A 72,089-nucleotide genomic window follows, 5' to 3' on the forward strand; every position below is an offset into this window, starting at 1 on the left:
TCATTTCCTCTCCAAAATGCTATGAAGCTTCCTTTTTGGTTTACTTAGGGTGTAGGGGGGAAACTATGCAAGAACCATGATCCTTAAAATGTACAACTATAGAATAAAATGAACTAATTCTATATATTTTGAAAGCATTGTTTATTATGACCTTGTAATGTTCTAACACAACACTTCCTTTTTTCTCTTGCTCAGGATGCAAGGATTATATTGGGTACAGGATTTCAAAAGTAACAAGCATCTGTAAATCCAGATATGAATGAATGGTATTTAATAAGATTGTTTCCATTTAAAAATGAGTATTTATGTGTTGTTGTAGAAAGAGCAGCAATGTATTGCTGTTTATGAATGCTATTGTGCCTGAGGTTAGGATCCCCCACACAATCTGAGATGCAGCCAAGAAAAACAGCCCTGATAGACAATGCTTCATTTCACCTGCTACAGCACTGTGCATTTCATTTATGTCAAGAATATGTACAGTTAGGGTTCATTCACCTCATTATTTTGTTACATCTACTTTACAGTTAACCAGTCTCTCTAGGAAATAATAAATAACCGTTTTAAAAACAATTGCAGCTTTGCATTCAGAGGATCCACTTTCAATTTGTATTAGGAAAAATCCGCCATTGTTATGAACTAGCTTGCTTTTGAAAATAGAATTTAGACTCCACCAACTCTCTTCTGCTTGACGAGATTGATTTTACACTGCCTTCCCTAAGTAGATTACCAAAGCAAAATGAAACATATTGGACTTTATCTAATACTTTGCATCACCAGCCCTCTCAAACATCAAAATATATGAGCAAATGTTAATTCTCCCTGTAGTTTTTCTATATACCTTACAGTTAACCTGTGCCATTTTTGCTTGGAAAACACGCAAACATTTACCTCACGAAGCAGAGATTTTGTTTTGCTTTAACGAATTAGCAAGAGCTCTAAATTAGCAATCCTTATTTACAAACAAATACTAACATATAGGGTCCAAACAAAATACCTCTAGTATTCCAATAGACTGTCACAAACAATATACAGATACATATGTTTAGGTTTTGTTTTCATCTTCATTTCAGTATATTTGTATTTTTTAGAGGTTCCTTCAAGTAGGACAGGGGATGTAAAAGATAGTTATAGAAAAGATATCAATGGTGTATCCATTTTCCCAGTTTCCTGTATTTCTTTAAAAGCGATTTATACCCAATCAGTTCACCTATAAATATGAAAATGAATTTGAATTCAATGTCTTCCATTCCACTACTACCCGTGCTTTTGTATCACAATTCTTTTCCTTTTCCAAGATTAGTTTTAGTTCATTTGAACATCTTATCAACAGTATATAATTCTGGTATTAATGAACCAGATTATTATTTCCCTAAGAAATGTTCACATTTTATTTTAAAACACAAATGAAACCTAGAGAATCAACATAAATAAAACTTTATTTTATTTTTTAAAATAAAATTCTGTTTTGATTAAGGAAAAGATGGTGTGTCATTCTTTTAGCAGTAGAGACAATTTTTTATCCAAAAGAATACATTGTGTTTTATTGTGTCATTTGTCTGAATACAGACTCAGTGGAATATCTAAATGATACCCTGCTCTGAACTCCAAGTTGAAAGTAAGTTTTTATTATACTTGAGGGAAACAATGGGTTCAGCTGCTTATTGCAAGGAGCAATTGTCAAGGGAGAGTTAAACTCAATTACTGTAACCATACTGAATAAAAAATACTGCCAAGAACAAAAATACGCCTGGGTAAAGACAGCCACTGAATAAAAAAAATCGACATAAAGCGTATCAAATATTTATTTATCTGGGCAACAAAGGACTATGATACATTGACAGGCATGGAAACTACTGCCAGCACAACTCAATACAATACAACTAGAACTGCTTCCAATATGGCCAGTGGAAATACAGGATACCAGGTGGTCCCAAATGTTTGAAGTTCTTTGAACAAGAAAAAGGGGTGGGAGGGAATCCCTAACCTTGGACTAAAGACAATTTTCATTTATTGCTCTGATGATGCTTTTAAGGGAAGACAGTGGAGAAAAATAAAACTTTTTTCCTAAATCCCATTCCCAACCCCATCTTCATGACATAAGGTTTGTAAAACTGCTCATGTTTTAAAATCATTCTAGGATCCAATATCACTTTTAGAGTTCAATGAATGTAAATGTAATACTAATTATATTTTTAATTCATTTTATTTCTCTCTGTTTTTTAAATTTGTTCAGCTGCTTCATTGTTGTCTTAACATGCTACAACAGATCAAAAATCATGAATCCCAGAGAAAAAAAAAGTAATCCCCCAAACCTTGGATTTCTAAATAAGTACCATGAGCCACATGAAGAACTAAGAGGGAAGATTTAAATCCCACTAAACAAGAGGTAAACGAAATCACCAGATAAATAAAAAAAAAAGGTTTAAAACAGACTCACCATATTTACAATTCCCATTAAATTACACATAAATAAATATATACAAACATGAACACTGATTCCCTTATAGAATAACTGCAAATTGTGTTGTCATAAAACGTTCAAGTTGGTCGCTTTACCTTGGAGAGGAAGAAGTTCTATAACTGAAGACATGACATGGAACTGCATGGATTTTGTGTTCAAGTTTATTCACAATACTGATAAAAATGTCATTATCCTTTTTGCCTTTTTTTTTTTTAATATGGCTACAATCTTAACTGAAGTAATGTAAGGGGAGGTGGTGATTCAGTCCCATGAAGCTCATAGAATTTTTTAAAATTTTTTTAACTGTTTTTTTTTTTTTTTTAGAAAAAAAAAAGTTCTTTCTTTTTATTTATTTTTCTGTTGGTTTACTTAAAAAAAAAAAAGTTCACAAACTCAGACAGAACTTTTCTTTGCTGGCTCCACCGCCTGTTCTGTTCTCTTAGGCTCCAAACGGGGGCGAGGGAGTGTTGATGATGAAGGGGGAGGAGGCAGAGAGGGACTATGAATCAGGATTGTAGACAGAAGAAAGCATTCTTGCAGACTCAGAGAACAGAATGGGCAGCAGTCGATCGCTGATTCCAGAGCTGTCGCCTGCCAGGTGGTGGTGATGGTAGGTGATGAAGGAGAAGATGGGTGCAGAAGAGAAAGATGGGAAGAGGTGAAAAGATGAAGCAGGGTGGAGCTGAGGAGAAGGAAAGAAGGAAATCCTCACTTTCGGTGTTTCTCCTCTTTGTCACCACTTTTGGCGCTGTTGTCTGTGTGGCTGTTGGGATTGTTGCTGAGGTACATTTTGTCCATGGCCTTGAGTGCCTCGGTGAGATAGTTCTGCAGGGCAGTGACTGCTGCGCACACTGCCGGGCTGCCGAAGCCATGAGAGATGAGGTTGAAGTGGGTCAGGCAGCTCTGAATGCCTGGCTCTAAGATAGGATTGGGCCTTGAGTTCCCCAGGGGAGATCGGTCCTGAGCCAGCAGGTCGGTGAACTCTTTACAGATCTGTCTGAAGCACAAGTGGAGCAGAGAGAGGTGGGAGAGAAAGAGAAAAAGAGAGGGAAAGAAAGAGAAATGAACCATTGCTGTCAGCAGCAGCAAGAGGGGGGCACTTTCCCTGCTAGATTATATAATCATCTGGAATACAAAACTGGGTTTCCCTGCCACCAAGCCAAAGATGTATACATGTAGATAATGTAGTATCTTACATTTTATTTTTTCTATTGACCATTTAAAGACTCAGCAATATTTCTATGCATTTCTCAGTGGGCCTATACAGGCAAATATATCCCACTCCATGTAATTATTCATCCTACCCTTTACCTTCATCTCACCAAAACAAGTATTAAACATTTCTCCCCTCAGACTCATGCCTCAAACATACATCTCAGACACTCAAAGGCACATGTGTACATACATGCTTACAGAAGGAAGTTAAAGAAGAGAAGCACTGCTCAGCAATAGATAAATACCTTCAATATGATCTATCTATAAGCTCTCACAGTAAAAAACACTATGATATATCTCCACTGGGTACAGTTCTTCCTATAGTCACTTGCCTACGATAAACTTTTTAACCTTTATATAGTCCCCTTCAGTGAGTTGAATATTGAAAGAAAGATACTTTGAGTTTGGTTTACAATTGTTGTTGTTGGGTTGTTTTTTTTTTTCTGTTTGTTTGTTTGTTTTTTTCTGACCAAAAGAACAGGATGCAAAAGGGACAATTGAGAATGACCTATCTAGGACAGGTACAATGTTTATTTTATCCTTATGCTACTTTCCCCCTAAAAACTACAAAAAGAAAGCTGAGAAATTTTCAAAGGGAGAGTGGGTGAGGTTGAGGGTGTGTACACAAGCATACATGTGTGTGCATGTGTTGAAGGTGAAAGGAGAGGAAAGAGACTAATTTTCAAAGCAGAAAAGCCAGGTTGGTACTACTTGCAATGAAAAACCCTCCCTGCCTAATTGAAAGGAAAACTAAATCAAAGATCTTGCCCAGTTTGCCTCACAGGTTTTTCAATGTGCTGATGGGTAACTGAGTTTAGGGAAAGTGAAGGGGTAGAGGGAGTTAACACTGGGGAAAAATGAATCAGAATGACAAAGAATAAATAGGAAGAACTGGCTATCTATAAGCTTAGGCTATCTCTATCTTCCCCACCACAAACTGCCTTTATCTCAATCTTTCATCAATTGCATCCTCCTTTGTAACCCTCCTCCAGCTTCTACCCTCTGGCTCTGTGCCCTTTGGTGACATCTCCATTGGTAATTAAGGTCAATTAAATAAGCCTTTTAATTTCCAGAAAACATATCAACTTTTTTTTTTTTTTTTTTTTTTAAACATACCACCTGGAGAAGCCTTTTTAATTCTGGTAGAAATAAATCCTGACTGAATTTTGATGTAGATGTAATTTTGACCATTTTGAATCCTCTTCCATAAATCCCCTAAAGCTTAAAACATCTGAAATCATGGGAAAGGGGTGGAGAAAATGTGGCAGCAGACAGCAAGGAAGCAGGCAAACCTAGAGAGAAGGTAGTAAGTAGTTTGGGGTAGGAAAAGGAGCAGGTCTGAAATGGGCCAGCATCTGGTTTGTGTATTTCATGGGTATGAGCTCCATGTCCTTGGAAAATGCCTCCTTGAGAGAAAGAAACTGATATATATCAGTCCAAAGCCAAGCTTATTTCTCCTTTGAGGATTTGGTCCTGATTTTTTAAAAACAATATAGCCACTGAAATATAAAGTCATCTACTATCATATCCCCAATTAAGGAAAACTGCTAAAGGGCTGGAGAAAAGGAAGAAAAAGAAAAAGGACACAAACTGAACTTTACTTCTTCCTTTATAACAGATGATACTTTGGTAACCTACAAAATAGTTTAACTACCTAACAAGAAAAAGAATGGAGGATAAATTAGGGAAAGGGAAAAAAAGGTTTTCCTTTTTTCTCAAAATGCAGTTATACCAACATTACAGAGGGAAATGTCTTACTTTGTAGCTAGAAGCATGTTTTTTCTTGTCACTTGCTCATTGGGATCGGAATGTTGTCGGTTGAGAAATTCAGCTACTGCTTTGGCAGGGAATTCAGTTTCACACACGTACCCAAAATCCCTGGCTAGGTGTACTGCTTCTCCTGGCAGAAGGTAGGAAAGACAGAGAAGTGGGAGGAGGTAGAGAAATATGGGATCAATACACAGATATACAACTATGGGAATAACTGAATTCTTCCTTTTCCCAGTTCCCTTAAAAAAACAAAATAAAACAAAACAAAAAAAAAAAAAAAAAAAAAAAAGCCAGGCAAATCCAAAACTGGGAGGAGGAGGGGTCGGAAAGCGAGGGAGGAATGCTGTTTAAGTATTTTATTTTTCTTCTCTAGGACCAAAGGTCAAGATACATAAATATCATAAATTTTTCTGCCCTCCTTTCCCCTTTTCCAATAATGATGGTTTCCTAGACACTGTTAAGATGTATCTTTTATAACAAACTCCCACCCATAAACACATTAATGAATGATAATCATAATTACTCTAGGAGCTTTTCTGAAAAGAACAAAATGCTTAAAATTTAACCTTGTAGTATTTAATTATTTGTTCACCCCCAAACGATTAACCATGAGAATTTTAGGGTCACTCTACTGAGTCTGTCTGTTTTGTTGATTTTCAAATCTTTGGTTTTAATTTCCTGAACCAGTTGGTTTTTACTGCAGGGCTTCCTGCCATTAGCTCCAGCTCCGGAAGAACGCATGCGCCAATTAGAGCTTCAAAGCTCCGCTCAGCGGAGCTTGTTTCCATAAAATGGAGCAGATCATAAACAATAACAGTATTCTAGAAACTCCCTTACTGCCATAGGACTCAGATCCCCAACCCCAACACTTACTCTTACACTAAAAATTAGGCATCACTATCAACCTATCTACAGATCAGCTCCTTGTTGGTAAGTGTGGTGGGGAATGTGGGCTAAATTTCAATATTACTGTACATGGGTCTATGGCATAGAACAATAATTTAAGATAACTATGTTTTCCACCTCTAATAAAATCAATAGGTTTAGTTATTCCTAAGTATATTTCTAAGTATATATTCTTAAACTTTTTTTAAAAAAGGTATCTATCCCCAAAATGAATACACTGAAATATATCCTATAACTGGATTATAATTTCTTTATAAATACAAGGATTTTCCTGATTGACCATTACCACTCCAATTTACAAAAATGTATATAAGATTTGCTCACTCTACATATAGCTGAATTTTTAAATTTGCAAGGCATTTTAAGTGCTTATAATTTTTTCCCCTTTTGAACTTAAAACATTGCCAACAGGACACAAATAAAAGCAAGCTATAAATTCATTCCAATATAAGCAAATTTAGGCAAACTTGATAATGTAAAAAAAAGACATAATCCACTACAAGAGCATCTGTCTCTTAAGCTATGATAAAGTTCTGTCAGCCTATTTTTGGTTTTGTTTTTTAAGAAACAGCAATAAGATAATCATTCCAGTGATGCTTGTATTTTCTTTGACTTTTTACATTTAAATCAATAAAAGTCTAAAATAGCTCAATAATATTTTTTCATCTACAGAACAGCACAATGGAATAATAAAGGGACATTTGTTTAGAAAACCAGAACCAAAAAGGGAGTGTACCTCTGAGCTTTCAGGATAGTCTTAAATCAAGACTCAGGTCAAAGATTCCCAAATTAAGTCAGGAAGTAATGGTCACGCATTTCTTAAATGCAGATGTCAGAATAACTTAAATGATTTACTTTTGAGTTCTTTAAAGGGGACAGAAACTTTAAATTTAAGAATTTGCAGTACTTGAAATTTCAAATTGTTTAAAATCAGAGGAGGACTGGGAGATGAAATTGGGTGGTAAAGATGAAGAAGGTCAGAGTAAAGGGACCATTCAAACACTTAATTCTTTATTCCTAATATTTTGGACTAACCAAATTGGCTCAGAAGGAGAAACTATGTAACTAATGGAAAGTATCATTAAAATATCATCTTCCCCTATGAAAACATTTTCAAATAAAACAACCTCCTCCTAATACAGATGTGAAGGTACTTACCTTCTACTAATGATGTGAGTAAGGTGACATTGGCTGCCTTACGTCTTCCTGCAGGAAGGTTTAATCCTATTTTGTCCAATTTTTCTCTTAAAGATCTTCCCCCATTTTTAGACTTTGCCCTGTTTCAGAGACACAAGAATTTAGAATGATGTGTCTGTAATTCTAACCATCACTTTTCCCTAAGTTATTTTGAAAGTTACCTAATGAGAAAGGTGGAGGGTTCATCTAAAGGAGTAGGAGTGAATCATATGAGAAGTTACACCAAAAGAACAGATTTGATAATATATTGAAAGATTCGTTCTCTAAATCTGAGGGTAGGAGGAAAGCAGCAAAACAAATGCTCCAACCAAACAACCAATATCCAGCATTTTAAGCAATTTTATAATTGGAATTATTTTTGAATATTTTACTTATTGCTGATCCTAATAGCAGTAACATATTAGTTATTATTAGTTACTTATTAAACTAACATTTCTATAGTGCTTTGAGGTTTGTGAAACACTTTTGATACATTATCTCATTTGATCTAACCAAATCCCCAGTGGAGTCTTTAAACTCTTTGGAAGTTCCACTGTAGGGTTATTCATACAGTGGCCAAAGTTATCATCACTCTTTTTTTCTTGCCATCGCTCTAGCGGCAATGGGAAGTTCATTTCACTAACTGTTTACACGGCATGTCACCAGCCTAACTACAAATGTCAAAAAAAGAAAAAAGAAAAAAAAAAAAAAGAAAGAAAAAGCAACCTTAAAGAATTCCACCATATGGGGGGAGGGGGGGAAAAAAGGAAGGTAATTCTAAATAGATGTCTAAATAAACTATCACGCACAGAAACGAGTTGAGATAAATTGTTTAAATGAATCACCATATTAATTAATTTCAGATTTTATTCCCTACTCAAGTGCTCTTTAATTGTGTGGATTAGATTATGTTCCCCTAGGTAAACAGTCCCTAATTTAGGGGTGGGCAAAGAGAAAAGGAAGAAAAAAAGGCAGATGAAACTGACAAAAAAACAAGTTAGCATAGAGGGAAAGAGATGAACTAATATATAGCTACTTGGTTTTAAATGTTTGAAAATAACAGTGCAATCTACATCTAGGTGCAGCTTTGTAGGTCCTCGCACGCATATCCGTTTTTAGAATGGATTTGGAAAGTCATTGGGCTTATTTCTTGGAAGAATGAAAGGGAAAGAAAGGCAGAGAAAGCAAGAAAGCATCCCCTTCAGTAGGAGAGCAATTGTCCCGAGGCTCTAATCGAGCAGGTTGGTGGAGCTCGGGGGGCAGTTAGGACAGAACCTAGAGAATTGTCCTTAAGGAGCCACTATTTCAGAGCGGGGCGGGGGGGAGAACAAGGAGGTGGCCCCCGGCGAGGGTGGACCATCAGGAGTTAGAAAGGCTTGTGTGCTCGGGCCAAGGGAGAACAGTGACCCTGCGGAAAGATACTCTTAAGGGCTGGTTTTTGCACCAGTGGCTGTGACCAAAGCGGAGGGAGGGAAAGACCCTAATGAGAGCGCGAGCCCGAGACAGCAAGAGCGCCCGGCGCTAGGCGGGGGCTGAAAAGGGAGGAGGATGTGGGGGAGGAGGGTGGGGGAGTGGGGGGGTGGGGATTTGAAGAGTCGAGCAGGCAGGGACTGAGAAGCGCAGGCGCGGCCTGCTCTCTCCGCCCCTCCTCCTTATGTCGTCCTCCTCTCTCCGCCTCTCTTCCCAGGGCGGGGAGAGAGAAGGGGAGGAGCTGGCAGGGAGATGGGATGGGATGGGGTGGGGTGGGGTGGGAGAAGGAGCAGGAGCTAATCGCCGCTCTGGCGCAGGCGTAGCGTGGCTCCTGTAGGTTGAGCTAAGCCGAGCCGGGCCGGGCAGGACCGGACCGAGCCGAGCCTCACCTCCGGAGCACTCCACCCAATAACGATGCGTTGAGACACTCGGGAGGAGAGAGGCGCCGCTGCACTTCCGCCACCGTGACCTTGTACTTCGAGGTGGAGCTGAGGAGCGAGAGGCGACCCGGAACTGAACAGAAGACCTCATTGGGGTTCACGACGCCACCAAAGAGGTTGTCCTTGTTAATGGGGATGGCGGAGACGGCGTTGCTGTTGGACTTGGACAGGGATACGGGGCCTGCGGAGAAAGATACGGGGAGGCTGTGGGCGGGCGCCGGGGCCACCGAGGACCCCCCAAACCGAGCGAGTGAACACATCCACCCCAGAAGCCGGCCCTGGACCCCCGACCTCCTTTCATCCCTCTTCCTATCACCCCTTCTCCCCTTTTTCTCTCTTCCCTCTTCTCTCCTTTTCTTTCATCTTGTCTTCCTAACCTCCTTTTTCTCTTCCCATTTATTTAATCTTCTTTTCCCTTTCTCTTCCTCCCCTTTCCTACGTTTCCCTTATCTTTTCCACCTGTTTCCTTTCTTTCTCCTTTTTCTTTCCTCCTCCCCCTTTTCACTCCATTTTAATATCCATTTTTTCCACCTTAATCCTATCCATCTTCTAGTTTTTCTCTTCTCCCCAGTTTTAAAGTTATGTCATTAATTCTTCTCACTCTTGCTTTAGGGGTGTTGTGCCTCCCCTTCCCCAACGTGTCCATTTTCTCTCTCTGGTTTCCTTCTCCCTCCCTCCCTCTTTAAGTGTTGAAACTGTCACCATCAAGAGATGGGTCAGGAGCTTTTCCCTGAAATATACAGTCATAAGCATATAAACTCTTCCTACAACCAAGTCTGGGCAGCAGCATATACGTTTTCATATAAACAGGGATAGGTGGTATATCCGCTCTTGTACTGAGATCGGACCAATCTCCCTCTAATTCGTTTTATTTGTTAAGTTTGCATTTGGGTGGGGAAATTAAGTTGAGGGCTTTGCATCAAAAAAACAAACAAACAAACATTAATTCTAAGTTGGAGGGAAAGAGGTATGTGTGGAGGATGCACATCAGCTGATCAGTAGTTGTTCTTGGTTTGGTTTTGAAGGACCCTGGTGGTAGGGTGGAGGAGAATCCTCTCAGTAAGTATATTTTAGAGCTGAGGAGAGAAGATTCAAAGAGGATTTTGGAGAATTGATGGAGAACTCAGTGGGTAGAAACAAGGACTATAAGTGAGCTTTTGGGTTAAAGTAACACTACCATTTATAAATGATGGATGTTTGACTGATAAAATGAGTCCTGCGTTTCAATTTTTGAAAAATGTTCAACATTAAATGGGCAGGTATTAACAGCCTGAACATCTGAGGGCTTGTAGAGAAATGTTAACGAGTCAAACTTCATTAGATTACATACATAATGTGCTTTGTTTTGAGAATTTTTTAACAAACTGCAGACTAAGTAGACCTCTGGGAGTAAGAGCAAAAATTGTGTCCTTCCTCCTTAAAAATTTCACACATTTAATTTTAAAGCTACTGTTAAATTCAAAGCCACTGCAAAGTGTATTGACCAGTTTCATTTCTAAACACAAACATACTCAGAACCATTTAAATAAAATACACTCTGAATTTTAAATTCCACAAAAACACATCAAATATATATTATATATGTATGTAAGCAGTCTCATACTGTATAATATTGCTCTTCTGTTATGTGTTTCTTAGTAGGAATATTCTAAATGGGGGGGTTAGGTTTTGGATAGATCACTTGTGACATTAATAGCTCTGGGGAGGCTAATAGAGACAATAGGAGTTAAACGAACTCTGGAGATTACTAATAAAAGAGCCAATTATCATGTCGACTTGGAAAGAGCATCTCTTAAGATTTATCCCTTGCACATCTAATTTGACGTGACAAAGGCTTCACAGACACAAAAAATGAAACTTTAAACTAGCTATCTGTGTACTGATTAGGTTTAGAAATGAGAACAGTTTTATATAGCAACATCCTCTGGTGATGAAAAGAATTCTGAAATAACACTGCCAACAGAATACAGAAATGATGTTGCTACCTAGAGCAATAACATATAAATACACTCATTCCAATCAACTTTATTTCTACTAACTAAACACAATACAAATTACAAATCCATGCAAATCACTTTATACCTTTCTAACCTAAAACAATTTGAAAATTACAGTTAAATCTTGGGAAGAAGGTATAAAATTGAACCAAAACCCAAACTTCTTTGCGCCTAACTTAGAGTAACAAAAGGTTTGTTTAAAACTCCATAGCCAACAGAATAAGAAATTAAAAAAACAAGAAAGCCATTTTGTTTCTAAGGAAAGCCATGTGCCACTTTTAGCTATTATCCTTATTTCAGTATAAAAATTTGTCAACTATTTCATAAGTTTCTTAATGTCCATGGGCTTTTAGTCCCCAGTTATCTCATGAAATTAATTGAAATATATGAAACCTTTTAAAAAGTGAGATACCACTACACAATTAACAAAATAATTTGTCATATTAAAAAAAATTCAAAATACCAACAGAAAATGAAACATAAATCCTGCTAAAGGATAAAAAGCTGATATTTCAATATTGCTGGTCCATGCCTATCTATTTACTACCTGCAAGCCTTTAGGAAATCCTTTAGAAAGAGAGAGAGAAAAAAATAAAGCTCTGTAAGTTCTTTTAAATAGTACACTGCCTGTAAGGACATGCTTGGAATGCAGAAGGAAATGGCTTACCTTTCTTAATTACAGTTTGATCTGGGATGTTAATACCGGGGTCTTCTACATGCTGCAACAAAAGGATACGGAGGGATTTAAATGTATAATCATAACAAAAGGAAACGAATGTATGGGGATAGTGGGGGGGGGGGGGTGGTGAGGAGGTTGTAGAAATAAAATTTCCCCTCCTATATAATGACATTTATATATAAACATCTCATGTTGGCTTATTGGAATTTTCAGCTTTGCAAATCAAGAGGCTTCAGTGCAGACTGATGGCCAAACCCTCCCACCCCTAGCATACACATACAACCCACATCTCAATATATTCTTTGGAAATAAAACCAAGAGCCTGGATACCTTATCTTCGACAAAGTACAATTTAACCTTTAAATGGAATCTCACTTAAGTTTGGCGCCTCATCACAACCCCCCCCTTCCTCCTTCCCTTCTCTTTCTCCCCTCCCCCCATATTAAGATTTAAGTATGCAGCCTAACTACAGCTCGGCTTAAGGCTTTCGGAAGCTACAAAAAACAATGGAAAGTAGTTGATGAAGTAACTAGGGAGTAATGAAAATCATTTGGAAACATTTTAGGTAGTGCGATAAATAGCTAACGAATATTCACTCCTTCCCTTTGATAAACCAAAAAAGAAAAAAAAAATGTACTGAATAACTACAATACGAATATAATAAAGACCCTCAAATTACTGTTCTTCAGGCTCAGGTTTGGGTGTTGCTTTTTTACAAATGGATTTTTGTGTGCTGGAGTCAAAACGTGATTAGAAAGTAAAATGAAATCATGTTTTCTAATTCAGAAACTGACAGGCAATATAATGTCTGGCTGTGTTTACAAATTAGCACCAGTGCTGCTGAGATAGAAGATTTCGCAATCGTTACCAAACACAGGCATTACCATTTAAAAAACTATTACTTCCTTCTCTAGTCTTTGTCCAACAATAATACTGATTCAAACATTTTCCATTCTGTCTTGGATTTATGCTCCTGTTAATTGTGCCTGATCTCAATGATTCCGGGTGGATGGTACTAAGTTGCTTTATTACAGGTTTTATTATACTCAATGCTCTCATTTGTAACTTGCCTAAAGTGCTTCTGGATTTAAGTATAATTAAATTGAGAAATGTTCAGAAATGACTACTGCCGCAGTTCTTGTGTTTTAACTATATGGGGAAATATGATCCCTTTATGCATGCACCCTAAACCCATAAAGTAAATGTAGTGTGGCATAATACTTTTATTTGTGTTATTTCTAGACATATTCCATACAAGGAGAACTGTTAACTTTAAAATCCCACTGAGATATTTATGATTAATTTTAACCAATCTACTTGATTTTTTAAAATATTAAGTAGTTGCAGAACTGAAAAATTGAAACCGACCCTTTTCCTGACCCAGATTCCTTTGAAAGAAACTTGTTTTAAAGGTAAAGAGGATAGGTTTCTTTATTTTTATTTGATCACTGTTAATTTCTCCTCACCCACTATTTTCACCAGAGTGCCTTAATGTTACAGATGTATTCCAACTACCACTGGGTTTACAAAAAGTATAGCAATTATAATTCATAGAATTGCCATAAATGTGGACCATAGTTTTGCAATTTGGATATTTTGAATAAGGAGTGTAGGTAAAAATTCAAGATTTTAGGGCACAATGTTATAACCCTCAATTAAAAAAAAAAAAAAAAAAGCAAAAAAAACTCATTCAATTAAACCATTTCCTCTGTGGACAATTTTGTTTCAGGAAGAAACCATGCTGAATATCAACGGTTTTTTTTTTTTTTCCATACATATATGTATATATACATATACATGTGTGTATATACATACATGAATATATGTGTATAGAATGTATCCCAAAATATTTTGGATCCTATATATATGACATATATGCATATACATATATACATATATATATGTATATCTGATATAAACCCCCCATTGTGAAAAAAAAAAGTGCCTATTTACCCTTCAAGCCTACTAAAGATAACTTTTCAGTGGTTAGCTTTGGCTAAGTATAAGCTATAATAAATTTCCTGCTCTGTCCAATTTACCAAGGGTTTCAAGATGACCAAGAAAACAGAAACAGGGTAAGTTTATCTGACCATCATCTTTGTAATAATGGGGTTATAATCATTAAACTGTCAGTAGACATATTGCTAAAATATTTGATACAGTAATTTGGGATAGCATTTTAACAAAAATCACATCCAGATACATTTCCTCTGAAAAGTGACTTTTTCAGGAGCTGGCTAAAGTTTTAATAAGATTATTGGCATGTTCTAATTCTATTTTAGAAATTGGGAGGGGAACCATAAGTATACATTTAGAGCAACAAAGATGGTTTAGGTTAAATTTCAGAAGGTATTTTCAAATTAACAATAGTTTGCATTGTAAATAACAAATGTATCAATGCCATGCTTAATTAGAATTTTAAAATTGTATTGATAACTAAATTAGAACTAAACTATTACTCAATTAATCTCAAAACATTTAATTTAATATAGGGTATAGCAGGTCTTGATAGACTTTGATAACCCAGCTAATGATTTATGAGGTCACTAGCACTCCTAGTAAAAAATAAGGCAGTATTTTAATATACCTCTGGTCTGATTTGCTACATACTTTTTTCTTTAACCATGATTAGGTTGTGAAAATGGTTATTTTAAAACTTAACATTTCACCACTTTATGTAACCTGGAAGAACTGTTTTTCTTCGAATGCTATTTTTACCCACTTTTTTTTTTTTTTTAAGCTTTTGAGGGCATTTAATAAGCTCTCTTAGTTGTCTAACGTTTTTTTTTTTCCCCAAGACAGTGAGGAAATCCCAAAAGTAAGGCCTTGTGGTGGTATTACATACTCCTCCAATCGGAACAGCTATTGTCATAGAGAAGGGAAGATACTGTCAATGATGGCTTTAATTTGATTTATTTATATGTAGTGGAAATGTTAATGCATGCATTGTTTGTGGGGAGCAGTAGGAACCTATTGTTCTTGGTGGAGAACTCTCAGCCACTTTTTCGTTTGTTTTGTTTGCATCTTCGTTTCTACCGAAAAGAAAACACCAGTACCAAGGTTCTGTCACGGCTTCAATCATTCTATTTAGTCTTAAATAACTTTTCTACTCTGGAGGAAATGAGAAGCAGGAAAGGAGGACATACCTTCCCCTTTCCCCAAGACCTCAGTACGGCCCTTCTTTGCACTGAAACTACCTTTAATTGGGGAAGGAGGGAAGGAGAGTTTCTTTTTCTTACCGGTACATCTTCTATGGCATGAGGTATTGAATGGATCGGAATGTCTCCTAGTCCTGAGCTCAGCCCATGGGGTCCGTGCAGTAGATCCTCATGTCGCCGATAATCCCTTCGAGGATCCAAGCCCGATAACTGATGGGGTAATCCCCGATGTGTGTGTAACAGCCCAGCTTCCTGGCTTTGTCTCTGTCCCGGCCAGCCTGGGTGCTGTGGTTGAGGTTGGGCGTGAAGAGGGTTCAGGCTATAAGGATCATTAACGTGGGAATAAGGATCTTGCGACTGGGGGTAGATGGGCTGGTAGGGAGGGGGAAAGTAAGGAGGCTGGAAGTCTGCGTTGGGCGTGTGAGAGAGTGGAGGGGCACTCGTATAAGGTGACTGACCAACAGTTCCCAACTGGGGTAACCGGGCAGTCCCATTGCTGGTACCATCGTGACGGTCCTAGGGAGAGGAAGAAAGAAGAGAGGGAAAACAGAGCAGATATAAAATCTGAGTTGCTTATATTAAATCGGTTTTGCATAGCTTACTCATGAAACTTCCAGGTTCTCGATTTCTGATTCTTTTCAGCCGCCGGAGCAGCCTTTTAAGATTGTCTGTCTATTAACTTTCTGGTTTCGGTGGAAAGCCCCCCAAAAGTGAAGGACATTTTCAAAATTTCCAATTGAATTCTGGTATAGACTAGGGGATAAAGAATACATACCTATATATTTCTTCAAATAGAAAAAAATAGAAAGGGGTCTTCTAAATTTGAGAAGGTTCAAATGCCACACCAAACCTCCCTTAAGCAAAATTAAAAGTCCTGGTAATTAAACAGTAGAACCGCTTCCTCTTCCTGCCCTGGAATCTAACTACAGCCTTATTATTGTTGTTTACCTATTCAATTTATTTAGAGGAATAATAACAAATACTCAAATATTATCACTTCTATTTACATAGAAACATTTCTCAAACCAGCTGTAATGAAAACACAAGTTTTAAATTATCCTTTTAAAGAACGCTTAACTACGGATGGAGACATCTGTATTCTCCCGTCTTTAGCTGGGTTGGTAGGCATATTAGCCTTAAAAACAAAAAATAATAATAAAGACGTAAAAGGAAACGATGAATTCATTTCTAATTTTAAAGAGAGAGATACAGCTTCCCCTTTTCACTCCCACTCCCCTTAAGGACAAATGAAATGACTTGATTTTCCGCTTTACCATCGAAATTGAGTATCTTTCAAAATAGCAGTACATGGTTGATTCTATGGAATTCAGTATCCTATGAAGTTCAGGTGCTTGGAAACACAGGAGCAAAGTATTCAGATGACCGGTAGTATATCAGGATAGATTTTTTTTTAAGTGGTTAAGGATGAAAGCTAGACTCTTGGAAATACCACGGTAACAAGTGAAAACGTAGGGAAATGAAGACGAATATGGCAAGAACAAGCCTTTTGATCATTGGCTTGAAGCAGTAGGTTGGTAAATGAGGGAGGGGGAGGAGAGTGGGGAGGGACAATACATAAGACTTAAGGATGGAAAAGAGAGAAAAAAATGAAAAATGAAAGGTGTGTGTGCGTGCATATGTGTGTGAAAAGTGCCCTTTTTCAGGAACCCTGATCGTGAAACCCAAAGTCCAACAATATTAACAACGCTAATATTCTAGAGAGAATTCCCGAGGAGAAAGGGGTTAAAAAACAACAACCAAAGCAAAACAAAACTCACCATCGCTGAAAAACTGTGTACTAACATCTGCGAAGTCTGGGTTAACGAGTCAGGGCAGAAAAAAAAAATCAAGAGAAAAGTGACCGATTGCACATACATACACACACCCAACACAAAAGAGAAGCGAAGGAGCCCCAGTTCTATACTATGACTACAAAGTCACAACGCCGGAGACTCTGGAGAACAAGAAAAGCACGACTATAATCCATCAGAACTTGAACCAATTCGTGCTGGTGCCCTTCATTGGACGTTGAAAACTCGATCTCTATTCTGTCGTGATAGTATAATTCAAAGTTCTTAAAAAAAAAAAAAAAGTGTGTATGTGCTTGTTTCTTAATCCTTTTCTTTCCCTCTTTTCTCCTTCTTTGACTTAGCGGCTGCTTCACTTGAGCTTCTAATAACAGAGATCGACTGCTTTCCTTGAGACTCCTAATAGCAGATATTCATGACTATTAATATTACACGAATACTTAATAAGGGAAGAATGGCTGGAAATCGAGCGTGAAGCGAAGAGGCAACTCAAGGCAGAGTCTGTTCTAAATGACGTCCATTGAATGAAGAATCAGTGTATCTAATCAGAGATGGGGAGAGGGAGAGCTAGAGACAAAAAGAGAGAGCGAGCGAGAGGGGGACATGCCGTGGCGTCTGACGAATCACAGGGAAGGGGCAACATTTTAAAAGGTTGCAGGACATGCAAAAGTGAAAGAGAAAGAGCTCTGGAGAGGAAGACAGAGGGAGAGGAGAGAGAGAGAGAGAGAGAGAGAGAGAGAGAGAGAGAGAGAGAGAGAGAGAGAGAGAGAGAGAGAGAGAGAGAGAGAGAGAGAGAGAGAGAGAGAGAGAGAGAGAGAGAGAGAGAGAGAGAGAGAATGTGTGCCTGCATGGGAGAGAGAAAGAGAGAGTGTGGGCGAGGGAGAGGAACACAGAGTGGGGAGAGGGAAGGGAGGGAGTGGGAACCACATAGACGGAGGGAGGGAGGAAAAGGGGGGAGAGAACGAATGGGGGGAGGGGAAAGAGAAAGGGAGGGCAATCAAACCAAAAAGAGTGAGGGCAGACCTCAGGATGCTGCTGCTGCTGCTGTTGCTGCGAATATCCTGCATTATATGCCAAGGGCTGAATCTGGGCGGCCGCTTTGCTTTCTGTGCCAGAGTCTCTCCCCTGCCCTTTGGTACAGCTGTCTGCTCCGCTTTTCTGCGGGGCAGGAATCTCGGGACCCCTCGGTCCCCCGCCGCTGTCGCCGGCCGCCGCTACCAATACCTCCCCGAGAGATCTTTCCATGGCTCTGCCCAGGACCCTGACCAAACAGCAGAGACCTGCCCGAAACTGGGAACAACGAGGCATCCAGAGTTCTGCGTGCTCCTATCACTCTCTTCCCTCGGCCTTCATCCCTTTCTTCTCCCCACCACCCTTAAGGGGACGCCCTTCTCGGCCCTACTCGGGCTTCGAGGTCCGGGACTGAGGAGTTACTGCCCTCAGGCTCTCTTCCTTTCCCCTGATCCGCCAGGTCTGGGTGCCGTCTCCACTTCACCCAGCTCCCCACACTACCCCACCCACGAGCAACCACTCTTTCCTGGCAGCTCGGCGGGTGACTGAGGCCGGGAAGAAGGAGAGCAGAGATGGCCAGGACTGCCCCCCTCCCCTCCCAGAGTATCTGCGGAGCAGTGGGCTGGGAGCTCTGCAGGACAGAAGGATAGGGAGTTCTTCGGACCCAGGAGAGAGAGAGAAGGAAAAGAAGCCAGCCCCAGTCCCTCCACACACTACCACAAGCTAGCTCCCCAGCTCCGGGTGCAAACCCGTCGGACTGGCTGGGCCACTCCTGAGCACCAACTCCCCCCAAAGATGACACGCACATGCTCGAGCTGTGCAAGCTTCGCCGCCACCACTGTTGCTGCCAGTCTGCCGGGTTATCATAACAACGGGCACTTTGCCTTCTGCTTGTCCTACAGAACTCCTGCGCACCTAATCAAACAGAGCTCTAAATCCTGCACTGAAGAACGGGTTACAGTCTCTTCGACACACAGCCACTGGGAAAGTTGCAGTTTTCCTTTGCTTTATTTTATTCTCTCCCGCCCTCCTCTTCTTAATCTTTCAGCAGCCAGACTATGCCATCCGCCTCCTCTCTCTCTCTCTCTCTCTCTCTCTCTCTCTCTCTCTCTCTCTCTCTCTCTCTCTCTCTCTCTCTCTCTCTCTCTCTCTCTCTCACACACACACACACACACACACACACACACACACACACACACAGCACTCACATTCACAGTGAATGTTCCAACATTCTTTCCCATCTCCACTCAGTTCCTAAACCCCTTATGTAGGCGGCTCTGTGTCCGATTCCTTTATAAAGCTTAGAAGGACTGAGACTTCCTTTGGAGTTCATCCCCGGTCAGAAGGAGTCCCAATACCCCTGGCCTAGGGATTTGGAATTGAAGTCAAATGTTACTTTCCATTTTCCTGGTCTGTTTCACACTAACTAGAGCAAACAGTTCTTCTATTTCGGCCACAACAACAAAGCCAGCTGACTTTCTCGTTCCCTCTTTAGTGCTCATACTTATATACGTGTGTCCTCATCTGGATCTCAAACGCACTTTTCTATCACTTTGGGAGGGAGGGGGGAGAGGAGAAAAGGAAAGATAAGCGCTGGGAAGGGAGAAAGATTTCTAGAAACAAGAACTAAAATAGTCCCCAGAAAAGGAAAAGGCGCGGGGGAGGGATGGCCGAGAGACATATCTTTCGGATAAACCTGGTTTCTAATTTCAAGTGAAGACAAGATATTGTTGTTCCTCACGCAAACAGCTCCTTTCCTGAAACTTTCAGAATCAAATGACAAAAAACATAAAAAAGCTAGAATTTCAACTTAATTATTTAAGTGATCCGGCGTTTTAGTTGATTCACTGGTTCCCTTACTTTATGGTAATGGAAGGCACCGAATGAGAACGACTATAGAAACCTCAAATAAGACTCTCAAATGAATGACTTAAAAACGCCCGGACCCACAAGGTACACCACAATTAAATCTGAGATTGTGCCCACGAGAAAGGGTTGAGGGGGAGGGGAGATCCTTCTCGTGGCGGCAGTCGGCACCCGGCTTCAGAGACGCCCGGTGTTTCCATTGTCTCCACTTTATTCCTGTGGCAAGGCTGATCTCAAGATCTATCATAGTGTCTGTCCCATCGCCCCGTTCCATCCTAGGACAAGGCGCTGAAGGTGGAGAGTGAAGCGAACTCGAAACATAGGTCGGATGCGCCAGCAAGCTCCCCAGCTCTCGCACTTGGTGAAACTAAGTTCTTTCCTCTCTGAGGCTCAATGGATTTTCCTAAGTTCTTGATCGTCTGACCCTGACGTGAGACTCAGCTACTGCTGCAAAAAAAAAAAGCGCTGGGCTGACAATCTCCTATATTGTACCTGATTTCAGCTGCACATTAGACGCCAACTAATTACTCGAATAATGCTTTGTGTTCCAGTCCGCTCCCTCCCCCACTACAAATCTTCATATTCCCCAAATCAGCTTCTTCGCCAAAGATTCTTTTAAACTACCCTGAATTTCAGCAAATATTTGGGCTGGGGCTAAAGTAAGCACTGGCACAGAGAGAAGCTTATCTTTCCTTTCTTTTCCGATTGACTTTCAGGAGCTCCACGAGTTCGAATAAAGCACACCACCGGTAGCACATGCTTCAAAAATTCCCGCAGATCTCTTTGCTCACTTTCCCACTGCTTCTCCAAATTTTAAAATTAGAAAGAAAGTAAAGAGGTAAAGAGGGGGAGGGAAGTAAGGGGAAACACTATCCCACTTTCCCGAGTTCTGGGTGAGCGCTCCCTAATCCAATGTCACTCCCTCGGATTGCCTGGTTTGGCGGAGAAGTAGAAGTTTGTCCTACACGAAATTCGCAGATCGATGCATGAGACAAAAGTCTCAGTGACAGCCTATGGTGCCCCTGGACTTGCCCAGACCAGCAAAGAGCTTACCTCACAGTCTTCGTATTTGATATTATCCGTCAGTTTCCAAAGCATTTTCATGGATTGGCGTGAGCAAATTTGTTTCTCTCTGCCTTGCACCAAAGTGGAGCCACTCTCTGTGAAAGCGCAGAGTGCAGGCTGGTGGTGGAAGGGAGGAGGAGGCTTGTGGGGAGAGAGCTCCTGTGTGCGCTCGGAGATCTCCCTCTAATGGTAGAAACTTTTCCCTTTTCCAGCTCTTTACCAACAGCCTAATCGCCTCATTAGCATATCAACAATAGTCCAATTGCTCTCCAGCACAAGAACCTGCAGCAATGGACTCAGGTATATAGGACTCACAAAGCGGGAAGCTTCCTCCCCAAAGCTCTGGGTTGCTTTGGAGAGAACGGAAAATCTTCGCTGCAGTTCCTTTGGCCAATTGACTTTGCACTGCCTCTACCCTCTCCCAGACCCAAGATTCTTCTCTCTCTCTCTCTCTCTCTCTCTCTCTCTCTCTCTCTCTCTCTCTCTCTCTCTCTCTCTCTCTCTCTCTCTCTCTCTCTCTCTCTCTCTCTCTCACACACACACACACACACACAGACACAGACACACAGACACACACAGACACAGACACACACACACCCTTACACAGTGATTTCCAGGGAAAAGCTTAAAAGAGATGTTAAAAGAGGTGGGTGAACCGAAAGTCAATACTATTGTTCCCTAGTTCGGAGCTAGTGGACAACAATTTTAGCCTTCATAACCAAGAGAAGTTGCCCTCGTCACCTTCCATAATTTTTTTTTAGCACTAAAAACTGTTCCCATAGCATTTCAAGGAAAATAAACGAGCTATATTTTTGCCTTATACACAATCTCATTCTTTCCAGGAAGGGACTACTCTATTCTTTCCTCCCCCCACGTTAGTGTGTATGTGTGTGCGAGTGTGTATGTGTAAATTTTCTTCTAGTTTGATGGAAGTTTTTTTTTTTTTTAACTCTTCAGATGTGTTCTGTTATTGTTTAATTCCCTTGTGTGTAAAGTAATTTTTTTAAATTTTATGTTTTTATTTTACACAAGTTTCAAATATAAATTGATTTTCCTGTAGAAATTCTTTTCTCTCCAATGCACATTTATTCCTCTCAGAGTTAGTATGAAGTTATGATCGAGTGAGAATTGAACTCCTTCAGGTCATGGGATTGTAGGTAAGAGATTTCTTTAAAATGTAACTCATGATAATATACACATAATCATCTTGCTAGTGCCACAATACTTCTATAATACACAAAGACAACTATGTAGTGATGTATACATAATATACATAATGTATACATATAAAATATGTATATGTAAAAATAAATGATTGGAAAACAACTCTTAACTGAGCTAATATGCTTCAGTTTTCCCAGGATTTCCATTTTTAATTAAAGCATGGAAGTCCCCTCTATGATTTGGTGATGTTACCAAGGTGACTCACAACACAGTGCCCTGGCTGACGGTGGGAACCTGTATAAAGCTTGGTAGTTGGTTATCTAGGGCTCTCTAGATCTAGAAAGTTTAACTGCACACTCTATTCAGTGCCTTAATATGCTTTGGCAGTATTAAAAATGTTGATGTGCTCCGTAGACATGTGGGTTTCCTGGGTTGTGCTTTCACATTTGTTTTTAAAGAAAGTTTCTCTATTTTCATTTATTTGTCCCTCCTTTTTCCTTTACTCCCCCCCACAATCCTGTCTTTCTTTTCTACCTACTTCTTTCCAGTTTTCTTTGCTCCCATTTTTTCTTTAACCTCTCTCATATCTATAAGGTATATGTCCTTTTCCTACACCACGGAGATCAACAGTCTGATTTTGTTTGGGACCATGTTGCACAAGTCACACTGGCTGGTGCAGTTCTCATTGTATATGAGTTCACTTCATGTTCCTATGGTTGTGTGTATACCACAGAGTTGTGGGCCATTACAGAGTTGTTACCAAACAGGTGGAAGAGGGCAGAAGGAAAAGTAATTCATTTGGCCAGAGGAATATATTTCCTGGACCAGATAGTATCTAAAATCTAGAGCAAGGCCACACTAGAAATGCTGATATTAAACACTGAAGAAGCTAAGGGAAAACAGGACTACTTTGAATGGGACTCAGTGTTCCTGATCTACCTAGAGTTCTTTTTGTGTCCCTATTTCTCTCCCTCTGAATTCCAAATAAAGTATCAACTTCCAAGGCCCCACCTTTGATTCAACAAAAGAATAGACTGGAGGTTCCTATATTTGATTATATTAAATTCAGTTTTCAAAGGAAAACATTCAGGGACAATGCACTGTGGTCAATCAAAAAAACATATGTAATACTATGCTCAGCAAATGAAAGATATTTTCTCATGTGCATAACAGATACATACATGCAATGTTTTAGTCCTGATAAGTCTAAGCATTGCCTAGAGCTCCTATATATGTTAGGAGGTTCCTTTTCTTCAAATGAAGGAAAGAGAGTAATTTCCATCAATTCTTCCTTCATCCCTACTTGTCCTTTCAACTCCTTCACCTACTCCACCCTTCCAGGTCCCCTGGCACCATTTACCTCTGAATAATCCCAAAACGTGTAAATTGTTGTTCTATTCCTATTGAGGTTGCAATTGAGGTGCAGATTAGGGCCTGTAGTTTATGCAAAGAGGGATGTGGGGGTGCACCTCTTTCATTAAAGCACCATCTCGAGCCAGAGTCATCCAATGGAGCCAGTCGGGACCAGATTAGTATGAACATCATTACCATGACAGCTTGCTTCATTGCATGTGAATGCAAGGCTACAGCTAGCTACCAGGATTGCGCCGCCAGGCTCTGAGGGGTTCTAACGGGCGTGGAGGGAGCCTTCTTTGGGAAGCAAGAGAGCAGATCCAGGGAGGGAGAGCCATCTCCATTACCATATCTGACGGGACTGCTTACAGCCAGTCGGGTTATAAGTCCCTAGAGGCCCGGGGAGAGACTCATCTTTGAGTAGGGGGAGGAGGAGAGTGTGTGTTGTGTGGGGGGAAGGGCCAAGCTGATTGTGTTGAAACGACTGAACCTCTGGGAGTGAAGTTCATACTACTGTCTTAATATATAGGCCACATGTTCTTTATCGTAGGCTAGACTCACTCACACACAGCTCGCTACTAGCCTCCGGTGAATTGTATTCTCTTTCCCTCTACCATCTCACCTTTCCTTTAAAAGTACAATCAGACCCTACATTTCAAAACAAAACCATGCTTAAGTAGACAGTAAGGAGGAAAGGGGGGCTGGTGCTACCTCAGTCAATTGCGACCTCTCCAACTCCTGCATATCACATATGAATTCTAAAACTCCCGTATAAAGAGAATTAGGAAAAATAATAATCTACCCGTGGAGAGAACCCATGGTTTGGCTTGAAAGTTCTCCAAAAATTTCTGAGGATCCAACCACGTGGTTTTGAGGTGATTGATTCCGTCCTAGGCTCATCTTTAGGGAGTGTATAGTTTTATGTGGACTTGGATTCTGTTGGTATTGATATAGAATGCCAGACCTCCAAAGTTAGTTATTCTTCAGGAGATGCATAAATGGATTGGAATTAAGTAGAATAAAGCCTTAATAGTGTGGAAAATGTCGTATCGATAAAAGAAAGAGCAGAGGAGGTTATCTTGAAATTAACATTTTAAAAACAAAGCTGAGAAGGGAAGGGGAAAATGAAACCTTGCCTCAAAAACTGAAGACAAAGAAGGAAGAGAAAATCTCCATAAACTTTTCTCCTGGAAAAGAAGTAAAGGTTCTAACTTCTAACTACGGTGAAGAAATATTTCCTGGAGACCGGCTTCACTTTTATTTCCGAAGATCAGAACATTCTACTGGAACCACACAAGTCATATGAGCATGTCAAGTCTTCCTTATAAAAGGCCTTACTCAGCCAGGGCTAAATGAGGATTTCAGCGGCTCAAGATTATAATTCAGGGACTGATGAGCCGCTACTCGACTCTCCACCATCACCCCCCCCCAAAAAAAAAACCTACCTAACTCAGTCCCTAACTCAGGTGAACAGGCCAGAAAGTGGGAAAACACAGCCAGCACCACAGAAGAAAGGCGCCTGGGGCTGCAAGTCGGAGTTTGGGGGAGATTTCGCTGGTTTAACTAGTTTAGTTAACTAATATTAAAGTAATTGAGACCTAGAATGACACTTTAGGTTCATCTTCTGGAATAGAAAACATCGTTTCCTATGAAATTCCCTCAGCAAGGCCACACAGCTTCCTCAAGATAGTCCAAGCTGGCGGGCCTCTGGAGAAAGTTAGCTTCTCCAAGTTAGTATTTAGTTCAGCATCTGTGCAAACTCTTCAAAACACACCCAAATTAAACGCCTCCCGAAGCGACCCCACCGCCCTAACCTCTCCTTTTCTCCTTTCTTAATCTCTTTCTGGGCTCAGAAACTAGGTTAATACAGGTAAGGAAACAGTGCAGGTGCACCAAACCCTAATCGAAGTGGAATTTAAAGAAAATGGAACTATTCCTCTCCACTCTGCCGCCCCCCCCCCCAAAACAACAACAACAACAACAACAACACACAATTCCGAAATCATCTCTGCTCTTCCACTTTTTGCTCTCTAACTCCCTTCTTCGATCTGCCCCTCCCCCGCCCTGTCTCGGATTATTCATTCACCTGGGTTTCTATTTATTTGGAGGCGGAGGGGGATCTGAAAATGGGGATGGGGAGGAGCAGGGGTCTAAAAAACTAGTGCCTTACTGAGATTTCCCACTTTGCTCACCTGTTGAGTCTGCCCTATGAACCTAGTAAGACTAAGGGACTGACCTCTACCAGCTCCCATTCCCATTAACCCTGCAGCCAGCGGTCTGTTTTCCTCTCCCACAAGGAGCGCTCCTTTGCGCTGCGGGGCGCGGCTCGACTTCGACTCCCCTGCCCTGGGCCAGATCGTTTCCTCCCCTGACTCTCAGCCTCCCCCCTCCCTTTCCCTTCTCCCTCCCTCTCTCCACACCCGCCCACCTCAGCCCAATAAAAGGGGAAACCCCCCCTACCTGCCAGTCCCCCATTTTGGCAAGTAAGGACATCTTGGCTCGGCGCTCCTGGCGACAAGGTCCCTGCCGGTCATGGACTGGAGGGATCCGCCGGGGCCGCTCCCTGGGATCGCTTAGGCAAATCCTCCTTTTTTACCTGCACACGAACATCTCACCTGGTCATAAAGAGCTGAGTTGCTACCTGCCGACGCATGCGCGCTTGCCCAGGAATTCGCTCCACCAGCTCCAGTTCCAGAGCCTTGCAAACCTGTCCTGGGAAGTGATGGATTTATAGCTGTGGCAATCTTACCATCAGTTCCAGCTTTTCCCAACAGCCCCAACTCGATTTCCCGGTCAGGCATAGTTGGGGAGCAGAGGCAGGAACGCACACACACTCTCCCTCCCTCTCTCCCTCTCTCCTTCCCTCCCTCTTTTCCTCCCTTCCTCCTTTCCTCCTCTCTCTCCCTCTCTCCCTCTTTTCCTCTTTCCCTTTCTCCCTCTCTCCGTGTCTCTGTCTCTCTCTCTGTCTCTCTCTGTCTCTCTATCTCTGTCTCTCTCTCTGTCTCTGTCTCTCTGTCTCTGTCTCTGTCTCTCTCTCTTTGTCTCCCTCTCTCCGTTTCTCTGTCTCTCTCTCTGTCTCTCTCTGTCTCTCTGTCTGTCTGTCTCTCTGTCTGTCTCTGTCTGTCTCTCTGTCTCTGTCTCTGTCTCTGTCTCTCTCTCTGTGTCTCTCTCTGTCTCTCTCTCTCTCTCTTTTCATTCATTCCGCATTTTGGGATTCAGACGAGTTTGGGATTCAACTTTGAGGAGGGTTTAGTACTCTGTACTTTATAGAAGTGGGGGGAAAGGTAGAATGGTTCTATTTCAAAAGGGCTGAGATTAAGCTGTAAATTTAAGACTCTCATCTGGATCTCAATCCCAGGAAAAGAAAATCTGCAAAGTTAGTTATAACCCTGCCTGCATAAACTCCAGGATGCCAAAAGATTGGTTGTGAGATTTATTAAGCCCTCCCCCTCCAGGTGACTGTCTGAGAACTCTAAGATGTTTGCCTCAGGCTGATCCTTCGGCTTCAACTTCACAGATTACATATGGTAAAAACAAATTTTTTACGGGCCGGAAAAGGCGCTGGTGGCGATCTAATTCATTCCCTCATATTTTCATAGGGAAAAAAAAAGTGAGGCCCAAAGAATTGTCTTAATAGGTATGAAGCTTGAAGAAGAGAGATGACAGGAGATGCTATTTAATTTAAATATGAGTCATTAATTGTGTGATCACGCAAAAAAGACCTTTCAGAACTTCAGGTTCCTTATCAGTAAAATGAGAATAGTAGCAAACTTCCTTATCTTCCCAGGATTATTGGGAAAAAAGGAGTATGGCCTGCAAACTTAAAAGTGCTACATAAGTAAGAATATATTCATGGCTATTTCATTTGAGTCTTTCTGAACTCAGTCTTCTCCAAGAAATACAACACTGATAAATCACAGATATACTTAGTCATTTAGTACGCATGACCTCTCCTCCTTCTTAATTCCTCCATGCATCATCCCTTATTCATTTCCCCTTTACATTTGACATTGAACAGCCCCCCTTTTTTTGGAGGGGAGATGGGTGATTAGTGGTTTTGATGGGGTGAGTGTTGAAGATTTTGTTCTTGGTTTTCTTTCCCACGACAGATAAAATCACTTGGACTTTTTACTGATGAGTCTAATGAGAACAAAGCTTTAAAAGAAGTCACAGGATTTCTACTCAGGTAAAATACATCTAGACCGGGAATCACTCTTGCTGAGCCTACCAAGGTACGAGTTACCTGCAGGTGGCCTGGAGAGGAAAAAAGTGAGTCCAGAGAGGTGTGGATTTAGGCCCGCGGGCCCAGCCTGACACAAGGATTCCTTTTGCTTTCCCTACTGTCATAGCGGTGACTAGAAGATGAACAAAGAACCGGTTTCGAACCGTCTCATTCAGCCTGCCCGGTAAATGTGTGTGAAAGGTCAACTGGGTGCTGCTTGGGGTGGGGGAGGAAACACTTTCCCGAGACATAAAACTACAATATCTACTCTTCCCTCAACACACACACACACACACACACACACACACACACACACACACACCCCTTTCCTCTGTCTTTTTAAGCTGGTTTCCTGAAGTTCCCTTTCCAAGGGGGTCACTTGGTACCCATCACCATGCAGCTCAGCCATTTTAATCGCCCTCCGGCTGGGTGACTTACATCAAGGCGGCATTTCCCCTTGTTGTTGGTTTAAAACTTTCTTAGAAATTCCTTAGAACCTTTCAGAAAATCTTAGTACTTAGGCTTGGGGGAGGAGAATGTTTTAAGTAGTTTAACAAGTTTGGATTTGGGTGCTGTTGGCTTTTGTTTTAAACTTAATAATAAACTTAATTGACAAGTTTCTCTGGCTATCCTGGGTGGTAGGGGGAATTGAAGAGGAGACTTAGATGGGTAAAAATTGATAGACTTCACAATTCTGGGAACAATGGGGTGAATAGAATATCTCTTCTCTCAGAAATTATCCTATATAAAGGTTTCACACCATGGAAGAAGGCAGTAAGTTAAATTCTAGCCAGAAGTTCCCCAAGGAATAATTGGACTAACTCAGGAAGGAACTTGGGGGTGGGGAGAGAAACCGACAGAAGAAATGGGGGGAGGGGGAATCTGGGGAAAGAACACAACTTGAAGAAGGGGCAGAAATGAATGAAAGATTGGCTGGGAGGGGTTGTGACTTGATCCCATCTTATCCCATCTCTTTTCTCTGAGAGGGAAGGCAAAGTTATCTTGGGAAAATACCTATCCTCTCTTGATCTCAAAGAACTCTGTAGTTCCCTAAGCCTCTAAGTCCTGGCACACGCAGGTAAAGGCAGCATTGATTTTCATGAGATCGCACTGAAAAGGAGGGCGAAAAGGCCGTAGTTCTTCAACTCCAAACCTTCACTCATTATCTGAGTCTAATTAACACATACCATTTAGACTAAGGGCAAAAGCTTTGGGTCCTGATCCCCACTATAGCTTGGGTGAAGAGTCGGGAAGGGAAAGGTTATGCATTTATTTAGAACCTACTACGTAGCAAGCATTGTGCTAAGTGCTTTTTACAAATATCATATTTGATCCTTTCAATAACACTGCAAGGTAAGTGCTATTACTATCCTCATTTTGCAGCTGAGGGAATAGAGGCATTTAAAAGTTTAGTGACATGGTCAACTAGGGAATACACAGCGGGGAGGGAGAGAGTGAAAGAATGTGTGTATGAGGGGGGTAGGGAGAGAGGAAGAGAGAAGGAGAGAGAGAGAGAGAGGAGAGAGAGAGAGAGAGAGAGAGAGAGAGAGAGAGAGAGAGAGAGAGAGAGAGAGAGAGAGAGAGAGAGAGAGAGAGAGAGAGAGAGAAAGCTTGTGTGTGTGTGTGTGTGTGTGTGTGTGTGTGTGTGTGTGTGTGTGTGTGTGTGTGTTAGGCTGGGTTTGAATCTTTTTTACTCTAGGGCCAGAACTCTATTCCATATATGCCACCAGGTGCTATGGGATGGAATGCTAAAGTGGTAAGGACAGAGAGAGACGAGAAGGTAGTTGAAGCAGAAGGGAATACTTTTTATGCTTTGTCAAGTTTGGTCTAAGTACAGCCTACCTAACTCTTGGGGAGGCGGAGTTTACCAGTGGAGATCTACTTTATTTCAAGAAAAACTCAATTACCACTCCCCCCCCCCTTTTTTTTTTTTTTTTTGCCTAGCTCTGATACAAGCCGATTGGCTTTTTGGATCGAATATTAGGTGGAGCGGAGAGGAGTAGTAGACATTATATTTTTCGTACTACGGTTAAAACTAGGAGTTCTATCGCCTGCTTCATTCCTATCTCCTGTCCTCCCATCCTCTACTTACCACCCACCTACTTTTCCTCTCAGAACTTGCCGCCAACGGTCCTTTTCGGGCTCTAAGTCCAGCCTAACTAAACCCCCACAGAGAGCGGGTAGGAGAGCTGGCGAGAGTTAGGTGAAACTGCAGGAGTGGCCTGACTAGAAATTTCAGCTGGGAACTGGAGCCTGGGACCTAGCCCATTGAGTCTGGGTCCTTCCCTTCTCTTCTCCTCTCATCTTGGAGCGCTCCGGATCTCTTTTCTTGTCCCAAAATTTCCAGCATTGTGGGGAAAGCTCCAATCCCAATGCACTTCCAGTCTTAGCCCTAGGAAAGAAGACATCCGTACTCTTTACCCTAACTTTACCTTCCACCCCCGCATCAAGGGCCAGACCCACCCCGGGTCAGAGCCGCAGCGTCCGCCCTTAGGAAAGGGACCTGTTGCTCCAGAGGAGGAGGGGCTGTGAATGACTAATGAGCCCTGAGAGGTGCGAAGGATTCTAGATTCAAAGGCACTCTCCCGGCTTCTACTTCTATGGAGAGGCTCGAATTACAACAATTATCCCCGAGGTGAATATTAATTATTGGCCAAGCCGCGAAGTTAGCGCTTGCCGCCCCCTAGCAGGAGAGATGTGAAGCCAGAGGGGCAGACTGCGTGGGGGCGGGAAGATGAAGAGTGGTCCTGATCTTATTCCTAGGAAATCCTCGAACTCTCCTTCCTTGGGCCACATTCACAGATTCCTGGGATCTGAAGCTGCCTTGAGGCAGGTACTGGGGTGGTTTTTTGATTCTGAAACCATTGCGACATTATATATGTATGTATGTATACATATATATATATGTATATATATATATATACATACATATAATATATATATTTATATATACCAATTCCTCCCCCCTGCTTTAGACAATTCAAGGAAGTTTCAGAAATAATTTCTAGGACTTCGGCTATCAGCTCATATCACTCCCCATGCTAACTATTCCACACCCACTCAAACTTCGTGCTTGGAAACCAATCTCTATAGCTCTCTGGAGAGAAAAAAAATGACCTCCAATTCTTTAAAATAAGAAGTCCCAGTGTTCTGTTATGTGTTCTTCAAATTTGAGGGAGCCATTGTGGCTATGTAAGCGTGTATAAGATAGAGAGATGTCCTAGGATGTGGAAGGGAGGAAGCAATTAGGCTTTATTCTAATCCCCAACCTTGGTATCCCTCCTCAGTAGCTGTTCCATTTTACTGCCTCTGGGAAAGACCATCATTCACAGGAGTCTAGTTTTTTTGTTTGTTTGTTTATTTGTTTTTTCCTTTCTCTGAAGTTGAAGTGAAAATCGGTCCTAGAGCCAAGAAAGACCGAAGCCAAACTCTCGGCCCTTTCTGAGGGCCCGCTGGGTTTCAAAGAGAGCGAGTCGGCTGCCGGTGTTAAATCCCACACGACTCTCCAATCTGATTAGCGAGAATGATCAGATGGATCTGATAACCCCTGGAGAAGAAAGGAAACCAAATAACTCTTGAGGGAGCCCCGGGAGACAACTGGAGGAAGTAATTGAGGATATTCGGAGTTGCACCCCAATTTCCCCGCCCCTTCTCCTTTCCTCCGTCCTTTCACCTCCCCAGCTTTCCTTGCTAACCCCACTAACTAGCGTAGTTCTTCCTTTCACCAACTGTTTCTGTTACCTGCTCTCTTTGCAAGAATTAGCGAACTTCCGGGGGCAGAAGATGAAGCTATGAAATAAAAAGTCACTACCCAGCCATTGGAGACGACAGGAAGCCATTTAGAACTAGCTATTCCCCATGTGTACACACACACACACACACCATACACACACACACACACACACACACACACACACACACACACACACACATCTCTCTTGTAAGATTATTTCTCGACATCTCTCTTCTAAGTTCCCCAGACCCCCAGTTCCCTCGCCTGCAACAGGTGCACTGCTCAGCCGCTGGAGCGGCCGCTTCTTAGAGGTGCAGAACGACTGTCAGAACTGGTTTTCTCTTTTGTTTACAAAGCAATCCTGCCATCAAAAGAAGAACAAAATCACCACTTATCACACCCTGTCATAACGTAATCTGGCCCGGAGGGAAACGTTGGCGAAGGAGTGGGGGGGGGGCAGGAGAGAAGGGTGGAGAAACTCACCCAACTTTCCTCGTCAATAATCCGCTTTGACAATGCGTGTTGGGGCTAGAGCTCGGGAAACTTGCGACAAGCTTAGAAAATGGAGACAGTTACAAGAGCGGTTTGATTTCAGGAGAAAGTGGGGGCCAAAGGATGGGGCACCCATCTTGCAGATTCTGCGCCAGTTTAAATAATCAACACAACGCCTTTTTTGAATAATTCCTATCAATGAATTCCAAGCTCCCACTTCTGCCTACAGACTTGTAGTTGTAACTTCACGTTTGCTACTGAATCCTGGGACATCCCATGACAACTTGTCCGCAATAGAGAGCAATCTGTGCTTTGCTACTCAAGCACGCGGTACAGAGGCTCTCTCCGATCGAAGCCTCCCTCCCTTCGGATCTCATTCGCTTTAAGGGGAAGGAAGAGGCTGATTTCCTTCTCCCTAGTTTCACGATATTTTGCCGTTCTTTCTCTTCTTTCCTCCTCACCCTCCAAAATCCTAGTGACTTTATAGGGAAAAATATTAAAGGAATTGTTTACATCAGTTTTATTTCCCACTGTCTTGACATGGGAAACCGATGGATTCCTCTTTTCAAGCGTGTAGTCGCGGGATGTTATAGGAACTAACAGCTAAAGCCATCTTATATTCTTAGGTCCTCTGAGAGAAACGTCGAGGAAGGTTATATCTCAGTTAAGTTACATCTCCTTCCAATCTATTTCTAAAAGATGGGAACCCTCTAGATAGAGAGATCTGCCGGGCAATCCCAGTCACCAAGGACCAAAAACGCTTAGGTTTCTCTGCGTTTACCTGCTCTGGTCAAATAACATTGTCTTTTTAGAAAAATAGAGAAAATATTTATATCAAAGTTACTGGGTTTATTTTTTTCCCTTTGCACACAGAATTCCAAAGCCACTGAGTACCCCCTCCCCTAGTTTTTCCCCTTTACCAGCTGTGTAGGATTTTTTTTTTTTTTCAGCGAGAGTAATTCCCCAAGGACAACATCCTGAGCTCAAGCTTGTTTATAAGCCTTTGGAAGGCAAGGATTATAGTCATATTCCTATAGCCACAGGCTAGTTGTGACTACACATAAAAGATCCGAAGCAGTTTCAGCACTGGGCAACTGGGAAGGAGGTCAGAGCCTTTGTGTGCAGTTTAAATCAAGGACTTCTTTTTAACACTGTAACTCCGGATGAAAAGGTCATAAACAAAGCTCGGGAAAGCCCAATTCGGCGTCCCAAGTTTAGATACTGGCAGACAGAGAGGGGAAGGACTCGGAGATTATCTAGTCCTAACATTTTACAGACGATCAACCTGAGACTCAGAGCAACAAATGACTTGCCCAAGATCACAACTCTACTAAGTAGCAGAGCCAACCCCAATTCCGTGACTCTAAATGTAGAGTCTTCTCTATCCACTACTACAACTATCTAGTACCCAATATACTACTACTATCTTATAAACTCAAAGCCTGGGAAGTACCTTGGGCATCAGGTAGTCCCATTCTTCCGTACCCATTTTTGTGGATGAGCAAACTGTGGGATAAAGGAGTCAAGTGGTTCCTCCAAGGTAATTTAGGCGATAGGTAATGTCAGAATTCGAACCCACAAACTCCGCAGATCCTCTGCTCTTTTCACTGCTGATAAAGTGGTGAATATAATTTGCCCAAGCTAAACCAACTGACAAATAGCTCACAATTGCTCATTGTTAAGTTATTGTTTACATTTATTGGAGGCCTTGGGGAGATTATCTCATTCTTTCTAATCCCTACATGGTTGATTTAAAGCACATAAGTCATGTGCAGAATAAAATGCTTATGCTTCTGGATACAGTCTACTAGGTGACAGGATCTCTTGGGAAAAGAGGTTTCATTGAACAAATTCGAAAGCAAAGGAAAATGAAGTGAGGAAAGTGAGCAAGACTGCTTGTTTCAATTGGGCATTTACTGTGCTTCCCTCTCTTTGGTACTTTGAAGACTCAAGAAATGATGATACAAAGGATTTTGAAACAGTTTGTGCTGTCATATGCCACATTGAGGCAATACTACGAGTTAAAGAATGAAAATCCTTAATGCGGGACCAAGATTTTTCTTTTATCTTTAGGAGACTTCTTCTGGACTTCCTTCAACTGAGATGGCCGATCTTGGCGTTTACTTGCTGGCAAGTAATGTCCGTGATGTCCCGAATGTTCCAAATGTCCCTAAATTCTAACTCACCAATAAACTCATAAAATGCCTTTGTTCCTATGAAATGTTAAACGATAGGTATTTTATGTAGGCTGATCCTTTTCTTTCCTAAACAACCTGTTTGAGGTTGAAATTTCACATGACATGATTTAGAACTATTCTCATGGAATTCTATATCCTGCAACTGGTGTCAGTGGGGTTACTTGTTTACTGTTTACTCTTGAACCAGTTGTAACTTTATTCCAATTCCTAGCTCCATTTTTCCAGGCTCCCCTTCGCTATCCTCCCTTGCTCTCTGTCTCTATCTCTCTTCTTTCTGTATCCTCCTCCCCTCTCGCTCTTTCATTCTCCAATACTCTTTCTTCCTTCCCTCTCAACTTCTCCTCCTGCATCTACGGCCCTCTCTCTCTTCCTCTCTCTACCTCTCCCCTTCCTCTAATCTTTTTCCCTCCTCCGCTCCCTTTCTTCCCCCTCTTCTCCTCTTCATCCTTCCTTCCCTCCTGTTCTAACTCTCCTCTCTTCCTCCTATTCTTTCTCTCCCACTTTCTCAGATTCAGTCTCTGTCTTAGACTCAGGTAAACAGGTGGGAGCCCACTTGCTCTAAGAGATTGTGTCCTGACTCCCAAAGGCAGAAAACGCTAAATCATAAAATATATGGAAGGCCTGCGGGGAACTCTGTCCCTGGCTTTTTTTCCGCAGAAAATCTTCATTACCTCAGACCTGAAAACTTCGTCTTCCCTGCCTCAACACGTGCCCTATATAGAAACTATTATCAGAGTTTTCTGACCAGTTGCCATCCATTCTCTGTGGGTCTCCTTCGCCTAACTCCAAAGGCAAGACCTTTCTGAAAGCAAGTCCTGGAGTACTTTCCCCTTGTAACTGGCCTCCTCATTAGCAATCTCCCATTATACACAGAAAATCCTGGCTTATATATGTATGTAAATGTATGCGCATCGATTCCAGTATCTTTTCTACTTGAGAGCCCTATGGTTGCATCCCCGCAGATTGGAAAGAGAGGAAGCTTGCCTCTGGAGCTGAGGAGAGAAACCACACTCTCCAAATTAGAATGTCTGCTCTCGTGTTTGACTCTATTGGTGGTCCTGGAAGATGACTGTGCAAATATTCATTTTAATTTACAATGTTCCTGGGAATTTTTTTTTTTTTAATGAGTATCCCTTTTCGTGTAGGCTTTAAGGGGATCAGCACCCATTAGTTCTCTCCAAGGCCATAAGACTTGCTGCTGAGTTGCAAAACCATTGCAGCTCTCAGAATTCAGTCGAACCTCAGGCTGACCAGAGTGTTTGATTCAGCAAGTCTTCTGGTTTTTGACTGCTTGGCTAGTTAAGTTAAAGTCACGATCCAACAAAGTGTTTCGTTCCGCCCTCTCCACCCACCACCCACTCCCCCAAAGCAAGGAAAGCCCCGAGGCTGCTAGTTCCCTGCCTTTCCTCCGGAGTACCAGGGCTTCAGTTTGGCAGTCTAAGGCATCCAAGAGAATGGAGCAGTCTGGTAGGAAGCTGATTTGGTTCAACCTCATTCAGACATTAGAGGATGCTGGAGACCGAAAGTCCTCTGAGACTAATTTGTCTATGGTAATCTCTCCTGAGTCCTCCAAATTTATTTGCATGAGTCTGTGCCTAGGTGCCTAGTGCGAGAACGCTGATCGCTAGGGTTTGGCCCACTAAACTCGGCTTTATCTTCACAGTTAAACGTTAGCTCCATTTTCTCTTCTTGTCAAAGGTCCTGAAGATCACTGGGATGGATTTGGTTAATGCAACATTTAGTTTCAATTATCTTGGCCAATTTTGAGTAATAACAGCGCAGACAGGAAATAGGAGCTGTGCTGTTTTCCAAGGGACTTGTATTCTCATAACTAAAAAATGACTTTAATTTAGAAAATAGATGGCAAAGCATTAACTTGCGAAGTGGATATCATTACCCAGTCCCTCCCCCCTCTCTCCCCAAAGTTAGGCTGGCCAATTTATGAAAGCTCTGCTACTGAGATGTGCTAAATAGGACACGCTGAGCTCTGAGCTCTGATTCCCGGTGCTTTACTGAGCAACCAAAGGATTAGAAGGCACAAACCCCAATCGCTATCAAAACCTATTAGACGCTTCCGATTTTAATCACCTCTAATTTCTTAAATCGGGACCATACCGGTCTCGCACGGGATAGTGAAAAGATTGCACCATATTTAAAATTTTAAGATTGTATGAGGTTTGATTTTTTTTTTTTCAGATCTTAAATGCAAAGGGGCCCCAAATCCTGACTTTCTAAGCCAAAGACATGGAAATAGCAGACATAAAATTCAAGCTAATCCTTAGACATTGTTTCTTTTTAAGTGGCTTCTTTTAAAATGTTTCTCCTTTCTCCTTCCTCCCTTCACTGTGGAGGTGGTGGTCTATGGGCATGAAACATTGCATATATTGTCAGACTTACTGGATGGGTGGTTTAGTTTAAATCTGTCTCTGTTTCTCCGTTTCTCTCTCTCTCTCTCTCTCTCTCTCTCTCTCTCTCTCTCTCTCTCTCTCTCTCTCTCTCTCTCTCTCTCTCTCTCTCTCTCTCTCTCCCCCTCTTCCTCTCTCTCTCTCTCTCTCTCTCTCTCTCTCTCTCTCTCTCTCTCTCTCTCTCTCTCTCTCTCTCTCTCTCTCTCTGTCTCTCTCTGTATCTCTCTCTTGCTCTCTCTTTTTCTTTCTCTCCCTTTCTCTCTCTCCCCCCTCTGTGTCTCTATATCTCTGCGTGTGTCTGTCTCTTTTTCTCTCTCTAAAGAAATGGCCCACTGAATAGAAGAGGGAGGGAAATATTCAGAAATTAAGGTAATATTAAAAATCAATTAATTAAAACTAACTTAAAAACAAAATTATTTCTTTACTTTTTGTTCTTGGAGTTGAAGAAATATTGAATATTACAGCCTCAGTCAATGTGATACTAAAAGGACAAAGTTTGATTCTTCAGTTATTCATACAGACCAAGCTCAATTTGAAATTTGTCCCATCAAAAAGATCAGATCAGAGGTTGAAATTGTCCTTAGTATTGTCGATTGTAAATGCCTTCCAAAAATAAAAATTCATCCTTTCATAATGTCATCACACATGCTATTGAACATTATTGAATAGTTGATTTCACCCATGATGTGATATAGCTAGAAACACCTAATTGAGATTTTTCCTTTTCTAGGATGATAATAAGTGAAATTAAAAAATGTAGGATTGTGGTTTGTTTGTTTTGTCAAGTAAAAAAAGATTAAAAATCAGACCCTAAGCAAAATCAATCATTTTATGTTCAGCTTCTGTACCCTACTCTAATCACTCAAATTGTACTGACTATTTAAATGGCTAAAATGGGCCTACGAAGCCTAGTTATGATCAAGCAAAAATGGTATTCATTGACTTCACTTAGACTCCAAAGAGCAATAGAAAGCATCAAGGAACACTTGGTTGAACAGTCTTGAAAGGTACATTCCAACTATTTTCTTTGATATACTAATTCATTCCTTTTCCTTTAGAGTTACTTTATAAATGCTTTGCCACTAAAGCTTGAAATGAACTTCTCCAGCAAGCAGAATAAGAAGAAAATGCTTTTAAAATGTTTCATTTTAAATGACTCTTCTTTCATTGTTTCAATGTTTCTTAACATTTAGACAAATAAGATGTAAACATTCATACAAATGAAACATTCTGACTATATTTAAGTATTTCTACAAGTAACTTGAGTACTTTCACTTTAAATTTTATTCTTGAATTTTACCACTGGAAAAAAGACATGAAATACAACACAAGCTCTTCAAACATTGAATTCTCTTGAACTTGGCAGATCTGACTGCTTTAGTACTAGCAATAAGCCTTATCTAACTTAAATGTTAGAGATTAAATAAGACCTTGCCTACCAAAGAAAAGAAATTCAATACCCTTATTCTTTATCCTGAAATAATTTTCCTAGTAAATACAGTAGGACAGTAATCTATCTTACTCAATTAACTTTTATTAAAACACATGCTAGGCAAACTGTTAGAGAGGACCTGTAAACAGTAAACAAAAATGAATCTTAGAGGCAACCCTCTCATTTTACAAATAAAGGGACTGAAACCCAAAAATCTTACGTGTCCTGTGTAGGGTCGCTTGAGGCAGACCAGAGACAAGAATGCAGCTTTTTTAGCTTCCATTCCTTTGCTCTTTCAATTTCACATGCTCCCCCTCCACCCCTTTCCCTTAAAGTTACATAATTGAGGCTCACCAGGGAGCACAGACATCCATAGAGTTCTATGCATACCTATACCACTGAGTGAGAAGGAGCCAAGGGGGGTTTACTAAACATAGATTTGGTGTTAAAAAAGACCATAGAAGTAGTCCATTCCACCACCACCTCTTTTGTTTGGTGGATGATGAAATAGAGAATCAGAGAAGTTAAATAACCTTTTTAAGATGAGCAAAATTATAAGTAGCAGAGTTGGGGTTTGAACTAAGATTATCTGACTCCAACTGTAGCTGTCTTTCCACTGCACCAAGCCACCTCTAAATAAAATCAGCTTCTTGTAAAGAAGTTGTGTAATACAAACCTGAATCAGATTGCTTGCCATGTTGAGATGGGGGAGGGAGAAAGGGAGAAAAATTCGAAATTGTACAAAAATGAATGTTGAAAATGATCTTTATATGCAATTGGAAAAATATAATATTTAATGTAAAAATAAAATAAAACAAGACAAAAATGTTGTAATACAATAGTGCCTATTTCAATAACAGAAATGCTACCAGAAGGATTTGATATGTAAAAACACAAATGATGTTCTAGTTGTTAATGTTGGTGACCCTATTTGGGTTTTCTTGGCAAAGATATAGGAGTGCTTTGCCATTTCTTTCTCCATCTCATGTTACAGATGAGAAAACTAAAGCAAACAGGATTTATAGACTTGTCCAGAGTCTCAGAGCTAGATCTAGTCTGAGAACAGATTTGAACTCACTAAAGATGAGCCTTCTTGACTTGAGGCTTGGCCACCTAGCTGCCTAGTTTAATCATGAAAGTAGTTATATTGAATTTCCAATTATGATTTTGATTCAGAATAATATTAATTTTAATGAAAAGCTAAAAGAAAAAAAATGTGAAACTTTCAAAGCTTCTGGGACTAATTAATGTCTAATCGCCCATATATGCTTACAATTATGCACATTTTTTTTCTATTGTCATTAACCAGTTTCTGGATAGCATTTAATACATTTAAAAATAGCTCCTTTATCACTACTCCTGTATAGTGATTCCTTAAGAAAGCCTTTTCAGTGCCTTGGCTCCCTCCTAGTTTTATCTTGTAATGAATGAAATTATGAGATGACAGCTATTCACCCTTCAGAATCAACAAGTGATATTAAGGAAGTAGGAAATGACCAAGGGAAGGAAAAATTAAAATAAAATAACAGGATGTCTGGGTGTGAAAAAAAAAAAAGCCTTAAGAGATCCCTGAGTCCATTCTATTTTATAGGCAAGCATTAAAGTGAGTCCCTAACATGCACATAGCTGGTGTCTGCTGTGTTCTAGTCTTTTTGGTTGGACCAGCTGCCTTTTGTGATTAAGAATTCTTATGCTGAACCTTATCCATTAATACTGACAATGGAAATGTTGGTATTTGAAGATGTTCATATGGAAAGGGCAAACTGAAAGGGCATGATCTCCACAACCCAAAAATAATAGTGATGGATAATCCTTGAAATTCCAGCAATTAGCAGAATGACAGGCACAGAAAGCAAAAGGGAGGGAGAAAAGGAGAAAGAAAGGAAGGGAAGGAGAGAGAGAGGAAGGGAAAGAGATAGAGGGAAGAAGAGAGGGAAGGAGGGAAAAAGATAGAGGGAAGAAAGGAGGGAAGAAGAAAGGGAGGAAGGGAGAGATACACAGAAAAAGGGGCAGAGAAAGAGAGGAGAGGAAGAAAGGAAGAGAAAGAGAAGGAGGAGGAAGAGAAAGAGAGACAGAGATACAGAAAGAGAAACAGAGAGAGAGAAATATATTTAGAATATGAAACTTTTGGTGTTTTCAGAGATGAGCTTTTTATTCATCCTGAGTAAATGCTGAAATCAATTTTTAAAAAATCCCAAATATTTATTGAGCACTTACAATATACCAGGAAATATGCTAAGAATAAAGAAAGGCAAAAGCAGTTCTTGCCCTTAAGGAGTTTACAATCTAATCTTGGAATCCCAGTTTGTGAATTTAGTATGTTTTTTTTTTTTTTTTTTTTTTTTTTTTTTCCAATTGAGGTGATTCAATAATCTTCTTAGTCTCTATAAGGAAGGTGTGGTTGAAAAGTCTTTCAAAAAGGCTTCCTATTTCTAAAGAATGCTTTTAATGATCTTTTAGTCTCAGTACTTCTAGAAAGAAGCAAAGTTGAATCAAAGTCATAGAATGACTAACACGTTTCTCTGAAATTACCTGTTTCAGTTTAAGTAGAGGAATAATTCAGCTTCATTAGCTAAAATAAATCAATATAAATAAATTCCTTCCCCAAAAATTTCCCACATAGTAGCTTGTACAAGTTGACTGAAATGCTTTTCCCCTAAACCTTTGCTGCCCCCATGTGTTCTTTTATATAATTATGAACAAAAATACTAGTCTAAGGCTAAAAGAATGTTTATTTAGCAGATATGTCAGTTTTGCTAACAATAAATGTGCTCACTTACAGACCATACCCAAGAAGAATAATTCATTACATGCCATAATATTAACAACTCATCCTGTATATAGTATTCACACATTATATATACAAACAGAAATATAATTAGAAAGGCAGTAGGACATGATAGCAAGAGAACATGGGAGTAGGAGTCAGGAAACTTAGGTTCTAATCTTCTGTCTATCACTAACTAGGGCAAGCTACATCATTGACCTTAGTTTCCTTCTGTGATTCTAACTAGAGAATCATAATATCATGGATCTAGAGTTAGAAAAAAGCTCATCTTGCTCATCACCCTCCCCTTTTGCCCTGACATTTCCTTATGAGGAAAATGAGGCTCAGGGGATTGAAACTTGTCCAGGATTGCACAGGTAGTAGGCTTCAGAGGCAGGATTTAAACCAAAGTTCTTTGATTCCAGAAGCAGCATTCTTTCCCTTATGTGTGTGGGGGGGTAGAAAATGGTAGGGGGGGTGAGAGTGGAGGGGAGACTGTTCAAGGAGAAAAAAACAGTCTACTGACTAATCTCACCTCTGGCTAAGGAACCAGTTTGGATGTGTGCCCAAAAACTGGCCAAGAATGAATTTCCTGTTTTCTCATTTGAATTTCTTACCTCCTTTCTCTGCTATCTTGACAAACCTGCTTCTCAATGCCTACTACAGAGATGAGACCAAAGGGGTTAAACTTAATTTGCATTTTAAAGGCATTGAACTGTACTACAAAGATGTGTTACTTCAAAAGTGAGACTCTTCTATGGTATTTATCATATTCATCATGTCATTGCTACTTCTTGTATAGGCTAGTTTTCAAAACTTTCCCTTAATTGAATGGTTATTCTAAAAATACACTTAGAGCTGAGTTTTGCAAAATATATCCCAGAGAACCCTAAGGTTCTAAGATTCTGTGAAGCAGCAACTCTATGGAATGCTACCTGAATTCCATGAGGGTATTATTGCAAAAGTGTGGTTGGACCTTAAATGTTTTGGTGAAATCATTGGGGTTTTTCCCTCTGATTCTAATTTAGCATGAGCATGTCATTCAGTTCCTTTCTCTCTTTTATATATAAACAACACTGTCTCTTTCACCCGAAGCAGCTGTGCAAATGAAGCCTATACCAAAAAGGCTGATGCTACCATTCAGGATAACACACATAGAACTGAAAGAGACCTCAGTTCACCTGATATATCATTCCAACTCCTCATTTTAAAGATGAGAAAACTGAAGCTCAGGGTGAATAAAAGGGACTTTGACCCCAAGGTCATCCTGCTTATGAGTGCTTATAGAGGAAGATTATTATATTACAATACTGCAGTCTTCTCTGATGGCTTCAGGGAAAGGGGAACAAGGAAGGACCAGATCTGTGATTTCATTGGTCTCCAAAATTCTCAATTCTGAAGTCTTCTAAGTGTTCTAAGATAATCTTTTCTCTAATCTAGAGCAAGAAAATATTGCCCAAGGCAATCAGGGCTATGACATGTTCATGGTCATATAGCTAGTATGTCAGAACAGAATATGAACCAAGGCTAGTCTTCTACTTTCAACTGTGGCAAGTTGAAAAATAAGAAAAGGGCGAGATATTATCATAATCCTGCCTATCTTCATCCTTAACCTTATCATTCTAAGGTCAATGTGTTAAGATTGCCATGCTGTTCACATGAGATATGGATTCTAAAAGTGGCTCTAGTAATAACTGATTTTTAAAAAACTTTAGTCAAGTCAATTGACCATTAAGGGCCTCAAGTGTCCTCATTTACAAATTGAAGCTAGTTTATTAGAAGGCTCTATTCAGGTCCATTCTGAACCTATTAGTCTGCTATTTGATTATTATCATTATTATTCTCTTTCTCATAGATTGTTGGTTAACTACTAAGAGGTGAATATTTTGTTTCATTAAAAATTGCCATAATTTAATACCCTGATAAATGTGTACATATGATTGCACTCAAGTGGACACTTTTCCCGATGATCCAAATGAAAATCCATTTTATACTTACTCATCCTAGATGAGATTATTTATTTATTCAGTGCACTGGAGGTCTTTCTCTGGTTCATTTGATATTCTGTAAGTACCAGTGAAGCTCTTGAGCTGTCTACCTGTAATTCCTTGTTCTCATTATGTGTTATTATATATGACTGACCAACTTCCTTTTCCAATCATATGAGTTTTTAATTCTCTCTGTCTCTTTGTCTCTCTGATAATATTTATACTCAAAAAAATTAGTAACATCTGCTCCCACTTATTATGGGTCTTTATATTACTTTCTGAGTCACTTGAAATTTTTAGTTTTCTGAAAATATGGTGTTCTATGGTTCTTAGTTATAAAACTTCAAAGCACATGTGCTTACTTAGGGGCATATCTAAAGTCTCAGCTCAATTTTAAGTTTAGAAAGACTTTTAGTATATATATATTTAAAATATATATGAATTAGTATTCTAACACATGGCACATTGATGAAGCAAATAGACCCAGTTGGAGGAAGAATGGAAAAGCAAGTCCCAAATTACAACTGCATTGGAGGGTGGGGTGGAGTGGGGAAACTTATAGTAAACTGTTTTTATTATTTGTACAGTAAAGCCATGAAATCACCATCAAAGAAAGGCACTGAGGTCAGAATGTATCATTTTTTACCTGGCTGTGCTAATTTGGGATTTCTCCAAGTTTTCCAAAATGTGTAAATTCCCAGTTTCTATTCCCTTTAGTATTTGCAGTAACTCATCCTTTCTCAAATGGAGCAGATTAAATAAAACAGGCTCTGTTAAAAAATATGCTACTATACCATGCCAAATCTCAGGTTAACTGTGATCCAAAATCCCTATTTGTGGGTTTACTGCTTAGGGCACTGTAGCAATGTAGAAAGAGCACTAGACTTGGAGTCAGAGGCCTAGAGTTTTGATTTCTGGTTTTTAAACTTACTTGTAAGTCAGTTTGAGCTTTTTTGGAACTCATCTATAAAATTGTCTCTATGATCATTTTCAGTTCTCTTTCTCTCTGATCCTATAACTTTCTGTATTCCCTAAATGTAACACAGTGCCTAGCACTTAGAAAATTCTTGGTAAAATAAAATACTTGATTATTGATTGATCTTTCTTTTAAAAAAATGTAGGTGGCAGGGACCTGTGTACTTAGAAAGCTTTCATTTAAACTGGAAATTCAGTCTAGAAGGAGTCTGACCCAGGGGATGCCTGACAGGCCTAAGAAACAGAGATCAGAGAATAATTAAAGGACTAACAGATACTTTAAGAGGTCATCTAGTTCATCTTCTAGCCCAGAGCTATTCTGGGCAAACAAGAATAGACCCTGTTTTCCACTCACTTTTACAATGACTCTAGGCAATACATTTTCACCTACTTTTCCTACAGTAGCCTAGATTATAAAACTGGGATAGTGTTTGCCTACCTCAGAGATGCCATGAGTCTTACTCATAAGATCATCATCCTGGGAGAAAGGTGCTATGTAAACATAAGCCAATAATATTCGGGTATATTATAAAACTGACACTCCCAAAAAAGTCACTGAGTCAGACAGGCCAATGAATGAAGTACATACTGTAATCTCTATAGGCAGGATGGCTGATTTGTATTTTTAAAAGGATTAGTCTTGACAATATTATTCAGTCTAAATGTGTTACAGTATTAAGGTTTTATGTTCAAATATACAAAGGTTAGGAAAAAAAACAAATAAAGATTGTTCATTACATTGAATTGAAAATCCCATTGCTCTAATTTTGGACAGGGTTGTGATAAATATGATAGAATCCAGACTATTTATTTATTTAGTTAGTTGAAGTAATTGGTATTGGTTGACTTGCCCAGGATCACACAGCTAGGAAATGTTAAGTGTCTAGGTAGGAATCTAGCTTCTTTTTGAAAACCTCAAGAGAGGTTATACAATTTCCCCAGATAACCCATTGCAAATGCTGTCAGATTGTCTTTTAAATTTTTATTTATTTATTTTATTTTTAATTTATCAAATAAAACAATAATTTCATTTTTTAAAACAAGCATTTCTATAACATTTAAAATTTTTTTTCATAAAAAAGATGATTGCAGATGAATCTATCAAGTAAAATTTGCTATTTTAAAAATATATAATAAATTATTATGTAAACTTGCTTTTCTTTTCTTTCTTGTCTTACATTATTTTTTTCTTCTTGTTCATTTGTTTCTTATCATGTCATAAATCCCTTGCAGAGCAATTTAAATCAACTTCTTGTGTCTTCAATGGTTGTGGAAACTAGTCCTTTCTTTCACAAAACACTACATATTCTCTCTCTTTTTAGATTTAAAATTTAAATGTTAGTGTTGCCTCTTGCTTTCATATCACAATAATTTCTAGAAATGCTAGTCCTCTGGTCAAGATGTGAATCTTCCCCTGTAACAAAAGAAAACAATTAAGCAGCATTTCTCAACTCACATAGAAACTATTAGTCATGAACATAATTCTGTGCTTATAATTCCCACCTCCCAAAGAAATGGAGCAAATTTATTTCTTTATCTAATCTCCAGTATCAAGAATGTTCAGTAGAATTACATAACATAACATTTGCTTTTAAGCTAGTGTTTTTTTCTTTGACATTTTAGTTCCACATATTTTTGATGACCAAATTGTTCAACTCAGTCTGCTCTTATCATATTCAAGGCTTTTTTCCTCCATGTAGAATATGCATTATAATAAAATTAATATCAAACTCTTAACTAGAAATAAAAACATTCAAGTCCTATTTGTCAAGTTTCCTTTTTTGTTTTGGGAAAGCTTATTTTAGGGAAAAGTTAGTCGATACTGCCATCTACTGGTATATAGTTCAATTAACAGAGTGTTTTTTTTTCCAGTTCTCTGGTCAAGTCATTCATTGCAGTCCTTTCTGCTATGTATTGTCCCAGCTTTTTTGTTTCTCCTTTCTTCTAAATAGAAAATAATTTAAGAGTTTTGAGTTCAACTTAAACTTATGAGCTACAACAAATATTCAATAATATCCTGATACACTAGATCAAGTCATTTAAAATTTTTATTCAATTCTACAAATTTATGAAATGTAGTATTAGAAGAACTGGGTTTTGGTTCCAGATTGGCCACTAATTTGGTTGTGTGACTCAGGCAAGTTATTCATATATTATAAAACCACACAAAGTTGAAAGTGATCTTAGAAGTCCTATAAATCCTATTTACATCTGAATAGAATTCTCCTCTACAACATATCACACAAGTGGCCATTCAGCCTCTTACTGAAGATTTCCATGATGTTGAATTCACTGTCTCTTGAAACATCCTATTTCATTTTTGGGTTGCTTTAATTGATAGTCAGACATCAGCAAATTATTATTAAGGACTTTCTATGTCCTAGGGATTGTACTCAGTACTGAGGATAAAAATATGAGAAAAGAAGATGGTCCCTTTCTTCAAAAATCTTATAATATAAAGAAGGAAGACAACACAAAAAAGAAGCTGAAAATGGTGGGAGAGGATGAGCGGGCCAAAGAAGTGCAGACTGGCCTGGGTGCCCTTCTTAAATTGAGGTTCTAAAGGGATCTCTACATCACCCCCATTCAGGTAGATTGCTGGGGCAGTTGGTACTAATGAAATGTGAATGCCAAGAATGATTTGATCTTGCAGGGTGATAAATTTCCTTGTGGAATGAGAAGTTCTAGGGGAGAAAACTGCTAGAAAGGTTAATTTTTTCTTATATTGAGACTATACTTGTCCCTCTGCAACTTTTACTAGTTGGTCTAATTTTTCATCCTTTGAAGCTAAAAAAAAATTCAGTACTTTTTCCATATTATAATCCTTCAAATACTTGAAGACAGATATTGTAGCCTCTCTAAAACAGACTAAATATCCCCAAACCCTGCAAGATCAAATCAGCCTGAGCATTCAACATCTCATTAGTATATAAAATGAACATATAACATATATACAAATAAATGTAACAAGGATTGATGGATTGGAGAGGCACAAACACCTGGAGGAATTATGAAAAGTTCTTTATGGGAACTGGCATTTGTACCTTGATCAGAGCTGGAGTTTCTAAAAGGCTGAAGAGAGAGAGAAGAGCATTTCAAATCTAATAGACAAGAAGTGAAATAGAAGAGAGGTGGGAGAATATTCATATATTTAACAGTATAATATGCTGCTGAAAGTTGAGGAATAAAGCAAGAGAGGAGAATGTTCTGGTAACTTGGAAGTCAGAATTTTTAGTTGAGTGGTAAGGTCTGGAACTAAATTTCAAAGAGTTAAGTGAGTGGGATATGAGGAAGTGAAAGGAATCAATATACATGTGTTTTGTTTTTTTTCCTAGGGTTTTGGCTGTATAGAGTGGAGACCTCTAAAGTGAAAGCTTATAGAGATAGAGGATTAAATGAATTGTTTTTTCCTTTCACAATATTTGCCAAACCTTCCAGATGACAAAGTCCCACTCCTCTGCTTATCTCCTGCCTTCCCTTGTTGTCATTCTTCCTCTCTGCCTACTTTGTATTTTATGCCAATCCCTTCATCCTCAAGGTCAGGTTAAAACTCTTTGGAGGAGAAGTTGTGCAATCTATACCCAAATTTATGGATATCTAAAATCTTGATTTCTTTAAGTGAGACTATCTCAGTGTGTGGCTGAGGTGGAATTAAGTCGAGATGACAGATGAACCAGGAAAGTTGAAAGTCCCAAGTAATGATGATAGAAGTTGGAGTGAAGAGGAAGACAATGAATTAGGTACTGAGAAAGTCAAGGGATGTTCTGGAGAAAGTTGGGCAAATGCTATGGGAGCAAATAGATAATAATTACTACGTAGGGTGGTAAAGCTAGATGGAGTGATTCTCAAGGCAGAAGTTGGAGATTTAGGCATAGTGGAGAGGATCTCAAAGCAACAGTGAGATGAAGAGTGTACCTATTCTTCTTGGCTTATTCTTTCAAGTTTATGAGAAAAGATGCATCATTTCCCATCCCACTCCGCTTCTCTGGAACACTTTTATCATGCCCTCTAGAATCTCATTTATAAGATCATATCAGCTCTCAAACTCACACTTTCTTTGCTCCCTGGGGCCCCTCCTTCTCTCAGATCGAAGGGAGTGGAAGGTAGATAGTAGAGAGCCCTTCCTAAATCCTTCATTTAAGTAGCCACTCAGGGTAGTCATCTCACCATTTTCTACCCTGATGCTCTTCTCTGGAGTTTCATCATGCTCCCAACCCAGTACTCTTCCCTACTCTTAGCCACCTCTCTGCCCCTCCTTCCCTATCTTTTGGACTTCCTTTTATATGTTGTTTTTTCCCATTAAACTGTGCATTCCCTGAGATCAGAGATGATCTTTTACAGTCATGTTGGATCTTAAGTTGGGTCTTTCTGACTCCAAGTATGGACAATGCACAGAGCTGGACAATGTAGCAAGGGATGTATTGTCTCATGAAAGGAGCTAGGTTTCATGAATATAGGAAGGTGGAATCAGTATGAAAGGAAGCACTCACATGAAAGATCATTTTTAAACTAGAGAAGGGGTTCTAGAGAACCCAGAAGAAGGGGAAGCTAGAGAATAGTAAGTTTGAGTTAGATGAGAATGAGGGATAAAGGAGTGGTGACCAGGGAAGGTGTTTTTTTCCTAGTCAACTTTCAACTATAATTCCCAGGATTAAAAAACAAACCCTTCAACAAAAATAAAGTAAAAACAAAAAAAGTATGCTTAAATTTACATTTAGACACCATCCATCAGTACCTTTTTTTCTGGGTATGGATAGTATTTTTCATCATAAGTCTTTCAGGATTGTTTTTGATCAATGTATTGCTGAGAATAGTTATATCATTCACAACTGATCCCCTTACTATATTGTGAATGGGGCAGCTAGGTAGCTCAGTGGATAGCGCGCCAGCCCTGAAGTCAGGAGGATCTGAGTTCAAATCTAGTTTCAAACACTTAACACTTCCTAGCTATGACCTTGGGCAAGCCATTTAAAACCCCAATTGCCTCAGTAAAAAATAAATAAAACAAACAACCCCCCCAATATTATGCATCAGGCCCTTTCTTGAGTTCAGGTTTTAGATATATAAAAGGACTGCTAGGACTAGAAGTAGAAAGTGTTATAGAGCAGAGTGGGGAAGAGAAGAAAGAAGAGGACAACTATGTAGAAAGGAAAATGTGGTTTACTTCACAACTTCAAATCCATGAGAAAGCTTTATTGCAGGACATGGGTTTTTGGGTTTTTTTTTTTTCCTGAGGCAATTGGGGTTAAGTGACTTGCCCAGGGTCAGAGCTAGGAAGTGTTAAGTGTCTGAAACTATATTTGAACTCAGATCTTTCTGACCTCAGGGCTGGTGCTCTATCCATTGTGCCATCTACCTGACCTAGAATACATGTTTTAAGAAACATAGAAACAGTTTTGTTAAGAATTCCCAGATATACACATGCATGTACACATAACTTCTCTGAAGGGTTGAATGAGGAAAGAATGTTATACATTGATTCAAGGGGCCAGAATTGAAATCCAGATCTCCTTACTATGTGATCTTAGAAAACTTTAACCTTCCTTAGACCCATTTTTCTCATCTTATAAAATGAGGAAGAGTACTGAGCCCAGAAGCAGGAAGACCGGAGTTCAATCAGAGCTCAGATACTTAATAGGTCTGTGACTATGAGCAAGTCACTTAACTTCTTTCTGCCTCAGATTCCTCAACTCAAAATGGAGATAATAATAGCACTTACTCTTACAAATGATATATTTGTAAAGCACTAAGCACAGTGCCTGGTTACAGTCGGCTTAATAAATGCATATGTTTCTTCCTTCCTTTCAAGTGTTAGCACTTGGAAAAAAAAACTTTTTCTTGAGACAGTATTGACTGTTGGAGAAGTTGTGAACTCCTCTAACCATTCTGAAGAGTAATTTGGAATTATGTCCAAAAGGCAATTAAACTGTGTATGCCCTTTGAACCAATAATACCACTACTAGGTCTGTATTTCACAGAGATCATAGTAAAGAAGGAAAGAACCTACAGGTACAAAACTATTTTATTTTGGTAAACAGTATTTTGCTTTTTCCAATTACATGTAAAGATAGTTTTCAAAATTCATTTTTATAAGATTTTCAGTTTCAATTTTAAAAAAATTCTTTCTCTCCCCCCCATTCCCCTCCCCAAGACAGCAAGCAATACATGTGTACATGTGGAATCATGTAAATTAATCAGGTTGCAAAAGAAGAAACAGAACAAAAAAAGAAAAGACACATACACACACAAATGAAAATAGTATGCATTCAGACACCATAGTTCTTTCTCTGGATGTGGATAGTATTTTCTATCATGAGTTTTTTGGAACTCAAAATTTTATTTAAAAAATTGTCTTTACATGTAATTGGAAAAATAAAAAAGAAAAAAAGTTTCCCCAAGAACCTTAAAATCAAAATATCTTTTAAAAAGAAACCTAGAAACACATACTTTTGAATTATAAAAGGTCCTCAGAGTTAATTTATTCTAATAATCTCATCATTTTTCAGTTGAGGAAATCAAGACACAAAGAGATATATTGCAGTGTGTTCCATAAGAAATACATAGCATGAATGAAAATGAACAGAAGAGGACCCCATTCTAGACTACACAGTTTTGTAGGAGTTTCAAGAAACCTAAAAAAAAAAGAGGAAACTATACAATTCTGGGGAAAAAAAACTAGGACCATAATTATAAAAAAAATAGATCAAGCAAATATCAATAACTACCAATCTTCTTTCTAACCTCTACAAATATTTTATCTCCTGGATTGTTTTCCCCCTAAATGTCTCCTTAGGTTACATACCTTAAGTCAAGTTCCTTCACCTTTTTTGTTTTCAACATTTAACTTTTTCTTTCATCCCCATAACAATATTTCACTCCATTAACAGAAGCTATAGCAATCCAGATCCAATCAGGTTTTGCTGGAATTAAATGGTACATACATCGTGTTATACAGACTCAGATTTCAATTTATATGACAATTATCAGGAACCACAACATGAAAAAGACCTTCCAAGAAAGGAAAGGAATTCATTGAAGATACAGCTGATTCAGTTGAGCATAGCTTTCTGGTGGTATTTATCATGTTGCTAGTCTGCTAGTCCAAAGCCCAACTGGAGCTCTCTATCTTTTTTTCTGTATTCAGGAGATTATGTTATCTTAGTGCCATGAGTCAATTAATTAAAAATATTTAAAAATAAATATAAATCAGTAAAATATTTTCAACTTTCAACATTCAGTTAAAAACATTTTTTCAGTTTCATATTCTCTCCTTCCTTTCTACTCCTGCTTCACTCATTGAAATGGTAAGTAATATATTCATTATACATGTAAAATCATGTAAAAGATATTTCCATATTAGCATATAGTAAAAAAAAGGCAAGAAAAATAAACTGAAAAAGTTATACTTACAGCTCATCAATAATTCTCTCTGGAGGTGTATAGAATTTTTCATTATGAGCTCTTCAAAATTGTCTTAAATTGTTGTATTGATCAGAGTAGTTAAGTTGTTCATAGCTGATCATTGTTAACAATAGTGCTTTTCCAGTGGTCCTCAAACTTTTAAAATAGGGGGCCACCTTTCATTTTGCACCAGTTCATATAAATCTTTCCAAATTTTTCTGAAACCATCCTCGTTGTCATTTCTAATAGCACAATAGTGTTCCATCACACAATTTATTCAGTTATTCCCCAAATGATGAGCATTCCCTCAATTTCGAATTCTTTGCCATCACAAAAAGAGCTTCTATAAATGTCTTTATACGTATAGGTCCCTTTCCTTTTTATTTTATCTCTTTGAGATACAGACTTTTAGAGGCATTCCTGGGTCTGAAGATAAACAGAATTTTATAATCCTTTTGGCATTCCTCATTGTTTTTCAGACTGATTGAATCAATTCACAATCTACCAACACTGCATTAATGTCCTTATTTTCCCATATTTCCCTCCAGTATTTGTCATGTTTCTTTTTCTGTGATGTCAGCTAATCTAATAAGTGTGAAGTAGTACCTCAGATATTTTTATTTGAAATTTTCGATCAATAATAATTTAGAACATTTTTATATGACTACAGATTGCTTTGATTTCTTCCTCTGAATAATGACTTTATGTCCTTTGACCATTTATCAATTGAGGCAAAAGCTCTTATTTTTATAAATTTGATCCAGTTGCCTATATATTTGATAAATTAACCCTTTATTAGAGGGTTCCTACAAAACATTTCCTATAAAATCTATTATTAAAAATATAAAAATGTTTCCTAGTTTCCTGCTTTCCTTCTAATTTTAGCTGCATTGATTTTGCTTGTGTCTTTAAGAATTTGGATATTCTGTCATTTCATACATACGTGTTTAGTATTGATATTACTTGATTGTGTTTGGTACCTTTTTCATAAAATGTAATTTTTCCAATCATCTTTTTAAATTAAGTTTATTTTAATTTTTGCTTTGTCTGTGATGATTGCTACCCCCTGCCTTTTTTACATCTGTGGACATATAATAGATTCGGCTATAGTACCTTATTTTAATTCTGTGTGAATTTTTCTGTTTCAAATGTGTTTCTTGTGTGCAACATATTGTTGGACTGTGTTAAATCTGCTATCTAATTCTATTTTATGGGTGAATTTATCTCATTCGAATTCACAGTTATGATTATTTACTGTGTATTTCCCTCCATGTAATTTTCTTCTCTTTATCCTTCTTCTCTTTTTACCCTGTTTTTCCTCAACAGACTGTTTTTCTTCTGACCACTGTCTCCCTAAATCTTTTTTTAAATCTCTCTCTTTTTTTTCCTTTTATCACCCTATCTTTTTATCTTATCCCTTTCCCAACTTACTTTCCTGCTGGTTAAGATAGATTTCTATATCCAATTGAGAATGTGTATGTATGTATCTGTGTGTGTGTGTGTGTGTGTGTGTGTGTATGTGTGTGTATGTGTAGTTTTCCTTCTTTGAAATTATTCCAGTGAGAGTGAGGTTCAAATATTGCCTGTCATCACTACCTCTTTTTTCTCCTTCACTATAAAAACTCTTCCTTACATATCTATTTTATATATTTAACTTGTTCTCTCATCCTAACAATATTTCACTCCATTAACAGAAGCTATAGCAATCCAGATTTAACCAGATCTTACTGGAATTAAATGGGACATATATGGTATTATGTGGACTCAGACTTCAGTTTATATGATAGTTATCAGGACCCATATTCCCATACCTATTTTATGGAAAATACTTTTTTCCATCCTTCTTTCTCTTCCTCTTTCTCCCAATATATCCCCTTTATTAATCCCTCATTTATTGACCCTCATAGTCAACTCATACTTGTGTCCTGTTATGTGAACTCTTTCTAACTGCCTTAATAATGATAAAATTCTTAAGAGTTGAAAGAAATAATAACTAATGACTTGGGGAGATACAATTTCCCCTTTTTCTCGAGTTTCCATTTTCCAAGTTCAGTCTCTGAAGGCTGAATTAATTGTCTCCTCAATCATTCAAATCCCTCTCAACCTTATAAGAAATCTTAGCTAAAGTAAATTCCTGCCTATTGTGATCTACTCAAGCAGGTTTGGGTGAAAGTAAATCTTTTGTCTAAATTGTCTAAGGCTGGGGAGGGTTTGGATGTAGAGATAGTTTATCCAAGAGTGACATAATGTCAGCTCTCTAAGGCCCTCATTAGAACCCATTTCTTACTGTAAATATTCATTCTCTCATTAATTGTTAACCAATCAGAATTGATTGCCACCCTCAGGAAAATCCACTCTTCCAAGAGTATAGAGAACTGAAACTCTGAAAAAGGTGTGCTTGGATCAGACAAAAGAGCACTTCAGGCTAATTGCCTATTCAACGTAAGATAATGGCTCTGTAAGCATATATTTAGATGATAGCTCTCCTCATGATTGGGACTTGCTGACTGATCAGTGGTGAGGTAATTGTAGGCAAGGATTGGAGGGCTGAGGGAGAGAAGTGAGTCTCACTTAGCTGCAGGAAAAGGAGGAGAGAGGGTGGAGAAACTGTACTTCAGAATACATCTTTGGCAAGCCATGTGACAGCTTGCCTGCCTCCTTCACTTCTCCCTCTAGAGACCAAGAACCTTGATTTATCCTGACTCTGACTGATCCTGAGGTCCTCTAGGGAGCTAGCCTGGACATTACATTTGGTGCCCCAACATGGACTAAGAACCATAATTTTAGTGAAGAAGTCCCTGTGACCAGGAAATGGGGTGAGTATTAAAATAGACACACAAGGAACTTTGTTAAGAGCTAAACTAGTAACTAAGTTTTCTAACTGAAATGGGGCAGATTCTCCCCCACTCCGAGGGAGGTCTATAGAAAGCATACTTAGACTTATAAAGAGGCAAGGTTTGCTTGTAACTTGGGAGCAGATTGGTGGACTCTAAGAAACATTAGAATGCATGTCCCCTTGGTTCTCCAAGGAAGAAGAAATAGAGGCAGATAATTGGAAACTAGTAGAGATCAACTATGTGAATACTACAATGATAAAGGTCCTGATTCAATTTCTAAGGAAACATTCTATATACACACACACACACACACACACACACACACACACACACACACACACACATATATATATATATATATATATATATATATATATATATAAAACACAATACAATTGGCCTTAAAGAACCCTGCAAGTTCTAGAAAAAAAGAAAAGTTTTAAGGAGAACAGACAAGGAAGGATGAGGAGAAAGAGGAAGAGAAGAGAGAGGTTAATGAAAAAATCACTGAAAAGCATGGGGAGTTAAGTGAACTTAAAGGACCTGGTGATTCTCACTCTCACAGCCCAGCTTTACCTCTGCCTATACCCAAGCATGCTCCTGACCTCTCCCATCAACTTCACCTTCCTGGGTGTAGGGAGGAGGAGGAATGGGAAGGGCAGTGATATCACCAACACCTCCTCCCCAGCAACCATTTCCCTCTATTACTCAATTGCAAAAAGCACTACTTAAAGTCACAGAAGAAGGGCAGAATACATATGATTTGAGAAAAGAAATTTATCCTGTGATTGAACAGCTTAACTCTTCAGGTCAAGAAAGGAGAAGATAAATCCTTTTAATCTAGAAATTATCAAAGATCTGCAAAAAGGCTTGCACACTTTATGGATCTACACCATCTTATGTTAAAATGTTATTACAGAATTTGGCTTATGAAATTTTAACCATTAGTGACTGGAAATCTATAGCAAAGACATGTTTAGAACCTGGACAAAACTTGTTATGGCTTTCTGAGGATAGTAAACTCTGTAGGATATAAGCTCAATGAAATAGGCAACCTGGAGTTAATACACCCAATCACTTGTGATCAACTAACAGGTGTAGGTTCTTATGCAGACACTTCAGCATAGATTAATTACTCCATAGCAGCAAATGCAAATTGCTTCTGCTGCTGTCAAAGCATGGGACACCCTCCCAGGAAAGCAAGGCAGAGGGGAAGCCTTCACAAAGATAGAGCAAGGTCCAAATGAACCCTTTGCTGATTTTGTGGGATGTCTGCAGATAGCTGTCATAAGAACTATTGATGAAAAGGCAACTTGCTAAAGAAAATGCTAATGAGGTTTGTAAAATAATTATACTAAGACTACACAAGGATGCTTCTTTAGAGGAGATCATAAGACACTGTGCCACAGTGGGCACAAATACCTTTTATGCCCAGGCTATGATGCAGACTTCCCAAAATCCAAACATGGGAAAATGGGGGTCCCTTTTGGCAAGGAACTTCCAGAGAGACTCCTCAATGCTTTCAATGTGGTAAAGTGGGGCATTTAAAAGCTCAATGTTGGCATAAAGACAGTAAGAAAACAGGGTGGGAGAACAAGACCCAAAACCGCATGTCCAAAATGCAACAGAGGTTTCCATTGGACATCAGATGTAGACTGATTCAGGGAAATGGGATGGGGGGCCCAGCCCCAAGGCCCAAAGCAAAAAATGCTTGGGGCATGATGGCAGCCGATGCTACACCCAGAGTCTTTAGAATGTCAGTACTCAGACATAACCAATCCCAGGAAGCCATCTGATGTGAGAAAGGGATTACACAATCAATTAGGCAAGAAGCCATCTGATGGGAGAAAGGATTATAATTGGGGAGAATAGAGTTGTATGCAGCTGGGACAACTGAGATACCTCCTGGAGAGGTGAAATCTGTTCCTCTCCAGCTTACAGATCCCTTACCTCCAGGCACAGTAGGCTTGACCATTTCACCTCCTGAGAGTGCTTACAAAATAGTGTTCATCCATAAAGTGATATGGAAAACTGGGGAATGTGTAGCTAATATCCTAGTTACTAATACAGGCAGACAATGTGTGGCAACACCCAGGAGAAGTAATAGCATCAGGTTTACTGGCACAGACTCCTAATAGGCAATCTGGTGATAGTTGCCCAGATTCTGACTCTAAGCAACAGAATCCAGGAATATTTTAGACAGCAACTATGACAGCTGACTGTCCTATGCTCACTATCTATATAAATGGCATATCATTAGAAGGATTGGTAGACACAGATGCAGATCATACAGTTATTAGAGGTGCCAATTGGCCCAGTCACTGGCCAAAGATTAAGGCCTATATGTCTGGCATAGGAGAATCGATAGCAGCTGACGTTAGTGCTACCCCTTTGAGATGGACATTTGAAGGTGAAACAGGAGTTTTTACTACTTTTTAGTTGAAAACAATCCCTATCAATCTGTGGGGAAGAGACATTGTACAACAGTTAGGATTAGAAATGAGTACTTCAGTTTTTTAGTACTACTATTGAAGGCCTGACAACACTTTCACTTATTCCTATCCAATGGAAAACTGATACACCAGTGTGGATAGAACAGTGGCCCTTAGCTAGTGATAAAATTCAGACCTTATTAGATGTAATACAAGAGCAACTTGACCAAAGACACTTAGAACCTTCTTTAAGTCATTGAAATTCCCCTGTATTTGTTGTAAGAAAGAAATCTGGAAAATGGAGGATGTTGAGTGATTTAAGAAAGTAAATGGACAGATGGAAACTATGGGAACGCTTCGGCCTGGACTTCCATCTCCTACTCAATTGCTTAGAAAATGGCCTCTTTGGGTTATAGACATTAAGGATTGTTTCTATTATATATCTCTAGATAAGGAGGATATTAAAATATTTGCCTTTTCAGTGCCCAGAGTTAACTTAGCTGAGCCTTATAAAAGATATGAATGGACAATTTTGCCACAAGGAATGAAAAATAGTCCTACTATGTGTCAAATGTATGTTGCTGCTGCTCTTATTCCAATAAGAAAATTATTTCCAAAAATTATGTTATTATGTTACATGGATGATATATTGGAATGTGCACCTTTGAAGAGCAAATGTTAGAAACATGTCTACAAAAGACCATAGAAACACTAAGCAACTACAAATTGCATATAGCTCCAGAAAAAAAATTCAAAGACATGCTCCTTTTCAATATTTGGGATATGAAATATACCCTAAGCTGCTTACAGTACAAAAACTTTCCTTAAGAACAGAGAAACTAAACACCTTAAATAACTTTCAGAAATTCATAGGAGATATCCACTGCATACATCCAGTGTTAGGCTTGACTACCTATCAATTGCAACCGTTATATGACATTTTAAGGGGAGACAGTGCTTTAAACTCACCACACCAACTTATAAAAGAAACTCAAAAGACTTTGAGAGAAGCTGAACTGGCTTTATCCAATGTGGTTGAAAATGTCACTCAAAAACCCTTGGAAATATTAGTTTTTGCTACACAAGAGGCACCCACAGCAGTCCCTCATCAAGGAGACAGTGTGATAGAGTGGGTCATTTTCCCAGCACAACCAGACCTTACTCCTTACCCAGTGCTTGTGGCTAGAATTTTATTAAAGGCCATTAAGTGGGCAGTACAATTATCTGGGATAAGACCTGACAAGATATACACCTTTTACACCAATGCACAAATTAATGTATGCTGTGAAACTATCCCAGAGTGGCAAATTTTATTGGCCAGGGCTCCAAATTTTACACACGAGTCTTCATTAAAGATAACCTGACTATTACATAATTGTTAATGGATTCTTGAAGAAAAGGCTTCTAAAGTTCTTCTTAAAGGACCAACTATCTTTACAGATGCTTCCAAACATAACATTTTTGCTGTATACTCTCGTAACTTAATTATAAAGAGAGTAGTCAGAACTCCTTTTCAGTTCATTCAGCAGAATGAATTGTATGCAACCATTCTAGCTCTTACTTATTATCCAGGAAATATAAATATAATATCTGGTTCGGCCTATTCAGTAGGTATGTTACAAAGAATTGCCACAACCCAAATAAGATTTTTAGCTTCCAATAATATCAGCTCTTTAAGAAACTTCAAGAGCAAGTGAGAAAGCATCCAGGTAAGAATTATATCTTGCATATCCACTCTCATAGTGGAGTTCCAGGTCCTATTTTTGATGGTAATTCAAAGGCAGATAGCCTTCTAACTATGTTGGCCAATACTCCTTTATTTCAGGAAGTCCAAGAATCTCATTCTAAATGCCATCAAGCTGCTCGAGCTTTATATTTGCAATTTGGGATAATAAAAGAGGAAGCTAGGAGCATAATAAAAGCCTGTACAGCTTGCCTTCCTTTCCATGTTCCTACACTTCCTCCAGGGAAGAACCCTTGTGGTTTGAGACCCAATGAAATTTGGCAAATGGATGAGACCCATTATAAATCTTTTAGTTGTCTATCTTTTATCCATGTTGTGGTAGACACCTTTTCAGGATTCACTTTTACAATACTAGTAACAAAAGAGACAGTCCGAGTGGTCACTGAATTCCTTATACAAGCAATAAAAACAGATAATGGACCTGCATATACTTCTAAACATTTTGCACACTTTTGTGCACACTATAAGATTTTTCACACCAAGAAACAGAGACATTAAGATGCTCCTCCAAAAACAAAAGAAAGGGGGATCCACAAGTAACTCTAGAGAACTTCTAAATTTAGTTCTTTATACTATTAACTTCTTGATTTTTGACAAAGATGCACAGGCTCCAGCAGACAGCTTTTACAACCCACCAGAAGGGTGTGAGCAGCTCCACTATCTTTAAATAATCATCAGATGATGTGGAGAGATTCAGAAAGTGCTGAATGGAAGGGGCCAGATAGGTTAACTGCTTGAGGAAGAGGATTTACTTGTATCTCTACAGATGGAGAAGGAATCAGATGGGTGCCAATGAGTCGTATTTGCCTTGTCCATTGGAGAGAGATGGAGCAGACCCTTGAAATGAAGAAGAAGATTCCAGAAACATTGGGTGATTCCGTCGTTGACTGTTAAAATTGTTAATGAGACTGATGCAGGACTTCAAAACCCTCAGGAATCATTGGAATCCCTGAGACATGATGAGACTGTCACAGGATGTCAAAATCCACAGGAATCATTGGATTCCCTGACACATAAAGCAATGGACAATAGATTGGTTTTGGACTATCTCTTGGCTGCTGAAGAAGGCATATGTGTGATTGTTATTTACATACCTTCCTTCTAGGACTTCTGGAAATCTTTTATAACACCATGTTGATTCATATTGTTTGTTATATCACTACTTGCATGTACAATTCATGTTTGTTACACCACATTGAGCCTGCACCAGATGTGGGAAGAGTCATCACTGCTAGCCTGTGCTTTATTGCTATGTGCTTGTGTAATACCTCCCATGCTGAGGGTTTTGTGTATATTTGTTTCTAGTAAGACCCTTCAGCCCAGAAACATGCTAATGATATCTGGCTTGACTCCCCACTTCCCTTTGGTGTTTTTCATCTCCCTTCTTGAAAAGTCAGGGAGGTCGTGATCACCTCCTTTTGGGCTTCTCACATTCCTGAGAAGTCAGGGAGGGTGTGAGCACCTGTATTCTAAAAAAAAAAAAAAAAAAAAAAAAAAATTTAAGTAGGAGATGTAGAGGGCTGAAACTCTGAAAAAGGTGTACTTGAATCAGACAAAAAGAGAACTTAAGGCTAATTGCCTATTCAATGTAAGATAATGGCTCTGTAAGCATATATTTAGATTATGGCTCTCCTCATGATTGGGACTTGCTGAGTGATCGGTGGTGAGGTAATTGTAGGCAAGGATTGGAGGGCTGAGGGACAGAAGTGAGTCTCACTTGGCTGCAGGGCGAGGAAGAGAAAGGCTGGAGAATCCGGATTCCAGAATACATCTTTGGTAAGCTATATGACAGCTTGCCTGCCTCCTTCACTTCTCCCTCTAAAGATCAAGAACCTTGATTTATCCTAACTCTGACTGATCCTGAAGCCCTCCAGGGAGCTAGCCCAGACCTTATACAAGGGCATTTAAATTGTGAGTCCACTGCCATGAGTCATCATTGGTCCTAAAGAAAGATGATGAAATGACTTTTTCTTTTATTTACATAATTCTAGAATTATTTTCAAAAATGATTAGTTACCCAGAAACCATGTCGCTTGAACTTTTTAAACATCACAGTTACATGTATCATCTTTGCATAAAGGAAAATTCAGTTTAAATTTATTAAGTTCATTATCATTTCTCTTTTATGTTTATCTTTATATTGTCTTTTTAAATATTTGAATATTCTGTTTGAAAGTCAAATTTTCCATTCAACTCTGATCTTTTCATAAGCAATGCTTGAAAGCTCTCTATTTCATTAAATATCAATTTTTTCCCTTGAAGAATTATACTATGTTGCTGAATAGGTTATTCTTAGTTGTAATCCTAGCTCTTGTGCTTTCCAGAATATCATATTTCAAGCCCACTGTCCCATCAATAAGGAAGCTGCTAAATCTTGTGTGATCCTGATTGTGGCTGCACAATATTTAAGTGGTTTCTTTATGACTATTCTGTATGATTATCCTATACTAGGGATCTTTGGAATTTAATTATAATATTCCTGGAATCTTTCATTTTGAGATTTTTTTCAGTTCATGATGGGCAGATTATTTCAATATTTACTTTTATCCTTTGGTTCCAATGTATAAGGACAATTTTCCTTGATAATTTCTTGAAACAGATTTTTTTTCTTGCTGATGACTTTCAAGTTGTCCAATAATTCTTAAATGATCTCTCTTCAACCTATTTTCCAAGTCAGTTGCTTTTCTGATGAAGTATTTCACATTTTCTTCTAGGTTTTTCATAAAAGGTGCATGAGTTGATCATAGTGGAATCGTGGGTATGAGCCTTGGACTCATAGGAAGGCTATAGTAAGGAAGAGTGTTTTTAATATAAAAGAGATGGAGTCGATGTGAGTTAGATTTGTGTGTGTCTTTTAACTTTATATTATTGTTTCTTGATGTTTTGAGGAAACATTAGCTTCCATTTGCCCAATTTTTATTTTGAGGAATTACTTTTAAAATGAGATTTTGTAACTATTTTCCTCTTTGGCCAATTCTTTTTTTTTCCCCTAGGGATTTCTTTTCTTCAGTAAAGTTTTTGCCTCTTTTATCATTTGCCATTTTTTTCAAAAGTATTTTCTTCAGCATTTTTGTGCCTTTTAAAAACCCAAGCTATTAATTCACATTTCTTAATATTATTATATCCCTCTAATTTCTTCTAATTTCCCCTGTCATTGTAATCTCTCTCTTTTTAAAGATCTTTATAGGAATTCTTCTTGGACTTGTATCTAATTTGCATTTTTTTTGGAGATTTTGCTTATAGTTGTTTTCACATTCTTCTAAATTTGTGTCTCGATCTTCCCTGTCACCATAATAGTTTTCTTATCATCTGGTTGTTTTGTTGTTGTTGATGTTGTTGTTTACTTTTTCAGACTATTTTCTTACTTTGAATTTTATGTTAAAATGGAGCCCTACTCATTTCAGAGAGGAGGTGGCAATGTCCCAAGCTTCAGACATTTTTTAACACTGCTGTTTTCAAAGCAGGTTTTGTGAGTCTGCGAGTTTTTAATGCCTTCAAGATGGTGCTATCCTAGATGTTCTGAACTTCTGCTCTTCACTCTGGTCTTTATTTAGAAAGCACCCATATTTCTCTGCAACTTTAAGCACCAGTGCTCTTCTGTGCTCTGGAATATCTCTAAACTAAGAGTTTGGTCCTGCTGCTATGACAATCACCTTCAAAGTCCTCTACTGATATTACTGCTGCATATTCTCCAGAATAAATCCCATCCAGGTGTCACAGATCTCTTCTTTCAGCCACCCACGTTTTCTTGGGCTAGAAAAATTCCAAGAAGCAATGTTATGCTGCTCCAGAATTCAATCTGACACTTTATTTTAAAGCTATTTTAAGGAGAATTTTGGCAGTTTGGCTGAATTTCTGCCTCTACTTTACCATCGTGGCTCTATCCTTCTTTTTTAGTGTAATATTTTATTTTTTTCCTCAATTACATGTAAAAACAATTTTTAACATTTGGGATTTTAAAATATTTTTTTTTAGTTTTGTATTCTCTCCCATCCTCATTGAGAAAGCAAACAATTTTGTTGACATGGATAAAAATATATACCTGCACATATATACATATATACATGTATAGTCATGAAAAAATGATTTTTATGTTAACCATGTTGTGAAAGAAAATACAGACCAAAAAATCCCAAGAAAATAACAAAAAATATACTAATATACTTTGATCTACATTTAGACTTCATCAGTTCTTTTTCTGGAGATGGATAGCATTTTTTAGCATAAGCCCTTCAGAATTTTCTTGGATCATTGAATTGTTGAAAATAATCAAGACATTCATAATTGATCATCATACAATATTGCTATTATGTTCTTCTTTTTCTCATTTTACTTTACATCACTTTATATAAGACTTTCTAAGTTTTCTTCATTTTAATTATAATTTCCATCACAATCACATCCCACAATTTGTTCAGTCATTCCCCTGCTGATGGGCATCCCCTCAATTTTCAATTCTTTATCACCATGAAAAGAATTATTATAAATATTTTTGTATATACATGTAGTTTTCCTTTTTGATTTTTATTTCTTTGTAATACATAGTATCCCAAAGTAATTTTATTGCTTCCCTCCTTCCCCCTATCCCTCCCCCCAGATGGCAGATTGACCAATACATGTTAAATATGTTAAAGTACAAGTTAATACAATATATGTATACATGTCCAAACAGTTATTTTGCTGTACAAAAAGAATCAGACTTTGAAATAGTGTACAATTAGCCTGTGAAGGAAATAAAAAATGCAAGCAGACAAAATAGAAGGATTGGGAATTCTATGTGATGGTTCATAATCATCTCCCAGAGTTCTTTTGCTGGGTGTAGCTGGTTCAGTTCATTATTGCTCTATTGGAACTAATTTAATTCATCTCATTGTTGAAAATGGCCACATCCATCAGAATTGATCATCATATAGTATTTTTGTTGAAGTATATAATGATCTTCTGGTCCTGCTTATTTCATTCAGCATCAATTCACGTAAGTCTCTCCAGACCTTTCTGAAATCATTCTGCTGGTCATTTCTTACAGAACAATAATATTTCATACTATTCATATAACACAATTTATTCAGCCATTCTCCAATTGATGGGCATCCACTCAGTTTCCAGTTTCTGGCCACTACAAAGAGGGCTGCCACAAACATTCTTGCACATGCACGTCCCTTTCCCTTCTTTAAAATCTCTTTGGCATATAAGCCCAATAGTAATACTGCTAGATCAAAGGGTATGCACAGTTTGATAACCTTTTGAGCATAGTTCCAAATTGTTCTCCAGAATGGCTGGATGTACTCACAATTCCACCAACAATGTATCAGTGTCCCAGTTTTCCTATATCCTCTCCAATATTCTGCATTATCTTTCCCTGTTATTCTAGCCAATCTGACAGGTGTGTAGTGGTATCTCAGAATAATTTATATTTCTTTAATCAGTAGTGATTTAGAGCATTTTTTCCATATGACTAGATAGCTTTGATTACTTTATCTGGAAATTTTCTGTTTATATCCTCTGACCATTTATAAATTGAAGAATGGCTTTTATTTGTTAAATAAATCTGACTGATTTCTTTATATATATTTGAGAAATGAGGTCTTTATCAGAAAAACATGTCAAATTTCTTCACAGTTATGATTTCCCTCCATCCTATTTCCCCATTTATACTATGCCCTCCTTTTACTCTGACCATTTTCAAAAGTGTGTGTGTGGCTGGGAGGGGGGAATGTTTGATTCTGGTTAGGCAAGTGGGTTAAGTGGGTTGCCCAAGGTTACAACCTAGTAAGTGTTAAGTGTCTGAAGCTTGATTTGAACTCAACTCTTCCTGACTTCAGTGCTGATTCTCTATTCACTGTATCAACCAGCAGATCCTCAAAAATGTTTTGTTTCTGAATTTTACTTCCCCCAATCTACCCTCCTTTCTATCAGGTCCTCCTTCTCTTATCTCTCTCTCCTCCTACTTTTCTATAGATTTCTATAAGCAACTGAATGTGTATGTTATTCCCTCATTGAGCTAATTCCAGTGAAAATTAAGGTTCACACACTCCCTCCTCCTCCTTCATCTTTCCCTTCATTGTAAAAGCTCTTTCATGTCTTTTTATGTCAAATAATTTACACTATTCCACTTCCTTCTCTCAGTTCATCCTTCTTTCTTGTCCCTAATTTTTTTTTAGATAATCATCCCTTAGTATTCAGTTCATACTTGTGCCCTCTATCTATGTATATTCCTAACTACCCTAATAATGAGAAGGTTTTTAGGAATTACAAGAATGATTTTTCCCATGTAGACATGTAACCTTATTGAGTTCCTTATGATTTCTTTTTCTTGTTTATTTATTTATTTACTTATTTTTGCTTCTCATGTTTTTATTTGAAAGTCAATTTCCCCCCCCCCCCAATCAGTTCTTTTCATCAGGAATGCTTGAAAATCATCTATTTACTGAATAACCATCTTCTCCTGAAGTATTACACTCAGTTTTGATGAATAGGAGATTCTTCTGTAATATCATATTTCAAACCCTTTGATCCTTTAATGTAGAAGCTGCTAAACCTTGTGCTATGCTGACTATGGCTCCACAATATTTGAATTGCTTTCTTTTGGCTGTTTGCAACATTTTTACTTGACTCTGGAGTTCTAGAATTGGGTTAAAATATTCCTGGGAGTTTTCATTTTGGGATCTCTTTTAGAAAGTGATTGGTGGATTCTTTCAATTTCTATTTTATCCTCTGATTCTAGAATGTCATGGCATTTTCTTTGATAATTTCTTGAAAAAATAATTGAAATTTAAATGGATGCTTATCAATTGAGGAATGGTTGAATACATTATGGTATGCAAGTGAAATGGAATATTATTGTTCTATAAGAAATTATGAGCAGGGTGATTTCAGAAAAGCCTGGAAAGACTTACATGAACTGATGCTGCGTGAAGTGAGCAGAACTAAGAGAATATTGCACACAGTAACAAGAAGATTATATGATACCAAACTGTGATGGATTTGGTTCTTTTCAATAATGTGGTGATTCAAGGCAAATCCCAATAGATTGGGATGGAAAATGCCATCCATATCTGGAGAGAAAACTATGGAGACTGAATGTGAGTTGAAGGATAGTTGTTTGTTGTTGTTGTTGTTGTTGTTGTTGTTGTGTTAGCTTGATTTTTTTTCTTTCTCATGGGTTTTCCCTTTTGATCTGATATATATATATATATATATACATATATATATAATTTTTTTTTGCAGAACATGACAATATGAAAATATGCTTAAAAGAATTGCACACATTTAACCTATATCACATTGCTTGCTGTCTTAAGGAGGGGAGAGGTAAGGGAGTCAGGGAGAAAAATTTGAATACAAAGTTTTATTTTAAAAAATGAATGTTAAAAACTATATATGTATTTGAAAAAACAAAATAATATTTTTTAAAAAGATAATTTCTTGAAAAATGATATCAAGACATTTTTTATCATGGCTTTTAGGTAATCCAGTCATTCTTAAATTATATTTCTTGGATCTATTTTTGATGTCAATTGTTTATCTAATGATATATTTCATATTTTCTTTTATTTTCCCATTCTTTTTGTTTTGTATTTTTGTTTCTTGATATCTTCAATTTGTCCAATTCTAATCTTAAAGAATTTTTAGTGAGTTTTTGTGCCTCTTTTTCCATTTGGCTAATTCTACTTTTCAAGAAGGTCTTCTCTTCAGTGAATTTTAAAAAAATGTCTTTTTTCCATTTGGCCACTTCTATTTTTCAAGGCATTCTTCCCCTCCATGTACTTTTGTGCTTCGTTTCTCATTTGGCCTATTCTGCTTTTTAAAATGTTACTTTCTTCAGTATTTTTGTGCCTTTTTTTTTTTTTTTTACCAAGCTGTTAACTTGTTTGTTATGATTTTCTTGCATTCTTGCAGCACTCTAATTTCTCTTCCCAATTTTCCCTGTATCTCTTTTGTGTGGTTTTAAAAATCTTTTTTGAGAGCTTCTATTGTCTAAGACCAATTGATATTTTTCTTTGATGATTTTGATGTAATAATTTTGACTTTGTTGTTTTCTTTTGTTACTATTTTGATCTTTCCTATCAAAATAACTTCCTCAAGTCAGAATCTTTTTCTGTTCTTTGCTAATTTTCTAGCCTACTTTTTGACTTTTAACTCTTTCCTAAAGTGGGATTCTGCTTTCAGAATAAAGGGACACTGTTCCAGACTTCAGGTTTTTGATGCAGTTCTTTCAGAGATAATTCTGGGGATCTATAAGTTTTTGGTTCTTCCAAGGTAGTATGATCTAAGGAGAGATGTGTTTACCACTTTCCTAGACTGGGTTCTGTTTTGTGAGCAATCACAAGCACTCTTTTCCATACTGGACCTTTGATCACTGTCTCAGATTCCCTGTGACTGCAAGCTGTGGTGTGCTAGTGCTCCTCCTCATTCTAGAACTGAGACCCAGGATTATAACATAAATCTCTATATAGGCAATGCAACAGAGTCCTGCACCACCAAAGGCACCTTTGCAACCTCCTCTTACTCTCTGTAGGCTGAGAGGTCCAGAAACTGCGACTGCTGCCACTGATATAGTTGACCCCAAAGCCTACTGCTGATAGTCTAAGACTCAAATTGTGCAGGACTTCTCTCCACTCTCACTCCAATGCAACAATCTTTTTCTGTTAACTTTCTAAGTTATATTGGTTTGGACAATGGTTTCACCCATCTTTTTGTGGATTCTGTGGATTCTCCAGAATTAGTTTTAAGGCATTAAAATTGTTTGGAGGGGTTTGGGGAAGAATCAGTTCTTGTCTTTTCTCCATCTTGGCTCTGTCCCAAATTAATTAACTCTTAAGGAGAGTGTCAAAACCCTTAAAGGAATATGTTTTCATGCCAAGACACCCAACTTTTATAGAAGTTTCAGAATCGACAGATTCAATATTTATTAATCACCTACTACATGCTAAGAGGATACAAAAAAATGCATAAGAAAGTACCTGCTTTCAAGGAGTTCATAAAATAATGGGGAAAAGATGGAAAATGAAGAGAGGATAGGCTGGAGGACAGGTAGGAGAAAGAAAGGACTACAAGGCCTGGAGACATAAAGATTTCTACAATCTTACTGAGAAATTATGAGAGGAATGCCCTGGGCATTCTTCAAATGATGGAGGAACTAAGAGCATTTTTTCCTATGTCCACCTTTCACCCTCTCTAATCAGAGGGAGGGAGATGCCTTAGAGACAAGACCAGTTCATGAATTTCAGCAGTAAGAAAAACAGTTTCTTAACTATTTTCTTTTTCCCAATTATGTGTGGGGACAATTTTTAATATTCATTTAAAAATTTTACTTCCAAATTTTCTCCATCCCTTCCTCTTCTCTCCTTCCTTAAAAAGGTAAGCAATTTTATATCAGTTATATATGTACAATCTTATAAAACATTTCTATATTAGTCATGTTGTGAGAGAAGAAATAGACTAAAAGGAAAACAGCATGAAAAAATAAAGTGAAAATAATATGTCTTGATCTGCATTCATACTATACCAGTTCTTTCCCTCAATATGGATAGCATTTTCCATCATGAATTCTTTCAACTATAAATAACTTAGCTCTTCTCAGGAAATATATCATTTCTGATGTGGGCTGGTATACTTCACTAATTTAATTATCTATAAAGGATTCTAAGGAAATGATTGGTGGGGAGGCAAAATGTTATCTGTTGCCTCCAACCTAACTTACGGCTGTGCTAGGCTAGGTTAATAGCCCAATATAGGTGGCACACAGGAATAAGTGTAGAAAATAGTCCTTCTCCAGACTGCACACCAAACTTTCTTTACTATTTTTTCAGAAACCTCTGTATACTGAAAGCTTACTTCAGTTCTGGAATTTACAGGAAATATCCTCATTCCAGTGACCTGTCATAAATTGAATACATAGATCGAATAACTTCCATCAGAACCTTATTTAAGTGCTCCCAGGCTAACCATGTCTCATTGTTCTTCAGGTTGTACTCCTGATTTTTTTTCCCTATGACTCCATGCATTTTACTACCAACACATAGCACAGTGCCTGGCACAGGGTAAACTCTTAATGGCATATAGTGATTTGTTGAATGAGATGCATTAGGGGAATACAGAAAAAAAACAAGTCTAGAGCTGAAAGGGATGTCAGATGACATTTAATCTATCCCTCTCATTTTGCAATACAGGAAACTGGGGTCCAAGGAAATTAAATGACTTGCTCAAGATTACCCAGGAAATAAGTATCAGAGGCAGGATTTGAACCTAGAACTTATGGTGTCAGAGTGAGTGTTATTTTCCTCTATATTGACCTGATTGACATATTCTAGTATTTGTGAAGATAAATTAAATGTTAGGAAAAGGACCAAATTTGGACATCAAAATTGGTTGAGGATCAAAGAAGGAAGAAAAGAGGGATGGGATTCTTATTTTCTCTATCAGTTACCTTGTCAATTGTTGTTGTTGTTATATTTATTATTTATCATATAGAGATGGGATCTTGTTCTCACAGGCTCAATCCCATGAGTTCATGAAATATTCTTAGTTACTTATTCCCAGAACTGGGTATAACAAGTAATAGTGAAGAAAATAATAAATATGCCATTATTTATACTTTGTTTGAATTTCTGACTTAATTGTTAACTCTCTGAAGCCAGTCTCATGATTTTAAAGTAAACTGCAAATGTACAGTGAAGTGCATATTCACTTGGGACTTTTGTTCAGTAAATCAAACTTGGTGGTGTTTTATTTATTAGACTGATTATCAAATAAGTATGGAGAGACTTCAAAAGAGTATTACAACATCATGAAATATAAAAATACCTGTCAGACACCCCTTACCACATTGAGTTGTTCCTCTGTGAAGTATATATGAGGGAATATGGGCAAGAATTGAACAGAATGTGAAAGTGTGGGTAAGTCGTGATCTTTACTGACAGAGAAACACCAGTGAGACCATGAATTCATTGAAGTATTAAAGAAATATATATTTGTATGTGAATTATGTATATGTGTATATATAATATATAATGCATATGTACACAATATATACATGTATTTATATGAGCATGTATATATATATATATATACATGTATGGATGTGTTTAAATATAGATATTTTTCCAAATTTATCCTACTGTATAAAGTAGACTTGTAGTGCAAGAATCTAAATAAGCATGAGATGTCCTAGAGATAACTAGGAATGTGGAGTTATGTTGTTAACTTCAAGATATCCTCAGGTAAAGTGGTACTGTGGGGAAAGCCTGGAGGAGATAAGACTTGGGGGATCTGATGAAAGAAAGGAAGGAAGGAAGGAAAAAAGGAAAGGAGGGATAGAGAAAAAGAAAGAAAAAATAAAAAAACCCAGAGAAATAAAGGAAAAGGAACAAAGAAAGGAAAGGAAGGAGAGAAGGAGAGAGGAAGGAGAAAACGAAGGAAGGAAGAAAAAGAAAAGTGCTTACTATGTGCTAGACATTGGGCTATGTGCTGAGGATGCAAATACAAGCAGAAAAAAATGTAGTTTTTGTCTTTAAGGATTACAATACTGTCCTTACACTCTAATAAGGAAATATATCACACAAAAGAGAGATGGAAAAGAGGAGAGATAAAGGGAAAAAGGAAAGAAAAAGTTATGTGGTGACAGGTAATCATGATTTAGAAGTTTGGAAGGAATTACAGAACCAGAAAGGTCTATTCTAAGCCACTCCACAAAGTGAATGCTCCAGAAGGAACAAATTAATAGAAGAAAGGAGTGAGCCTTACAGAGGGATGTTCTAGTTTGAGAATACTTCAGGGATGATGAGATTAGAAGGCCTCAGACACTACTGAAATTTTTTTTTTAAGAATTTTTTTTCCACAGTATATATGCACGAGCAATTTTTTTTATAACATTATCCCTTGTATTCATTTTTTCCAAATTATCCCCCCCTCCCTCCACTCCCTCCCCCCATGACAGGCAATCCCATACATTTTAGATGTGTTACAATATAACCTAGATACAATATATGTGTGTAAATACCATTTTCTTGTTGCACATTAAGTATTAGATTCCAAAGGTATAAGTAACCTGGGTAGATAGACAGTAGTGCTAACAATTTACATTCACTTCCCAGAGACACTACTGAAATTTCCCAAATGAGACAACATGCATTTGTGATAATGATGGAGTGGTGTGAAAGGGGTCAGAAGATTCTCTAAAAAAGCAGAAAATCAGCTTCTAGACCTCCGTCTGCCACTGACTAGCTCTGTAACCTTAAACAAGGTGCTTAACCTCTCTAGACATTAGTTTTCCAACTTATAAAATTTGAGGGGAGGGGATTAAATTCTCTATGTGCACTTTCACTTCTGAAATTCCATCCTCTAGTAAGTTCACAGAACCCCACTCCACTGTTTCATGGTGGTATAGGAGTGACCAGGGATTCCAGAAGTCTATAGCAGGGGAACAAAAGCTCAGGTAGGTCCAAACATGCTAGAAAGGATGCATATATAGTTCCACTAACAGGATGAATTTGTTTTCTAAGAACCAGCCTAGCTAGGCATGGAGAGGTTCATTTAAAATAAGTTGGCCATTTTGTGATGAGTTCTTTGCTCAGGGCAGTCCATAAAACAAAGAAAAATACAAAAAGCTCTTTGATTCTATGCTCCTTTCTCTTTCTTAGTGATGGTGGTGAGAATCATAGTTTTAAAACCTTTGTCTAAACTTTAATTTGATTACTAGTACACTAAATGAGATCCTTGTCCAATGACCAACAAGTAGATGTATAACTGGAAGAAATTAGCAATGTCAGTCTTGGCATTTTTGCTCTAAGAAAAAACAGAAGACAAAAGGAAGTTGGAATTGAAGGATACTTCAGATTGTCCTTTGATAAACAAAGGCAAAGTTGACAAAGTTTAGCTCCATCATGTGTCCAAATGTAATAAGAAGCATTATTTCATATTTGGTCATGTCATATTGCAATGCTATAAAAACATTTACAAAAGGATAAATGTGAAAATAATTATAGTTTGTACATTAACATCTATTGTAAAAGAGGGGAGGATAGAAAATTTCTACAAATAACTAGATAAGTATAAAATAAACATATAATTTGATATTTGATGGCTCCAATACAAAAGTGGGAAAACAGCATAGCTGTAAATAAGTTGGAAAATATGGTTAAGAAATTAAAAATGAAAAGGGACAAAGATGGCATGGAAACTTGAGTGTATAAATTATGAATGCTTTCTTAGAGAAAAGAATCAGGAGGCAATGGGTGTAATAAGTATCAAACACCATCACACACACACACACACACACACACACACACACACACACACACACACATAAATAATCCTGATTACATTTCAACAAATAGGAAAAGTTACTGTTATGGGAATCATTTCTGAATCACTAGCCTATATACAATCAAATGACTAACTTGTTAGAGCAAAGATCGAAATTATTACAAAGCTAAAAGAACGAAAGAAAAAATAAGAAAATATTCTACTATCTAGAACTAGAAGGAATTTCAGAAGCCATTTATTTCCTCTCTTTATATTTTTAAGTAATTTTTTTCCGAGAACAAAAACTATTTATTTCCCTTTCATTTTCCACATGGGAAAGAAAAAGAAAACCAAAAATCATTGTAACTAATATGCCCAGTCAATCAAAATAAATTTCTTCATTGGTTATGTCCAAACAACATATGCTAATTTGACTCCCTGAGTCAATTACCTCTCTCTCAAGAAGATGGAATTATGTTTCATTTTTCTGGAATAATGGTTGGTCACTTCATTGATCTGAGTTTATAAGTCTTTCAAAATTCTTTGTTCTTAAAGTGCTATTGTTATTTTACTATTTCTGATCACTTTATTCTGAATCAATTTATACAAGTTTTCTCAGATTTATTTGAAATTGTCTTCATAATTTCTTGGAGCAGAATTATTTTCCATTACATCCAAA

The 72,089-nt window shown here is 38.3% G+C and overlaps 1 protein-coding gene across 6 annotated transcripts; it reads right to left on the bottom strand.

Moving 5' to 3' along the window:
* Nucleotides 1-1,784: 1,784 nt before the first annotated feature.
* TFAP2A (transcription factor AP-2 alpha) lies at nucleotides 1,785-26,191 on the bottom strand. Of its 6 annotated transcripts, none has more exons than XM_074271314.1 (8): nucleotides 18,104-18,814; nucleotides 17,051-17,086; nucleotides 15,354-15,788; nucleotides 12,103-12,154; nucleotides 9,388-9,619; nucleotides 7,511-7,629; nucleotides 5,435-5,576; nucleotides 1,785-3,458 (listed from the first exon to the last, which is right to left on the bottom strand). In XM_074271314.1, the coding sequence occupies exons 1-8, from the start codon at nucleotides 18,386-18,388 to the stop codon at nucleotides 3,170-3,172; spliced, it is 1,590 nt and encodes a 529-aa protein (XP_074127415.1). In that variant the 5' UTR covers nucleotides 18,389-18,814; the 3' UTR covers nucleotides 1,785-3,169. The 6 variants fall into 6 exon arrangements, with proteins under 6 accessions (XP_074127415.1, XP_074127450.1, XP_074127435.1 ...); XM_074271328.1 differs by having other exon boundaries at nucleotides 3,241-3,454; nucleotides 18,104-18,833; XM_074271349.1 differs by lacking the exons at nucleotides 17,051-17,086; nucleotides 18,104-18,814 and adding an exon at nucleotides 26,000-26,191.
* Between the last annotated feature and the right edge of the window lie 45,898 nt (nucleotides 26,192-72,089).

The sequence above is a fragment of the Sminthopsis crassicaudata genome, chromosome 1 (assembly GCF_048593235.1).
Source record: "Sminthopsis crassicaudata isolate SCR6 chromosome 1, ASM4859323v1, whole genome shotgun sequence".
Lineage (NCBI taxonomy): Eukaryota > Metazoa > Chordata > Mammalia > Dasyuromorphia > Dasyuridae > Sminthopsis > Sminthopsis crassicaudata.

Bases quoted from the DNA above. Each gene is read 5' to 3' on its own strand.
- TFAP2A (XM_074271314.1), bottom strand. From the start codon at position 18,388: ATGCCTCGTTGTTCCCAGTTTCGGGCAGGTCTCTGCTGTTTGGTCAGG. The intron at 15,789-17,050 runs GTGAGTTTTGTT...TCCTCTCCCTAG, and splicing joins TACACAGTTTTTCAGCGATG to GACCGTCACGATGGTACCAG. The intron at 3,459-5,434 runs GTAAGACATTTC...CTTGTGCTTCAG, and splicing joins AACATGCTTCTAGCTACAAA to ACAGATCTGTAAAGAGTTCA.